This window comes from Misgurnus anguillicaudatus, chromosome 10 (assembly GCF_027580225.2).
Source record: "Misgurnus anguillicaudatus chromosome 10, ASM2758022v2, whole genome shotgun sequence".
Taxonomy (NCBI): Eukaryota; Metazoa; Chordata; class Actinopteri; order Cypriniformes; family Cobitidae; genus Misgurnus; species Misgurnus anguillicaudatus.
Genome location: NC_073346.2, coordinates 1,362,759 through 1,434,847, shown reverse-complemented (window position 1 = coordinate 1,434,847; position 72,089 = coordinate 1,362,759).

The window sequence follows — 72,089 nt, the reverse complement described above, 5'->3', positions numbered from 1 at the left end:
GCATTCGGCACAGAAATACTCTGTAACACGTCCAACTGCTTTTTTGACACACTGCCTACATTTAGCATGAGGAAACAACTCTATAACTCTGTTAATAAGTCAGAATGCTTGAAATACCATTGAACCCCCCCTTTAACTATTTTTAAATGTACCAAATCACCTAGACTGGAATGTCAGGTGGATTAAAGCAGCATTATTTTTGTATAATAAAGGCATACATGCAGATTACATTGTAACTGCAGGATACCTCTGGGTGACCTCAGAAAAGCTAGCCGGTTCACTTTATTATATATTTCTGCATGCCTACGGTTCACAGCGAAATACAATCTTACTTAAATAAGTATCCACTACAATTTATGGCACAAGAAATAGTTTCACTTGAGTATCTTTCAGTCGGTCACTACAACGTCACGTCATGACCGGTTCTCACCTGCGAGAACATGTCCCTTGTGAATCTGAGAAGACTGGTTACGTTACTCCAGGAGCGTCAACCCCCCTTCTGGCGTTGTTGCAGGTACATCAGGCTAAGGCACAACTCAGCTGTCTTTTCAGACCTCCGTGTGGCCACTGACCTGGCACTCTGGCGGTCCAGGAACGCCATCTCTGGCTGACATGAAGGATGTTGAAAAGAACAGACAAATGCTCTGATCTCCTAAACCGGCCCCTTCTCGGCTGCCCAAATGCAGACTGAGGCCATCTCACACAGAACTTTTACTGGCATTGCACCGGTGACCAGGGGTGGGTATTTCTGGTCCTGGAGGGCCACTGTCCTGCAAAGTTTAGCTCCAACCCTAATCAAACATCTAATCAAAGGCTACAGGATTGCTTGGAAATGACATCCAGGTGTGTTTGATTAGGGTTGAAGCTAAACTTTGCAGGACAGTGGCGTTCCAGGAGCAAGAAAGCCCACCCCTGCTGTAGACACACCTAGTGTTCTAGTGTTGCTTTCGTCCACGAAAAGTATGACTAAATATAGTCGTCAACAAACCTTTATCACATGGTGAAAATGAGACGAGACGCAACAAAAATGCTGGTCATGTGACGATGACTATAATTAAATGTATAATGCAATATTGTTGATGAACAAAAACGAGATTAAAAGTGCTTTACAAAATGAAAACTAAGCTAGTTTTCAAGATATGTCTCTTCATTTTCGTTGACCAAAACAAGACGAAATGTTATAACATTATTTCATCTTTTTTAGCCATCCCAGCATCTCCGTGCCCCCGCTACCTGACTGCAAATGATCACGTGTGTTGGAACTGCGCAGATCAATCAAAACATAAAAGTATAGCGAGAGTGATTAGAAAGCATGCAAAGCAATCTGTTCTCTTGATACTTTGATATCTTACGCCTCCATTTGCACAGTAACACGCGTCACAATTGATGGACCGCTATGACCGGGAAGATGCAACATTCTGTCTTCAAACGGTAAAGTCCAAAATAAAGCCTGTCTATCACTTTCAGGTCAGTTCACAAGCCTGTGAAAATGTGTAGCTTTGACTGCTGACACCACCAAATCATCTGCATGATTTAAATAGTATAACAATGTACACATTTATATCATGTAACTTCAGTTGTTTAAATGACATTGTGCTGCATTATCTTTTGAAGCATGGTAAAGATAAGACAACCATAGTTTTGCTAATAACTACACTTATTTATTATTTGAATGAACAAAACCTACTTAGCTGAATGCTTCAGTAGTAAATAAATCAAACACCTGTATTATTGAGAACATAATCACACATACCAACTATTGCTTTTGTTAATAGACATCTGCTGTTTTCTTAAAGCTGACTCTTAATTTACTTACAAGAAAGACATTTAGTAATTCTCCAAAATTACTTGGATTTATACTGACATGTAAGATTAGCTTTGTCACATTAGATTAAGCCAAAGTCCATTAGCTACACCGGTACAGATGCAGAAATATAGGGGATAATAATTTTAATTGCATATTTGTATGATTGAAGTTTGTACTGTTGTCAAAATACAATTATAAATTATAACAGTAGCATTTTTATAAAGTTTTATTCTCACAAATAACATACTATAGTTGTGTGTGATTTTGTTAATGTTTTTTTTTTAACTAAAGGGGGCACCACCGGAAAAGTCCACTTAGGGCACCCATTTGACCAGTAAAAATATCCCAATCTCTGTGTGTGTGTGTTTCTGCTTAGACTACTTCTGTTTGATTGTGTAGACTTTTTGTAGACTTTTTTATGAACAGTGAAGTCACTTACTTGGAGGTTAGTAAAAAAATATCTTGTATTGTCTGGAATGGATGTATTCTTGAATCTATAAGGTAACAATAATATAACAAGATAACTTTTGTTTGAAATGGGTTTGGCTTAAGAAAATATTGTTTTGTCTATACTACTACTAGGCCATTATACTATACGGTTTAAATAGAATTGCATTACTAAAAAGAGACTAAAATACAATTTTAACTGACTAAAACTAGACTAAAATGTCATCAGTTTTCGTAGACTAAAGCTAGACAAAAATAGTCATGGATAATTCAAACTAAAATAAGACTAAGATGCCCAGACTTTTAGTTGACTAAAACTTGACTAGACTAAAAAGAGTATGAAAGTGACTAAAACTAATAAAAACTAAAATGACAGCTTGACACAAAGACAAAAAGGCTGCCAAAAACAACACTACTTCTATCTTAAAAAAACACCTTTATCCAAACCGCTTTCTCTCTCAAAAGGTATGGTTTCAGAATTGTGAAAACTTGGTATAAACACCTCTTGTATTATTGACTCATTTTGACAAATCACTTGATTGTTTCCTTAGGCATGCAAGTCGCTTTGGATAAAAGCATCTGCTAAATGCCTAAATGTAAATACTACCACCTCAGAAGAAAGCTGTCCCTTCTGGTTCATCGACATTGGTGCCTTAGCCTGCTGTTCGCCGAGGCCGTCTTGCTGCGGCTGCCTCCATTCCTGCTCCACAGACTATATCACGAATGCACAGAGGAACAGGTCGTCAGCAGCCCTGCCCACTTAACCTGCTACTTGAGGTGGAAGGCGTAAGAGCAAGCGGCCCGAGACGGGCAACCTGGAGATCGAGATATTGATGGCACCACTCCCTCGGCTGGAGGAGGGCCGGGAAGAGAATCTTTGTTTCAGTTATTTTCTGTTCCACCGGCTTTTCAGCCGGCACACACAAATGCACAAAAATAGCGAATTCCCCTTCCGTCTCCAGAGGAACTCGGAAGCTATGAGCAGTCACCAAATTGCCCGTCCTCCCCTTCCTCTATTGCCAGCGGGTGTGTTGAGCAGCCTGGGTACCTACCCAGCCACCCGTCAGCAGAACCAGGTGAGTGTTACACAACACAGCGCTTCTAATCGTTTAGCCACAGCGCACACACCGGCGATCACCTCCGCTCCCTCTTCTGCCCCACTGCGGGTACTCCGGTAGTGCCATTAACTCCCTTCGCATGGCTTTTACACATGATCCGACTTGGCTATGCGATTCAGTTCACCCAGCGTCCCCCAAAATTTTCAGGCATCCACTTCACTATGGTAAAAGGTGGCAATGCACACATACTGCGTGCAGAGATCACAGTCCTACTGGCAAAGAACATGATAAAGCCGGTCCTTCTACCGAGATGAGTTTGGGGTTTTACAGCCCTTACTTCATAGTACCCAAGACAAGCAGTGGGTTACGAGCGATCTTGGATTTGCGCTCGTTGAACCGTGCACTTCACAGAATGCCGTGCAAGATGCTGACATAGAAAAGCATTTGTCAATGCATTCGTCCCCAAGATTGGTTTGCAGCCATAGACCTGAAGGATGCATATATTCATGTCTTCATGATTTGTGACTTCAGTTTGGACCTTATCTAGTGTTACACTAAGACCGAGGCCCGGCTACGTGCCCAAGGTTCCCACCACTCCTTTCAGAGATAGGGGTGGCGGAGGAGGAGGCAGACAGCATAAAGGTAAAGCTGTCACCAAGCAGATGTCTCACTGGACAGTAGACACAATCGCCCTTGCTATTAAAATGCAGGACATGCCATGCCCATTTAATTTGAGAGCACACTCCACGAGAAGTGTTGCATCATCTTTACTGTATCCTAAAAGGCCTTTGTGACTGCTCTGCTCAACTCAACTCAAAACAGTTCTGATGTCAGGATCGCTTGTTGCAAAGTTCTTATGTAAAGTGTATTGAAAGATAGAGTGTTCATAGCAAGCATATCAGAATCAGGAATGTCAGAAAGATGTGCAGCAATCCTTTTTCCAAAATAAACATCTTTAGAGGAACATTCCTTTAATATTAGCTTCTGTGGCACCCAGGCTACAAAACAGGGCATCTGCATTCTTGTGTTGATTCCCTTCCTTGTGAACAATAACCCAATTCAGTGAATCAAGCTTCATAATACATTGTCCTCTCCTTCCTGTTGAGTCGTCTTCAATAAACATATGCCACAGAGCCAACAGTGGTCGATTCTCTGTGATAATGGTAAAGAAAGAAAGTCCAATGTAACATCTAAATTCTCTTACTCCCCATAAAATTGCCGACAGCTCCCAATCGAAAGTGGACCAATGTCTCTGCATAGTAGACCTGTTTGAGTCGTGAATCACTCGGATCTCTCACCCAGATCTTTAAATTAACTCATGAGTATCGAGTCTCTAGTATCATTAACACGGATCAGTTGAGTCCTACTACAATTCAATGTAAAACCATAAACAGCGCACAAACCTCTTGCAACATTATTGATGAGACTTTGCTCGCTTTACAGATCCACATGTAACCGACTGATCTGCGCGAGAACTGACCCGAGATTCTCACTCAGAGCCGGAAACATTGCAAACTCGAGGCATGCGAATCTGCAATGTTTCTGGCTCTGACTCAAGAATTTCTCAACTCTTAACCGGCTGATTCGTGCGAACTGTCTCTCGAGTCAGAGCCAGAAACACTGCAGATTCTCAGATCTGCCGGAAACATTGCAGACTCTAGACAGTTTGCGCGAATCAGCCGGTTAGTGGATCTGTAGAGCAAGTGAAGTCTCATGAGTCCCATGGTCTACGAGTCTGCAAATGCTCTGAGAATCTCTGGTCGCGCATATCAGCTGGTTACAAGTGGGTCTGTACTGAGTTTCCTTGGCGATCTAGCAATACTGACTCAAGTGATTCACACAACCCAGATCATTTTAGTGAGTGACTCAAAATAACCCGGATCCTTAAAATGAATCGAGTTTGCCAGGCCTACTGCATAGGATTCAATGCGGCATAAGCGGCAACATGCTCTATGCTGGTGAGCACAGCACCGACAGCCAGATTGGATGCAACCCTTCTGAGAAATAACATGAACAAGAAAAATGACATGATCTCTGGAAAGGTGACATTTTATTTGGATTTCTTTTAAGCTGGCAGACGTTGCACTCTTGATTTGCACCTGTGCCATCTAGTTTTGTGATTCTGGAGTTTTGTTATCCTGTGGGAAATCTATCTGTTTTATTAAGTTTATTCAAGTCTTTGTTTTGTTGTGTCAAGTCTGTTTTTGCTACTGTTTTCCCCTGGTAGGTTTTTGCTTTCTGTTTGTAAAATAAAAGCCCTCTTGTGTCCATTTGCTGCCGGCATCTGGGCTCTGCCTATACATCCCCTGACAGAACGAACTGGCCCAAAAATAACCCAGCAGGCAATATAGACCCATCCCTGATCACCTACTACAGTCGCAAAGCCCACTTACTTTTTGTTCTCTGGCAGAAGGAAGTGGACGTGGAATCGTTCACACTGGTGTTCCTGGGGGCAGCGCATCAAGTGGGGTAGAATTTAAAGTTATCTTCAACTACTGCCTCAGTGAGCCCTCAAGCCTAGGGAAGTAGAGGTGCTGAGGCCCTTGGGCTTCGTTGACATGGTCCGATATGTCATAAACCAGTAAGAGCCCAAGGCTGCACCTTCATCTCCAATCCCCTTCATCAACTCTCCATGAACTCTCTCCCATACCTTGTGAGCCCTGGTTTGCCCCATCTGCTCCTTTTTCTGCCCCTTCATGCCTCATTTGGTCCCCCCTGGAACTGCCCCTTCTCATTTTCACTCAGCCAAGCCTGCCTCTCCCATACCACCTGCTAAATCTGCACAGATTCCTTGCTCTTGACCCTCTTCTACACACCCCTGCTCACGGACTCATTCCCCGCCCAGTCCCACCCACGTAGACCTTCCCTTGTGAACTCCCATGTTTGTTGTATTTGTTGTGTCACCCCAACCTATTTGTTATATTTTATTGCCCGCCCTTGTGCTTATGTGTTATGTTCTGTTGGTTTTCGGCTGTGTTCCAATCCGTCTTGTCCCATGTTTTCCCTTAATTATCTCTTTGTTATTGTTTGATGTGTCATCTCTTGATTTGCTCGCTTATTTAATGCCTTTGTGTTTGCTGTCCTGTGTCAGCTCGTTTTGTGATATTGTGGTTTTATGATTCTGTGGAAAATCTATCTGTTTTGTCAAGTTTATTTAAATCTTTGTTTCATTGTGCAAAGTCTGTTCTTTATTACTGTTTCCCGCCTCTTGGGTTTTTGCTTTCTGTTTGTAAAATAAATGCCCTCTTGTGTCCAATTGTCTCCTGCGTTTGGGTTATACCAATACATTTTTGACAATAAAGTGGTGCACTTATGATGTACAAATGTTACAAATGTTTATAAAATGTTTGTTTATGAAAAATTCTGTTTCTTTTCTTTTTATAAAATCTGGTTTAATTTTATTTTTTTGTGCTTAAACAGATAAGGATAGAGCCATAGTGTTACTGTTTGCAGCTATATAGAATAAATGCTATATTATAGAAATTTGCAGAACTGCACATAAAGCGGTGAGTTGTCACTGGACATTCGTCAGTTGGGCAGCACAAGGATGGACATCAGGCCGGGTCCAGACCGGGACTGGTGTGTGACTCACAAAACTATGAAGTGGAAAAACATATTCACACTTTTTGGACATATACAGTATTGTTCAAAATAATAGCAGTGCAATGTGACTAACCAGAATAATCAAGGTTTTTAGTATATTTTTTTATTGCTACGTGGCAAACAAGTTACCAGTAGGTTCAGTAGATTCTCAGAAAACAAATGAGACCCAGCATTCATGATTCAATTCAATTTTTTCAATTCAATTCAATTTTATTTATATAGCGCTTTTCACAATACTCAATTGTTTTCAAAGCAGCTTTACATTAATAGAAGCAGTAAAAGCACAGAAAAATGACAGATAGCACAACATAATACACAATAGCATAAGCTGTCAAATTTGCTGAGGCTATGACTCGACATTATGAACGAGCGTATTACTAATGTAACGTCTAGGAGAAGATGCTAAATTAAGCCCAAGCAGGCTACCTCCCCGGGGTAAAAAACCCCCTAGGAGAAAAAAACAAAAACCCCGGGTTGTTGAGCCGAGGAAAAAAAAAAAGTCCTAGGAGGGAAAAACCCTTGGGAGATATATATGTATATAAAACACATATAGACGGATAAGGAGATTAAGGCGGGGATTAAGCGGGGTTTAAGCGGGTTCTGCCGGTGGTCGTTGGTCAGGCATCAGCTGGGGCATCACAGTGATGGACGACCAGTAGATCAGAGGTGAGTCGACTTTCACATCTACCGGAACTGGGTCTGTTTGTCCCCATTGTCCTCAGGGTCGAGGACAGGACAGGGAGAGAAAAACAAAATCATATTAGCGTAGGGGCCGTTCACATGTAATGCAAGTGTCACACAGTGATGTGGTTTAATCAGCTTAGTTTCAGACAGACTAACTATTGCGGCATAATTATATTATCCACAGTTGAGGATTTTGCAAATTGGGGGCCCACTGCGACGGTATTATATGGTAACTAAGAGTCACCTTCTGATTTTAAGAGAAAGAGAAAAATGAAACCTGTCGACCCGTTTGACTAAGGCCTGTAACCCCACTGTCGTCGTTAATGCAGGTTCAGTGGCAAACGGGTCTATATTGCATGCTTATTTACAAGATCATGAGAAAACGCCAACATCGCAACCTGACCATACGTGCCAACCCGTTTGACTAAGGCTGGAGGGCCCCACTGTCGTCGTTAATGCAGGTTCAGTGGCAAACGGGTCTGTATGGTATACTATTCACAAGACACAAAAAAGCGGCCAAAATCGCAACCCGACCATACGTGCCAACCCGTTTGACTAAGGCTGGAAGCCCCACTGTCGTCGTTAATGCAGGTTCAGTGGCAAACGGGTCTGTATGGCATATGTATTCGCAATATAAAGAAAGCGCCAAAAGCCCAACCCAACCATACGTGCCAACCCGTTTGACTAAGGCTGGATGCCCCACTGACGCCGTTAATGCACGATCAGTGGCAAACGGGTTTGTATGGCAATACTATTCCACAAGAACACGAAAGTTCCAAAATCGCAATCCGACTATACGTTAAGATAAGGTTTTATTTATTTATTTGGTATGCACGCTCTTAAGGCTGTGCAATTGGGCAATTAGTTGAATTAGTTGAAAGGGGTGTGTTCAAAAAAATAGCAGTGTGGCATTCAATCACTGAGGTCATCAATTTTGTGAAGAAACAGGTGTGAATCAGGTGGCCCCTATTTAAGGATGAAGCCAACACTTGTTGAACATGCATTTGAAAGCTGTAGGAAAATGGGTCGTTCAAGACATTGTTCAGAAGAACAGCGTACTTTGATTAAGAAAAGTTGATTGGAGAGGGAAAACCTATAAAGAGGTGCAAAGAAATGATAGGCTGTTCAGCTAAAATGATCTCCAATGCCTTAAAATGGAGAGCAAAACCAGAGAGACGTGGAAGAAAACGGAAGACAACCATCAAAATGGATAGAAGAATAACCAGAATGGCAAAGGCTCAGCCAATGATCACCTCCAGGATGATCAAAGAGGAGTCTGGAGTTACCTGTAAGTACTTTGACAGTTAGAAGACGTCCTGTGTGAAGCTAATCTATTTTCAAGAATCCCCCGCAAAGTCCCTCTGTAAAAAAAAGGCATGTGCAGAAGAGGTTACAATTTGCCAAAGAACACATCAACTGGCCTAAAGAGAAATGGGAGGAACATTTTTGTGGACTGATGAGAGTAAAATTGTTCTTTTTGGGTCCAAGGGCCACAGGCAGTTTTGTGAGACGACCCCCAAACTCTGAATTCAAGCCACAGTACACAGTGAAGACAGTGAAGCATGGAGGTGCAAGCATCATGATATGGGCATGTTTCTCCTACTATGGTGTTGGGCCTATTTATCGCATACCAGGGATCATGGATCAGTTTGGCATATGTTAAAATACTTGAAGAGGTCATGTTGCCCTATGCTGAAGAGGACATGCCCTTGAAATGGTTGTTTTCAACAAGACAATGACCAAAACACACTAGTAAACGGGCAAAGTCATGGTTCCAAACCAACAAAATTAATGTTATGGAGTGGCCAGCCCAAAACTTGTGGGGTGATATCAAAAATGCTGTTTCTGAAGCAAAACCAAGAAATGTGAATGAATTGTGGAATGTTGTTAAAGAATCATGGAGTGGAATAACAGCTGAGAGGTGCCACAAGTTGGTTGACTCCATGCCACAACAGATGTCAAGCAGTTTTAAAAAACTGTGGTCATACAACTAAATATTAGTTTAGTGATTCACAGGATTGCTAAATCCCAGAAAAAAAAAATGTTTGTACAAAATAGTTTTGAGTTTGTACAGTCAACAGGTAGACACTGCTATTTTTTTGAACACACCCCTTTCAACTAATTGCCCAATTGCACAGCCTTAAGAGCGTGCATATCATGAATGCTGGGTCTTGTTTGTTTTTCTGAGAATCTACTGAACCTACTGGTAACTTGTTTGCCACGTAGCAATAAAAAATATACTTAAAAACCTTGATTATTCCGGTTAGTCACATTGTACTGCTATTATTTTGAACAATACTGTATATGGTAACATGAGGAACATGAGCAGCTCTGTTGTGTATCAGTTTCTTAGTTTATACAAGTTAAGTTTTTGAATAGGGTTTGTTTCTAAATAAACTGAAAATATCATACTGACCTTCATTTCTATTTTGATTATATTCTTAACTTTTTAATAAACCAAAAACAAACATGTATACCTTTGTCCTACATTGATACCTACATTCTTTACTGTAGTTCCCTCTCACATTCCTGCCCTAAAGGCTCATTATGCAGCTCATTATGCGAGTCTTTGTTTGCTCAACTGTCAATCAATCCTTCTCGCATACAGCCCCTCTAATCAAAAAGTGTTTGTACAATTTCTAAATGTATATATTGTTTTATGTGAGTGAGTAGGCAGAATGATTTTCACATCATTTTAAAGAAAAAAACTCTAGACTACTAGATTCTGTTTAGAAAAGTCTTGTTAAAACATGTTTATTATGGGTTTTGAGGACTTATATCAGTGACTTAAAAATTTTGCTTTTTCAAAAACCACGCATACATTTTTCTCTCTCAAAAATACAAACATGTACATACATGTAGCTCATATAATATTGTAGCCCAGTTTGTGCTGAACGCAGTGTTATGAGACACTTGCCCTTATTATGTTTTAAAGCAACTGAAAAAAGACCAAATGTAAAAGCATGTCAGAACCTCTGCCAGTGTCCCAAAATGGTCGGACCCCAGAGGGTTAAGTCAGCTGCCGATCGGTCTGTGCAATGCCGCATGAAGTCGAACACACCTAATAATACCATAATAACTGGCTTAGAAAACTCAGTTTTTTGTCAAGGCACAGTTAAGAAACATTTACTGAAGGCTTTAATTTATGTTTTTTATATGTAATGCAGAACAGCTACATTTGTGAGACTATATCAACTCAACATCCGAGATTGGTGGACAAGAAGACCAACAGAGGAAGCCAAGCCGCAAAACAACGAAAAATTGTTATGACTTTTTATTTGAAATAAAAGTTAATGTTGACTTAAATATAGTGTTGTGAAGATGTTTTGAAATACGTTGTTTTTAAAATAAACATCACATTATTGTGTATGTTTATGGTATTTACCCTATCACTAAATTTATAACTGTCAGGATCCAATCACCTTTACCATCAACGTCATCCTTTACTCCTCCCACTCTTTCCTTTCCCCGAAATATTAATCACCACCACCTGTGTCCCATCACCATATCCCTTTAAATACCTCACCTTCACTTTTCAGTCATCGTCTGGTCTCATCACAGAATGCCAGACTTACCCGCTTCACTTACCTGAAACTCCTATGATCTTCAGCCGAACCCCTTCAAACCACCAGTCTTCATCACCTGCAAAAGAGACATTATTACCAACAAGTTAAGTGCTACCAGAACCTGCCTATTACCAAATGCTCACCTGTCTATTCTCAACCTCTGTGGTGTGTTTCAATAAAGTACTATTTACTTACCTTTATTCTTCTTCCTGGTTACTAAAGTGACAATAACAAGATATGAACAAAGCACCACTTTGTTTACAGCCCGCAAATATAAGAGTTACCTAGCACATACACAGAACAAAGGGGCAACAAGCACCACCTTAATTTACAGCCCACAAACATAAGAGTTACCTGGTAATATACAAATGCAGATCAAAGGGGTACAAGTTGCTATTATTTATATTGTTTTTATTTGTAAGTTTTTATTTGTTTAATTGTTTAATTTGTTATTGGGTTTTCATAAAAATAGTAATAAACCCCAAACTAATAATCTGCTTTAAAGTAAGGAGGGAAATTGTCTCAGTTACTACTGTAAACCCTCTGTTCCCTAAGATACGGAACGAGACGCTGCGTCATGAAACACCACAGCAATAAAATAACTGTATCTAAGTAAATGTAAAACTATCCTGTCTTATAGGTGGTAAGTGATGACATCACAAGGTGCGTTGGATACTGGAAAGCATAAAAGGGAGGCACAAACAGTGCATTAATGCTTCTGAAAAAAATTAAGCGAGCTCTACAGGCACAGGTAGAGTTATGGCAATGAGACGTTCCCTTTCAACGTAACTTGATGCTGCGTCATGAAATTACTCTTTGGGGCATGAATGCTCACTATGCCATAAGGGATTTGTGTCTGTCATGTTGTAAAGACTGTCATACACAGATCAGGACATAAGAAACTGATTACCAGGTAATGATGAGAGGTCTCAAACTACAGGTATAGTACCTCGTAAAGGTATGCAGGTAGATTACCCTAGTGTTGTAGTTCTTGAGGCCGGTCTCGGTCTCTTTTTAAAGGGTCTTGGTCTTGGAATCGACCGCTTTTTTACTCGGTCTAGTCTTGGTCCTCGGACAAAGAGAACTCTGAATTTTTTTTCAAGACCGGTCAAGACCACAACTGATTTATTTTTGACCACAAATTTATTTTTTATCATTAATTTTATGCGGTTTTATTCAGGTTTGGCATATGATGTTGGGATTGTTTAAGCATTGTTTAAGTTTCTCCCAATGACAATTTTTCTAATTTTATTACTAAAAACGCCTGCATTGTGTTAAGTGGATGGCAAGCCATGGAAAGGCAGTTCAGAATAAATGGTTAAGTTGATTTCAGCTCTTTAGTGTTTGTTCACTTTTATTTGCTTATAGACAAAGATAAAATTCCCACATATCTGCAATGCCTTTGATTATTTTATCAACTTATCTGATGGCATACATACACACACACACACACACACACACACACACACATCCTTCCTGGGTGTTTTGCTGCTAGGCCACGACTCCTCCAGAGGGTTCAGAAGTGAATCTCGTCGTCCCAGGTTCACACTCTAGGTGCCATCAACTCACTTGAAGACCCAGGCGGAGTCTTTTCTCTTCACCCACAGCCACAGGCTTCCCTTTTCCGCAGCCGCAGAGAGATATTTTACTGCCTGCCGGTGGGCCTTTCCTCGCACTCCCATCTCCCTGAGTAGCCTGGATGTGAGGTGGCTACGAACTCTCTGCAACCTACTTCCACTGGGTGTACCTTCACAATCCTGCCTTGTTGTTGCGCATCGCTCAGGTACGTTCAGCGTACCTCAGCCCTTTCCATCTCAGGGCCTCCTCCACTGCACCCTCCCAGGGCAAGGTGAGCTCGATGATGTAGACAAGATTGAGTGAGGCTGACCACAGAACAAGGTCTGGTTGCAGGTTGGTGGCTGCAATTTCAGCTGGGAAGCAGAGTTTCTTGTTCAAGTCTACCAACAGCTTCCAGTCCTGTGCTCTGTCCAGCTGACCAGTCTGATCTTATGGTGTTGAGGTTGGCTTGACCCTCACCCTCCCGAACAAGTGATGTTGGCTGCAACTGGGATGATGGGGGAGAAAGGGCATTCACACTTGTTTGTTGACTTTCTAACACAGCAGCAAGACACTTCAGCACCTGGTTGTGCCGCCAGGTGTAATGTCCTTGGGTGAGGCTGATCTTGCATCCCACTAAGATGTGCCTCAGGGTTGCTAGACTTGGGCATAGAGGGCAGACAGGGTCCTCTGGATACCATTGGCTTAGGTTTTCCGGGGAGAAGGCAGGACATCGTAGGCAGCCCTGATGATAAAGCTTGCCCTTAATGCCTCCATCTCCCACAGCTCTTTCCAGGATATCTTCCTCTTCTCCACTCTTCCCATGCCATCCACTGCCCTTGCTTTGCCTGTGCCACAGCTTGGGCGCACCTTCTTACTTCCTCCTCCGGACGTACCTCCTGGACCACCATTTTGCATCTCTGAGCTGCTCTACTTTAGGGCTGTTGAAACGAATTTCAGTAATCGAATATAATTTGAATATTAAAAAAATAATACTAATCGGCTGTTAAAACTACTATTCGAATGGGATTTAAAAAAAAATAGATTTAAAAATGTTTTTTTAATGTGTTCACTATCTAACGCATTTATGCTGTTAAATACCGCTAGTTACCTCGACCCGCATTTCCATCGGCTAATTCATTTGAAACAAGACCAGCAGCAGGAGGTACGTGAGAAAGAGAAAGCGGAGCTGATAGCGATTGCGGAGGAAGGTTATGAGGAAGATGAGAACGGAGCAGCCAAGGTGAAGAGGACAGTGTCAGGAGAAAACCGCTCTCAGTCCTATGGATGACCGTTTTGGGAATGTCTTTAATGCTAATTTGTTTGGATAAGTTTGTCTTTTTGACCAGTGACAAAATACTTGTTCAAGATCACACTTCCTCTAGGTCGTGGTTTAAATGAAAAAAGAAATAGTGAAATTGGAGGCCAGGGGATGTGTGTGCTGTGTGTAAGTATTGTATAACTAATGATGCGATCTACGCAGCCCTCATACGTGAACAAAGAGAACTGCGTTGATAATGAAATTTTTCATTAAAGTTGACAACTTTGTTAATTTTGTGTCTAAGCTTAGTCATTAATTAGCAAGAAAGATATCACCTGTTATTAAATAATTACGTGTTTATTAGTAATACTGCAATGTCTTCTAGTGGACATAATTTAAAACAAGTCAACTATACGAGCTCATAGTGGCATTGGCAATGCATAAGCCCGTTTTTACAACGTGTGGTAGATAGGTATAGTAAATATTAATAAGTCAAATTTGAGCATTAAATAATCTATTATAAATCGAATATTAAAAAAAATAATGAATGAAATTCGAATGGGATAATAGAGGAAGATTGACAGCCCTACTCTACTTGCTCTTTGTCTTTAAAGGGAGGCATCATACCAATGACCTAGTCTTTTCACTGGAGACAGTTGGGATGGATTCCTCACCAATGTGGAAGCAGTGGTTTTGACTGCTTCCTCTTGATGATGGAGATACTGCTGGACTTGCTCGGCTTGATCTTAATGCGAGCCCACCTCAAAGTTTTCCTGGAGCTTACTTAATAGCCGTACAGGGCAAACCTTAGTTGTGGTGAAAGTTGTGAGGTATCCATGTAGGTTCTGACTGTGGCAACCTCAGCCCAAGTCTTATTCGCTGTCCACCAACTATCCATCTAGAGGCCCGAATGATGACCTCCATTGCCAGGGTGAAGGCCAGTGGGTAATGAGTGCAGCCAGACATGATTCCCATTTCCAGGTGTTGCCAAGCTGTTGTGTACACTGCTGTTGTCAGACATAGTTGGAATGTCATTGAAATAGGCCTTGACAAGGGTCGGGAGAGCTGCTGGGGACTCTAAAGTAGTCAAATGCCAGATGACACTAATGTGTTCTACACAACCGGAGAAGCCTGAGATGTCTGCTTTCTGGATTGATGTGTCTATCAAGTTGTTTCTTTGCAGGTATCCTGCCAGCCTGGTGAGCGACCATGCTAAAGAAAATTTTTCCCTCCACGTTTAGAAGGCTGATCTGTCAGAACGGCCCAATCTCTCTGAGTCTTTTTCCTTGGAGATAAGGATCCCTCTGGTTCGCTGCCAGTATGTTGGTATCTCCTTCTTTTTGCCACACAGCCCCCATCAGTTTCCAGAGAAATCGCAGGACAGCTGGAGCGTTTTTGTAGAGCAGGTATGGAACTCCATTGGGGCCTGGAAACGATGCGGCCCTTGCTTTACGCTACGGTTTGTTCTACCTCACTCCACCATGGTGGGACTGATATCCTGCTTGGGCTCTGGTGTATTGACTGGGGCATGTCATGTGGGAGTGTAACTTTTTCCTGGTGTCTGTAATCTGTGCAGGAGTTTTTCAGATGTTCTTCCAGGACGGCCTTTAACACGTAGAGACTTCCGCTTTTCTCCTTTGTGAGTCTTGTTTGCTTCTTCCTTTTGAGCTTCCTCGAGAGGTTTTCAGCTCTCCTCAGTGTTGCAAGTCTGGCCTGAATCTCTTTCTGCAACAGGTCATATATTAATAGAAAACAAATAATAACTACTAATATAAACTGCAAAAGGCATTGCACAATTGGAGTCCTAACTTAATGTGAAAAAGATAATTTCACATGCCACAAATTATTAAAACATTTAATTAGTCATTGAACAATATTAAACAATATTATTACGTGCACATGGGGTGAAGATTATTAGGCTAAACATAAAAAAACAAGCATCTGCTAAAATTACGAGTCATTCTATAAGTGATGTTTCACACTTGACAAATGGATAGCGACTTGTAAGTAGCACTTAAAGCATGCTGTGTACGATCCTATTTAAATGCATCTTTGGGAAATGCATGTGAAATAATAAAGAACGTTCGTAACTTGTAGGAAGTGCTCTTAAGTGCTAAGTTCAATTGTTATCGGGGAAACTCAGCCCAGAAGAATTAAGTCCTGGCCACATGACTAGAAACCTTAGGTATATAACCTGGTCTTGGGTATAGAATGGCTTTAACTCTGCCTGGAGGGATCTCCAGGCATGAAAGAGAAGCAGATAATGCATAAAGGTCACCTACCCTCCTCAGAGGGTAAAAAAGATTGCAAAAAAAGATGATAATAGAGCGAAAGAAGTTTGTATGTACAAAACTAAATAGATTCAAAGTAAGGGGGGTTCCCTTCTAAAAATACAGGGGGGTTTGATGGGGGGGGTTGATTGCTCTTTTATGCCTTTAAGCCATAACTCCAGACGATGTTATATGTCTCGATGCCGAACTGCCATTTCACAGAAAATGTTCTTTGTTTGGGGGGTTACATTTCTCATATGGCCAGGAACGACATGTCAATGCCGAAATTGACATTTCATGAGACTTTTGAGACAGTACTAACACCATACATTCATCTATATGAATCCCCTGAAATCTGATTTATGCAATGGCTGAATTCATACATTCTTAAACGTGAAAAAACATGGTTTCTTACATGTAAACAAGGAACGAAGGCATTTGCCCGTAACCCTGAACATACAGAACAGGTCCTCCCTTCAGAGAGAACCCTTTAGAGACACCAATGAGAAGCTCTCATGTGCAGTAGGCCAAAAAAAATCATGCTGCCATCAGACCCAATATTTTCTAAAACACCTCAGTGGGAACAGGGCCTAATATGATCCTGGACACTGCTGTCAGTGGGGGGGTTACGCAGTTTTACAAATATCCATTAGCGAGGCACCACACGCTAACGTCCAGAAGGAGACGTGCCCTGAGCTTGGTAAGACAGGACGATAATGTCCACTATCCAGAGAGACATTCAATGATTGGAGACAGCTTTTCCCTTTTGCTGCCTTCCATAACAGACAAAGAGCTGTTCTGAGGTCCTGAGGCTTTGCGTTCGGTCCAGGTATATCCGCAGAGTGCAGACGGGACAGAGCAAGGCCATTGGTGGGTCTGCCTCCTCCAGGGGCAGCACTTGCAGGTTTACCACCTTATCCTTGAAAGGTGTAATAGGAACCTTGGGCACGTATCCGAGCTGAGGTCTAAAAATCACATAGGAGTCAGCAAGCCCAAACTCAAGGCACGAATCATCGACCGAAAAAGCATGCAGGTCCCCTACCTGCTTTATTGAAGCCAGTGCAGTAACTGCAACAGCTCGAAGGGGGCTCCCTGGAGTGCTTTCAGCACCAGGGAAAGGTCCCAAGAGGGTATAGAGGGAGGACAAGGTGGATTGAACCCTGCAAAGCTGATGAACTCGCCCTCCAATGCCATAATTGACGGTCATTTACAGGAGACCTGAAGGATAGGGACAATGTACCCATAGGTAGCGGCTTGCCCCGCAGAGGGCAGCTTTGACAACAAACATTTGATGATGCCTGCCTGAATTCACCATAAATGTCTCTCCATAGCTACCATAGCAGACATAGAATGCCAATCGCTTTTGCTGTAGCACGGAGAGAGAGTTCTGCCACCTGTCTGATCTCGTCTAATAAAACCGCTGTGCGGGCTTCCAAACCCCTCCTGGGCGCAAAGGAACTAGCCAGCGAGGGTTGAGAAATGGCTGAAGCCGTCTCAGACACCTCAGCTAGCTCCTGAATGTCCCCGCCTGTTATGAACCAAGGGCTGGGGAACACACTTCCTGAACTGCATGCTAGCAGGGCCGTGCACAGACCTTTTGAGGGGCATGTGCGGAAACTGACAAAGGGCACCCCCCTCCAAATAAATAGCACATAATAATCGTCTTAAAAACTTTATATTTATTTACTATTAATGATTGAAAAATTCCCTATTAATGAATGAAAAATGACATTTTATGATAGCTTGGCATTATAAGGATATCTGGCCTTCTAAGTTGGCTCTAACAATTTGCCTCCTGGGTGTTTGTCTGTATTAGGCCTATTTGTAGTCATGTGTTTGTGAACTGCTCTTGTGTACTCTCTCTTATTTAATTGTGTAATATAATAATTTTATTTTTTTCCCTCTGCTTTGCATACATAAAGTTAAATAAAATATGTTTGAGGGAAAAAAGCTATTCTTTTTGGTTTTATGAGCTAATTTTTATTATTTGATTAACATGTTTATGTATGTCATTGAGAAGAGGGGAAATATGAGATTTAAGATCAAAATAATATAGTAAAATACTATTCTAATAGCCATACCATTAGCATATCCAACATGTATCTGCCTACCTGGCAAAAACTGTGCTGAGGACCAGGGACCTTGGTCTCTTGAAGGTGCACTTAGGTTGGTTGTTCTCTCTCGTGAACTACACTTTCCTTAAAATAAGCCAGCAATGCTAATGTATAAAAAATTTAGTCTAGTCATTCAGGGCTAACTTTTTGGTGATTTGGAGCACTGTAGCCCCTGACAGAAAATGTTAGAAGTGCAGGCAGAAAATTTTGAGCACACCTTAAATCAGCCTGCAATTATTCACATTTTCCCAAAATAACTGCATTACTGAAAATACTAAACAGACTTAACTTTGTGCAGTTGATTTCAGAATAAAAAGTTATGAACTAAAGAATCATACAGCCCTCTTGGCTAATTCTAGGGATAAGATACATACCAGATAGCATATTGTAATGAGATGAGTGGCAGGGCAATATACATACTTGTATCCTTTACAAGTTTCTCGTCTTCTATGATATCCACAGTTTTCCATAACTGTGCATTTCTAATCTGTAATGTTTTTGGTGTTAATGTAGGCTAGAAGTTTTCTCTATCTCTCATCTCTGCAATGTCTAAATTTAAACCCGCGCGGGCGCATCTTCTCGCGGTTCACCCGGGCTGCGTAGACCCATCAGTAAACGATTGAGACGCGTCATGCAAATAAGCGGTAAAACCCGATCCTGCATTCTGTATTGTTGTCACGGGTGCCCTGCACATGCGTAAACAGCAGTGAAAACTGCTCGCGCTGTGTCAAAAACTCATTTTGGTCACAGTTTGGAGCCCTTGGTGCCTCCCTGATTGCCCTCTCGCCCAATCTCGTCTAAACCGGCCCTGCTCAAATTGATAAAACATGCGCCGTTATAGACATACTAGTGTTTCTTTCGTAATGAAACGGCATTGTACTCAAACAACAAGATATTTTTTTACCGTTGCAAGACGTTCAGCTGCTCTGCTGTGGAACTTCAGCTCATCGCAATCAGGGGGCGGAGTTAAGAGGTTTGACTGACAGTTTGAGCGGATCCAAAAATATTTTGTTTTTTTAATACCTTTTATTTGATAAATATATTTGACAGACAGACAGACGTAAATGTTTACCAATAGCATTGATTTATTAAACAAAATAAAAAAATAAAAATTAAATAAAACACTTCCAAAAAAAAGGGCATGTGTTCTGCACAGGTTGAGCCCTATTTGTGCACGTGCCTGCATGCTAGCCATTTAAAATATTCAAACTAGTTCTGAATAAGACAGTTTTGACATACACTTTGATAGACAATTTCAACACAGACTGCTCACTGAATGACAGAAAGCTGTAATGTGCTGTTTGCATCTCCCTTCCGGTATCTTTTGCACTCGTGACGTCATCACTCGCCACCTATAAGACAGGTTAGTTTTACAGTTATCCAGATGTACAAATGCTGTGGGGTTTTTCCCCAAAGTGTCATTTCATGACGCAGTGTCTCGTTCCCTATCTCAGGGAACAGAGGCAATTTCACTCTTACTTTAAAACAGATAGTTTAGTTTGTGGTTCATTACTATTTTTATGAAAACCCAACAATAATTAAACAACTTTTTTATTTTAAGGCATACCAAAATAAATAAAAAGTACAGTACTGTGCAAAAGTCTTATAGGCCACCATCACCAGCTTTGTTGTTTTAATGCCATCCATGTTTATTTTTAACTCTTTTTTTTTAAGATACAGAAGATATGTAAACAAAATTAAAAACAAAACAATTTTCAGAACTAAATGTCTTCTTCAGGCATCAGTCAGTATTAAGTGTGACCTCTCTTGGCACGAAACACATCTTGAGCTTTTTTGAGGAGACTGGTGTCCTGAAGGCATTCGATTAGAATTAGAAATTAGGATTTAATTTCATTTAGGTTTAAGAGATCCTGCAGCTGCTGCTATTGCTCAAGTGGAAGAGGAGTTTACCCTAAACACTTGACACTTCAGCTTATACTTTTATACTGTTTCAATACTACATACACATTTCCTGTATTTTCTGGTTGTATTCTATTAAAGAGAAATAATTCTAATAAAGAGAAATAATTATATATGATCAGTATACAATTGCAAAAACAACAAATCTAATGGTAGCATGGTGGCCTAAAACTTTTGCACAGTACTGTATGTAATCTGTCATAAATTACTGGACCAAGTACACAACTGCATATTACATTAAACTGTATGTTAGTAAAACTCATAGTGTGTGGCTTTTGTATTTTTAAAAATACACTTTGACATGTGAATACCCTAATTTAGTGCCTTATTTAGCTCTAACAAGGTTTATTACGAAAATAATCATTAGTTGCAGCCCTAGACAAGCCATAACTTTGTATCTACCAAAGATTTACCAATAAAACACTTATAATTTCTATTAAACTATTACTAGGACTGTTCATATAAAACTGATCTCTGGGGGCTCCAAAAGCGCTGGCCCTTAGAGTAGTTGTAAATCTACCTTTGAAAACTTCCCTGAGCTTCCTCTCCAAATTAAACTGTGAACTGGATGCAATATATATATATATTTTTTTTAACTGAGCCATTTCTCAGTTAAATTGTAAAGTCTACTTATTAGAATTTTCAAGGTTAGTTTCAAAGTTTTGGTAAGCTCAATAAATAAATTGGGTTAATATAATAATTAACTTGGCATTCTTATTTATGCTTGATTTATGTTCAGATTTTTAAATATGTGTGTGCGTGCGCATGCGCGTGTGTGCTCGTTATTGTGTTGGGAGGAGACAAAGACGAATCCAAAAAGTGTCATAGCTCATCTGTAAGGCCACAGCAATCTGTATGCTCAATTAAACACTGACAGCATCATTTCTCTCATTCTCTCTCTCTCTCTCACACACATACACACACACACACACACACAGATACTTTCTCTCTCTTTCTCTCTCTCTCTCTCTCTCTCTCTCTCTCTCTTTTACTGTCATATATAGCCTTCCATCCGTGACCTCACTACACATGATTCATCAGCTGAAATGCAGCAATTTTTAACATTATACTGCAGACCGCAATAAGTTATTTACTGATGTTTCATGAGTTCCCACAATCCCATAATCATGAGTGATAAAGGTAATTAGTTGAGATGGTTTGGTTTCCTTTCCACAATGTAGAGATCTGAGTGCAAATTCTCTTTTGACTTAATTACGGAGGAAATTGATGCGAAATGGATTGTCACTTATTTGTCTTTCAGAGATGATTTTTCCCAAAACATTTGTATGCATTTATGATGATAACCTAAAAGCCTTTTTTTAAGTGGAAGAACTTGAGAACACTTCGCAGATGTCTGGATTCCAGAAATTCTCAAACTTGATAGATCTCCCTGCTGTCCACATTTGGGGAGTTGGATTTGAGTCTTCTCATCCTTTATCCCTCTTGGAACACCAGCAGGTTTAACTAGTGAGACATGGAATGTTAGAGAAATATGGTACTGTGCATTTGGAGATAAAATTATATGAGTGATATTTTTTCTTAGGATTTTGAAAGGAACAACATACCTTGGGCTGAGCTTTTTGCATGGAAGTTTACTATACAAATGAGTCCTTCTCCAGTCTGACCAGTAAAAGACGTCGACCACATGGTACCACTAATCAAACCTCTATCAAATTCATTTGTAAATTATCAGTTTCTGTTTACCTACCTTAGTTGATTTTAATATTGCAAAACTGAATTTAAAAATATAACAATTTATTTTGAATTTGTAATTTGTCTTATGAGAAAGAAGATCTTTACCTGAATAGAAAACAGAAAACAATCTGCTATTTAAATTCAACAAATAAGTCATCTTTATTTTTTATTCTTTGCACTTTACGTAGTTTTGCACTTTTAACTTTACTATTATTTTATTGGTAGTATCATTAAATAGTGTTGTTAGTTATTCCTGTTTATCTTTTGTTAATACATTCTATTTTATTACGATTGTGTCCTCCTTTTGTTGATAATGGAATCAAAATCCTTCAGGTAAATTAGATGACAAACTCCCTCCAGTTAACATATTTTCTTATTTCTCTCTCTTTTCTCTCTCTTTTCTCTCTCTCTCTCTCTCTCTCTCTCTCTCCTACATCTAATGACCTGCGCATTCTGAGGACGTTCTGAAGTTGTGTTTGACTTGACGCGAAGCTGCTAGACCTTGGAAGATAATGCGCATGGTGTTAAAAACGCGCCGTGCAAATGAGCGGTAAAAACCCGGTCGGCAATTTCGTACTCAAGAGAGCATGAATCTACCTTTCATATGAATGAAACACTCGCTTCGCGTCAGTGGAAAGTGGTCGCTTAAATATGACATGGGGTTTCTTTCATAAGATTTGAACTGAGGCAGGTCTGCATTAGCGCCTGTCTCGTCCGTCTCCTTGGTTCTCTTTGCGCGTTCCCACGCACATCAATCATCCGTTGCGCGTCTTTATCACCTTGCTTTTTTAGGGCTGTCCTCGACTAAGGATTTACATATTCGAATAAGAATTGTCGAATCTTTTCATAGTCGACCGATAGTCGAATCATCTATGTGTGTGTGTGTGTGCATGGGTTGGGAGGGGGTCAGACCAGGTACAAATTGATAACTTTTATTTTCTTTCACAAGCAGCACACATAAACAACTTTCTGATAAAGTGACCAAAAACTGTCTTTCAAGTGATGAACAAAGACAAAACTGACGATGCATTTATATATTTTTAAGGTAAAATGTAAGGCAACATTTGTTTAATTATTCCTCATAACATTTTTAAGCCACGATGTACAGAACATCACACAAAAAACATTTTGATAACTAAACCTAAAAATATAACAAAGGTGATCCTGCCTTGGAAACCTCGGCTAATTCAGTGTTTTTATTTAATTTGGAGATTAAGCGCGTCAAAACAGTCATGACCAAAAACACAACAAATGAGAAATGACAAATAATTTGTGATTGTTACTGCAAATTATAAAAACTAAGCTTTATATACAATTCATAAAAACACTGAAATTAATGATTTTATAGACACTACGCGTTATTATTTAGCACAGAAATACCTGCTTGCTTTCACTTTGATCATCTCCATTCACTTTAGATACAGAAACAACTGACATTATTTATTTCAGGAATCTCTTTTCTATCATTTGAAAGTGAACACCGACAATAATATAAAATCAAAATAAAGACAGTGGTGTCAGGAATAAATATAGTTTCGGGGCAGATATTTTCCGTTTAAACACTGAAATTTAAAAAAACGACTTGCCTGTTTTGTAGTTTAACTTTGACAAGATAACCACTATGTTTTAAATACATTTTAAAAACGTATACCCGTCGAAAACATGTTTAGTTTGATGAACTTCTAAATATGAGACGCAGAGCACCTACCACGTTCGGCTAAATTGCATGCGCAAGCATGGCCAGCACGCAATAGTGCAAAATCTATACAACGAAAAGCAATCCAAAATGTACAGACTTAAATTAGATTAGAATTTACGTTTATAATAAATATTTTTTTTTAAAAATAAAATAAGGTCAGAATTAACAAAGTGCAGAACAAATGTGCAAAATGCCTCAAGTGCACGGAAACAAAACACAAGCCAAATAGATACATCAGATAACCCAGAGTGATTTATAAATAAAATAAAATAAAATAAAATAAAATAAAATAAAATAAAATAAAATAAAATAAAATAAAATAAATTATTAAAAGAATGAAAGTATAGCCAGAATTGCCAGCTTTTTCTTTTAAATGTAGAAACAAAGAGGCAATGGTTTATTAACATAGGAACCTAGATGGACCTGTACCCCGGTCACAGGGGTTGCTGGATTAATTAACGCATTTTAAAAATATTTATTGAAAGCTGATACTTCACATATTATTTGCAGAATTATAATAATACGCTGTATATTAATATATTGGGAGAAAGCTGTTACATGTGAAATCAGATTTGTGCACAGTGCACCCATATACGGCCAAAATTAAAGGATCCTCATTTCATAACACATCTGCAACGATTAGACTGTGAGATTGGTAGTCGAATCAGGCTTCTCCTATCTATGCATCGAATCTTCGACTATTCGGGGTCACCCCTACTTTTTAAAATATTTTTTTACTCAGTAACGGATATGATTTAAAATGTAGCAAATTACAATACTTTAAACAAAACATACTTAAGTAAAAGTAAAAATACAGATTTTAAAAACTACTCAAAAAAGTAGAAGTACACAAAAAACTCAATTACAGTAACGTGAGTAAATGTAATTCGTTACTTTCCACCTCTGAATAATAATTATGTACGTATGTGTGTATATATATTTTTTATTTAAGGTAGAAAAGTGATTTAGTAAAGAGCAGTGAGAGATTTTCTCTCAATGCTGTTTGATAAACATGAGTGACAGACAGAAGCAAAATTATGGTAACTTGCCCTTTAAGACCGGATACAATATACTGTTAGACATGCGCTTTCTCTTTTAGCTGCTTACTTTCTCTTAAGCCCTAAATGGTCGTGTTTATGGGGATACAGGCAAAGACAGGAATTTTGACGCATATATGTACAGTATTTAGAAAGAGCAGCGGTTGCGCGACTTCCGCGCGTGAAAATGTCACGTTTTGCCGGGTTTGAACGTGATCATGTCACGTTTTCTGTTTGTGTCACTTTCACGTTTTGGTTACTCAACTTTTTTGTCCTAATTTCTTACCATTGTCGCTTCGGTTTAGGGTTAGATTTACATAAAATGACATCCTTACCTAAACAAACTCTAACCCCAACGTCAGGCGACAATTGGTTAAAGTTTAGAAAATATAAAAGAATAAGTCTTGTATCTTTTTTTTATAAACCAATACTTAAAGTGACAAATACTTAAAGTGACATATAACACAAGCACCAAATCTAACCCTAAACCGAAGCGAAAATGGTTTGAAAATAGGACAAAAAAGCCGAGCAACCAAAACGCGAAAGCGACACAAACAGAACACGCGACACGCCCACGCCCAAACCCGGCAAAACGCGACATCCCCACGTCGGTCCACACGTGAAACAGTCACGTATTTGCGTGATATACGGTTGCAGAAAGAGCGCACACATATAGATCTGTTTTTTGTGTTCAATTGCTTAAAATAACTTGTTTTAAAACTGCGGTGCTTAAATACGTGTACAAACATTACGTTTTGGTGACAACGCACACAGGAGCGTGACGTGGGCGCGTAACCTTGATAGAGACTATAGTCCAAAATCTCTACCGGTTGACAAATTTCTACTGGTTAATCATGTCTACCAGTTTATCACCCAACCCTAATGTTAACAGTACTAACCTTTAATTAAAATAATTATAAAAGTGATTTAATTAACATTTTCTACAATTAAAAAATGTGAATACCTGGCTAAAACTTGACTAAACGTCTTAAGCTAACATTTCTACTGCAGACGTATCATACAGTACAAACAAATCACTTTCTCATTAATATTACTTCAGAACATACATAATAAATATTGTGCATAAAAAATAGGATTTGACTGTAATCAGTTAAAATCAAACCTACAACTGCATCCTCTAATTGGCCAGACATGAAACAGCAGTGTTTACAGCAACACTAACCATATCTACCAAAGTATTTACTATACCATACTACCATAACAGTGGCATGGTTTGTGAGTACATTTTGAGTATTTTTAATAAATCAGGGCTGAACCAGCAATTTCAAGCTAGTCTAAGATGGTCTTTTCAGCAGATGACTTCAGCATGAATATATTTTGTTTATTTCTTGATGGATGTATAACAGATAAGTCACAAGTGATGAGCAGACATCTTTGATCACACTTCCTCTCTCAGTCTAGACATCCTCACACATTCTTTTTTCTGTTGGTTTGTCTCTTGTAAAAGTTGTGAAACTTGTAAAAGTTCTGCATTTAGGGAAGTTAATTGCTTCCTGTTTATGCAGGGAGTCAGACAGTGAAAGAATTGCTGCTGTGGTAAATTAAGAACAGACAAATAATAATACACTCACTTCTACTTTCCAAAGAATCCATGTATGACACAGCATCTTAGTTTTAAAGTAGTTAAAATAGTAGTATTTTGTTAAAAAGTTAAACTGGAAAATTAACAAAAAATATTTGGTATGTTCACTGCCCCCTTTTTGCTGGAATGACACCATAACCTTAGGCTGGCATGGACCCCACAAATTTGGACAAAACTACATTATCCATCTTATCCTAGCCTAGCGTGATTTGAAAAAGCACACAACAAAAACTTTACTTGACATGGTCAATGTCACAAATTTGCATACAAATATTGCAGGATCTAAAATACAGAGAGTGTATAAAATGTCTATATTGTTGTTGTGATGTCCCAAATTCATGCAATGTTATGTGAAAATGTTTTGTAAGTATAAGGTTTATGATCTTTTGAATTAACCAGATCAATTCCACTCAGTGTTGGCCTGTTGATGCCAAAGTCTCAATAGAGATGGGTTTGTGAGATGACATGACATGCCAGCGAATTGCATCACTTGGGCCTCTGCGGTGCAGGACAAACAATGGGCCTCCATATGCCGACGGGAGGAAATGAATAGGGCTCATTTGCTGTGGTCTGCGTGGGACCGGCCGTGGCACACACTTTGACACAGACAGACGAGCGGCATTCTCGCCGTTTACCATTGCCACACTCGACATCAATAACAACACACCTCTATTAATAGAAGGACAATAGATGCATGTTAAGAATATTGAAACAATGTAAACTGCTATGTGTGTATCCCATGTTCGTAACAAATTTTGCTACTTATTTCATGCATTTACTGTAAAGGCAGGTGCTCTTGGTTATGTTTGCCCTGTGCCTGTTTATTTTTGTATCAGGGAGTTTTCGGAGTAGTGTGTGTGTGTGTTTGTGTGTGTGTGTGCATGGATTTGAACCGGGGCCAACGATGATAGCAGATGATTAAGGAGCCGTTGTGGTGTTGACAAGTGATACTAATGAGGATAAAATGAGAAGGTCAGGCCGGTCTCTGGATGCACCGCCCCCCCTCTTCGGGACAGCCGGCTAATCCTGCTCTTAATCACCCCCAAACACACATACACATACAAACAACATGCCCCAACACAAGTGAACACAGCGCTCATCGATGTCCCACATCCTAATAATGGCAGTAATTAGCAGCACAAGAAGTCCATGGCAACCTCCACTCATCATTTCTCTCTCTCTCTCTCTTCCTCACTGCCTCTCTCATCACCGTGTTTAATTTCAAAAGCTTAGCAAATGGCTTCACATTCAAACATGATGTGCAATTGACATGTTTGCATGTTTGAAGGATCAAGTACAAACACTGCATCTGGTGATTTGTGTGTGTGACACAGCAGGGTGATCTCAGGGTGATAGGGGTGGGTAACTGGTGGGAAGGAGGGGGTAGTCACTCTGTTTGAACGAGTAATAAAGCTCAGATTAGCATCACCCGCACACGTTTATCTAAATGAAAATATACTATAGACCTCTCTTGTTTTTCTTATATATATTATTTGGGGCCAAACTGAAAATAGTTATATAAAATCTGAACGAACTTTAAATCCCAAGTATTTAGCTATAAATCCTAAATATAAATGTAAATCTGAATATACTTAATACCGGAAAACATGTTAAATGATCGCTTGTGGGGATGCCGTGACAGGTCTACACTGTTTCCTGCTCTAGTCCTTTGAATTTTAAAACTAAACCAGACACACATACACAAAAAATTATTAATCTTATAACGCTTGTAATTGGGTATATGTTACTTCACTCAAATATAAGTAACAAACAAATAACATGGGCAGGAATGGTGGTGGCAAATTAAAACGTGAGGGGGACAGAAATATCTTTATTTTAAAGTGGGTTCTGCGCCAATGTATATCATTTAAATCTAAATATATCTGTGTATTTAGATTTATATTCATATATTTAGAAAATATAACTATATAAACCATGGTTATTTTGTAGTTACTATGGTTTTACTACAGTAACCATGTTTTTTTTTGGTTTTAACTGTAGTAAAACTATGGTTAATTTTTGTAAGCGTACAAGCCTGCGCACAAATGCATTTGTCTACAGAGTGATAAATACAAACAATCTAGATGCTGACAGAATCAAGCCATTTTGTTTGGATGAATGATGAGGTAGGTTTATTAATACAAGTTACCCTGGACTATAAAGCAACAAAATTTTGTGGGGCCTTTGTTGGAGAAGTGTTAATAAACTCAATAACTTGAACAGCACAAACGTAGTCCTGTAGGGCGCCATTGTTGTTTTGTGGTGGGCCCGAGCAGGAAGGATCAGGAAGTGAGAACCCAGTTGGGCAAAGAAACTATAGAATGTGTTCCTTATAAAGAAAGATAATTTGTTTTTTACAACCAATTTTTCCTAGTTCCGAGAAGGATGCCTTGAGTTGTGTTCAACCTGAGACAGGAAGGCAACAGCATAGTAAGCTTAGTTTTGTACCATTGGTAAAGATGGTATTGGTATATAATTTGTTCACATTGGAAATTCCAAAAAGTGCACTCAGGGGCAGCCCAAGCCTTTATGGGGCCCTAAGCTGAATTTTATTTGGGGGCCCCTCATTGCCCTAATACAATTGACTATTCTCAATGAGTGATCATTCAAACACTATAAATCTAATATACCTGTTATCAATTTATAAGTTGTGGCTGTGTTTGGGATGTAAGAATGTCTTTACAGCATTAACGTCACACAAAAATCTTACATTTCAAGTGTATTGTGAATGTCAAAACATTGGATTGATGTTTTAGTACTTTCAGTACTTTTCAGTAATTTTAAATTTGAATGCCGAATGTCACACGTCATTTCATGTGCTCATGGGGGCCCTAAGCAGCTGCTTAGTTCACTTATGTCGTGGGCCGGCTCTGAATGAAAATGTATTTCTGTTTATTTACTCATGCTCAAGCCATCTGATATGTTTGTGACATTTTTTCTTCAATAGAACAAACCAGCCTCTCAGTGCCACCTATGGAGCGGGAGGGTAAAGCACACATCAAGTATATCTGTGTATGTATCTATGTATCTGTACTTTTCCATGTGACCACGCCGGAGAACGCCCTGTTAAGGGATAAACATTCAACAAAATGGCTGTTTTTTATAGCCGCTGCTGCGAAAATGCCAGTAAAACTGAATATTATCAGCTTAAATTGAATTTAGTTGGACTTGATAGCAGAGGTGGACAATACTTAGTGACATTGGTTACATTTTCCAAGCATCCGTGCTTTATTACGGAGTTTGTCTTGGGAAAAATTCTACTTCACTACATTCTAAAGCATATAGAATCTTGTTAAATCTGTAAGTACAGTTTATCGCACAACAGCTTTTTCCCATTTAGACCCATTTTCCCCGTGTTTTTGCTAATTTCACACTGTACACAGATTCTGACGCTCTGTCTTTTGCCACTCATGGGCGTAATCGCAGTCACTTTTGCCGTAGGTGAAGTCACGTGCATACCCTCTATTATCGCTAATACTGTTGTAAAAACGTTTAATTTCTTGCAAAAAATGATCGATTGGCTTCACAAGATGTCAGTATGTCACCAATATGTCACCAGGAGTTGTAGGGATTACTTTTATATTGGATATATCTGCTTTTTGAACTGTTAAAGTGGCGGATCCTTTGACTTGCATTAGGTGAATCCCAGAACACTGGGGTTTCTAAATATATCTTCTTTTTTGTTCACAACTATTTGAATGTTGTGACTGAAACCTTATATTACTGGCACTTCTTGTGTTTATTGCCTTCTTATAAGATGAATCACTTGTTGTATTCCTCATCTTTAGGTCGTTTTGGCTAAAAGATTCTGCTAAATGAATAAATGTAGATATAAGCGTTTTACTCATATATATGGCAGAGTGACAATAAACTGATTGGATTTTGATCTTTCCAACGCCCACCCACTGATGCCCAGCTCTGTCACTGCTCAGCTTCCCATGTCAATCACAGTATAATGAATGAGGTCAGAGATCCTCAAACGCTTTCCCCAGAGTTCACAACCCTGACCTCCAAAGACAATGCCATCCAAAGGCTTCCTAGAAGCATGAAATCAAAATGTCACTATTCAAACAAGCATGCTGGGGCTTCAGACATACAGATAGCTAAAAAAACATCTGTAAACATCAGGAAACAAAAAGACATCAGAAGCCTATTGCACAAAATGAATTGAGTAAGATTTGAGTTGACAAAACATGACAAATTCAATCTGGTTATTTTGGGTTATTTTCCTGGACAGGGATTAGCTTAAACCAGGACTAGGCCTTATTTTAATTAGGAAATATAACCAGTTTTAAAAAGCATGCCTTACTAAAAACATTGCTTGTGAGTATTTTGAGGCAAAACAAAGGATACTGGTGTATTTTAAGATATGTCAGAGCAAGTTGTTTTCAGTTTGGACAGCTCTTAAACATTTTTTAGTCTAGGACTAGTCTAATCCCTGTCCGGAAAACCTCCCCAATATGTTTCAAAATACTGATTACTGAAGTTTCTTTCTCAATCCAGGTTTAAAGGGATAGTTTACCCCAAAATTAACATCTCATTTACTCACCCTCATGTTGTTTTCAACCTGTATGAGTTTTTTTATTCTGTTGAACACAAATATTGATGATAAATAATGATGTGTTGACGATACCCATTGGTTTTCATAGTATTTGTTTTTCCTACTATGGAAGGTAATAAATACTATTAAATGTGTGGTTACTATCATATATAAAAAATATCTTAGGTGATTTTATTTAAAGAATAAAATATAGGTGACAGCATGACAGGATTTTGGGGTGATCTTACAATCTTAATTTATAACTAATCATCTTGCATGAGCACATAAAGGCAGACTTTTGCAACAAAATGCCAGTAGAATTCAACCTGAATGAAATGTAGGTATGCACATTTCTCGTTGACAAAGACATAACTATGTGAATTTGAAATATGAATTTAAAACAGTAATCACAAAAAGCAACACTGTTATAGCGGACCGTTGCTGATTGTGTAAACACATAAGTTTAAAACCAACTGAATATCATTACCCCAACATATAATACTGTCTTAAAATTAGTTTATTTAATTATAATAGAAAAAAGTGAACATATTTGTAAGGTATGAATGATAATTTAAAGATCATAACAAATGTAAGATAAAAACAAATAAAAAAGATGAAAAAGATTTAACTAGTCTAATTCTTTATGATACGTAGACGTGTTATATTTGAAATTGCAAAATAAAATTAACTCTCTCTCTCTCTCTCTCTCTCTCTCTCTCTCTCTCTCTCTCTCTCTCTCTCTCTCTATATATATATATATATATATATATATATATATATATATATATATATATATATATATATATATATATATATATATATATATATATATATATATATATGTATATATATATATATATGTATGTATGTATGTATGTATGTATGTATGTATATATATATATATATATATATATATATATATACAGACGCATATATATATATATATACACTGTAAAAAAATAGCTGTAATTATGCAGCTGGTTGCCAGTAACTTACTGTAGAAGACAAAGACTGAAAATGTTTCATGTTCATTTAACTTTGAACAATCTGCTGTTGCCAGTAAATAACATAAATGTGAAATCTACAGTAGGTTACTGGCAGGTAGTTGGCAGTAATACCCAGTAATACTGTAATTTCTACAGAATTTTTTATGGTGTATATATATATATATATATTATATACTATAAAAATTCTGTAGAAATTACAATATTACTGGGTATTACTGCCAACTAGCTGCCAGTAACTTACTGTAGATTTTACATTTATATTATATTTTACATATATATATATATATATATATATATATATATATATATATATATATATATATATATATATATATATATACACACTATAAATAATTCTGTAGAACCTACAGTATTACTGGGTATAACTAGTTGCCAGTAACTTACTGTAGATTTTACATTTATGTTTACATTACTGCTCACAATTAATCATACCCTTTTATTCAATTCTTTTTGCAACCTCCTTTCCCAAGAGAACAGCTCTGAGTCTTCACCTATAATGCCTGATGAGATGGAGAACACCTGACAAGAGATCAGAGATTATTCCTTCATGCAGAATCTCTCCAGATCCTTCAGATTCCAGCTCCATGTTGGTGCTTCTTCTCTTCAGTTCATCCCACTCATTTTCTTTAGGGTTCAGGTCAGGGGACTGGGATACGGAAATGTAATATATGACATATATGTCCCTATATCAAAACCGATCTTGGCATATATGTTACATATATATGCAATATATTAATATCACATATATAGATCCTCTGGATATATGAATATATAGGTTTAAAACATATATGAAATACTCATATTAAAATGTATATAAATACATATATTAATATCACATATATACATACTCTTGATATATGAAGATATATGTTTTTAACCTATATGAAATGCTCATATTGAAATGTATATAAATACATATATGAATATCACATATATAAATAATCTTGATATATGAGATATATTTTTAAACCTATATGAAATACTCATATTAAAATGTATATAAATACATATATTAATATCACATATATAGATACTCTTGATATATGAAGATATATGTTTTAAACCTATATGAAATACTCATATTAAAATGTATATAAATACATATATTAATATCACATATATAGATACTCTTGATATATGAAGATATATGTTTTAAACCTATATGGAATACTCATATTAAAATGTATTTAAATACATATATTTAAAATATGTATATGTATGAATTCTTATATGGGTTTGTATTTTAGATTTTTTAGATTTTTACATGATACTGTATGCTCCAACCATATGATATCAATATGTTTTATGTCTAGATTTCTAAAACAACATAGCCTATATAGGTCTGTAAATATATTGTTTAAAAATTATTATGGTCATAACATTATAACCCTGCCTAGTTTCAAACTGCATGCATTTGGCACAATACTATACTTTTATTAGGGAGTTATTCTCCATGGGGGCGGTTTCCCGGACAGGGATTAGACTAGTCCTAGACTAAAACATTTTTAAGAGCTGTCCAAACTGAAAACAACTTGCACTGACATATCTTAAAATACATCAGGGCCCTTTGTTTTGCCTCAAAATGCATACAGGTAAGGTTTTTAGTAAGGCATGTTTGTTAAAACTAGTTATATTTCCTAATTAAACTAAGGCCTAGTCCTGGATTAAGATAATCCCTGTCCGGGAAACCGTCCCCATATTACTCAATGTACAAGCTAGAAATTAAGCTCTGCACAGCACAGGTCTACTAAAGGGTTAATGGTGCCACATGGTGATCAACAGTAAAAATGACAAATTTGACCTCTTTGCAAAAGGAAAAACCACCAACATTCAAAAATGCATGATAACAAGGTGTCATTGCTCTGCAATCAAAAAATGTGGTTATAATGGAAGTCAATGGGGCAAAAACAGCCACTAACAATAAATGAGGAAGAAAACAATAATCAAAAGCCAATGTTTTTACTTTATATTTGACATGCCCAAGACTGCGAAAAAGGAAAAATAAAATCCAGTCTACAATCACTTTTTGTATTGAAAATTTGTCATTTAGATTTTCCCCAAATCCACTTATGAACTTGGCAATTAAAGAGTTAAAATCATGGAATTTTTGTAAAAATTTGGTAGTTTTGATCAGAACTGACTAACAAATTTATGCAAAAAAAGTGAAAAAAAAATCTGATACATTTTTACAGATAATTAATTTAGTGGATGTATTAAATTTGAACAATGCACAAGGGTTATATTTGCATTGTGTACCCCTGCATAAAATAAAAACAGGAGGAATAATAAAACGAACACTGTAAAATACAAGCTAAACAGCGCCTACTTCAGTAACACACAAATAGCTTAAGTTGTTAGCTCCTCCCATCCAACGGCTGGATGGATCAGTGGATAGTGGAGGTGACTTTCAACGTGAGGACCCGGGTTCGAGGCCCAACTGGACTCATCAGGTACATTACAAATAATAAATTGTGTTTGTGTGTTAAGTTGTGTGAATGGGTTATACGTCCTACCTGTGGTCTGAAACATGCGAAAAATAGATAAAAACCACGGTTCAAATTGAATTATTTTATGATATATGATAAGTATATGTATGCAACATATATTAGACATATATGTGAAGTCATGTATGTCACATATATAAATAATTATATAGATGACATATATGTCTATGTATGTTTTTTGCACACATAGACATATATTTGTATGGGATAGACATATATGTCTATATATGAAATTGTTCCATTTTCGAATAGGTGTCATATATGGTTGTACATATATGTACATATATGTTTCTACTTTATATTACCATATATTTCATATAGGGATATTTCATATATTCACTTATATTACATTTCCGTATGGGGATTTTCATGGCTAGAGCTTCATTTTGTGCTCAGTGACTCATTTTTCTGTTAGTTTTAATGTTTACTTTGGATCATTGCCCTGAAGGAAGATCCAACCATGGCCCATTATATGATTTCAGGTTTTTATTTTTTATTTGTTGGTATTTCATAGAATCCATGATGCCATGTATCTGATCAAGATGTCCAGGACCTCCAGCAGAAAAATAGGCCCACAACATTAAAGATACAGCAGTATATTTCATTTTACACATGGTGTACATTTTACCCCTGTGTGCACCAAACTAATGTTGCGTTTTTGCTGCTAAAAAGCTATTTTTTGTTTCATCTGACCATATAACCCATTTCATTTGAAGTTCCAGTAGTGTCAGTGACTTTTCAAATGTTCTATATAGTGAGTGAAACGTATAGTTTTTATTATATGGCCTAAGTATAATCAACTTAAATTGATCTGTAATATAAATCACTTAAATGGGCTTTAGTGCCTCTTTTTGCAGCCACTCTTCATCTACATTTCTTGCAAACTGGATATCCATCTTCAAGGACAACCCCGCATTTGTTTTTCGCAGAATGAAGTTGCATGTGCGTAGTAGCGCAGGTGAGATCTGCTTTATTTTTTGCCCAAAACCGTGTATAAGCAAATGTTTACGGTATGATAATCGTAAAAGTTAATATCAAGGTATGCCGCCATACCGGTATACCGTTACAACCCTAGCTGTCACATTAAAGCAGTGCTTCTCAAATAGTGGGGCGGGACCCCCAGGGGGGGCTCGAAGCGACACCAGGGGGGGCGCGCGAGACCCCGGGGAAAACACTTTTTCACTTTAAGACATTACACCCCAATCACGCTGATAAGCCGCTTGAGTTTTTATTATTATTTATTGATTATATTTAATTTTTCAGTATCAAATGGTCAAAAAATATTATACTTTAAATAAGGATTTTTTTTTCAGGCAAATTGATGCATTTTAAGTCTTTTTTGTTACAGACTAAAAAACAATGTTAATAAAGTTATTCTTTGTTGTAAGTTGATCGATATTTCTATTTTTGTGTTTTCTTTAATGTTAATAAGGATACAATGTTTTGCAGATGTGTCATTTTATAGACAAATTATACTATTTACAGTCGCGGCGGAGAGTTGGGGGGCGCGAAATGTTTACTTCTTCATAGGGGGGGCGTGACAGAAAATAATTGAGAAGCACTGCATTAAAGCCAGCTTTCACGTTACATCTTCTAACAAGTGTCCAGAGTGTAATCACTTGTGGATGTCAATTTTCTCCCTAACAACCAAATACAGTACACTAGCAACCAAATAAACAAAGGTTTATATCTCCGCTTCAGAACATTGTAGAGACATGGGGTTTGGACCGCTTTATTTGTGGCTTGGAGTATAATCATTCTTAAAAGATATTGTTCCCCCAAATTGCCACGGCAAGCACCACTTCACATTTTCTTCAGAAAATGTACCTATCTAGTTATTATACAATACTGTTTGTTTGCGTCTGCATGTGAAGCCTCAGGATTGGAAACCCAATTATGGTCATGGGTGTTATATTTCCGACACTCTCAAACGGTTATCACAACAATCACAACAGATTGGACTAGCTGACCATTTAAAGTAGACTGGGCATTTTGGCAAGGGACTTTAAAGAGAAGTGCTTATTTCAAACAACGTTTGAAAAGATTTTCTGCAAAGAAGTGTACGAGAAAAATTATGTATTTTTCGAACTTTAGATCATATAAAAGTATCTTAGCAGACCTCAGTAATAAAATAATGTATTTTCTCATGAGTAGCCTAATTGTTGCTCTTTAGCACTAAAACCTCATTTATGGTATATGCCATAACGCCTAGGCTATGTGTAGGCTGTGCATAGATGTACGTAGCCTGATGTGCACCTCTGCAAAAATGTGACAGTGCGTCCGTTCTACCTACTAGAGGTCTCCATGTGTAACTGCAAGTCGACAACGACGCAGAAGTATAAATGAAAATTGATGCAACGACTACAGTGTAAAAGCTACAGTGTAGGTCCTACATGTACATATAATATCCCCTTAAAGGGTTTGTCACTTTGCTTGATAACAGTCTACAGTTACTTTATTATTTAATTTTGTATTACAGTTGTTGTTATATTGACAAGTAACAATTATACTTTTATTGTTATGTTATTGTTCATTCTGGGTAGTGATCTTATTAAATGCAACTTTATCCTTTATCTATAAGCAGGCTCTTTCTGCTGTTTTAATAAACTGTTACAGTAAGCCTCTCTTAAACTACTGTTTTAATGAGAACCAGTCAGCACAGATTCCCATTCCACAGCTCAGTGACAAATGTACCTCTTTGACACTGTTGTGTGAGACCTTAGTTACCTCGGAGATGACATTAAACTGTGAGAAAATGCTTTATTATGAGCCATGACGCCAAACAAAGATGATGAGCATATCTAAGACATTAAGAGGAAATGTCAAGCATTTCATCAGGAAGTGACTGTAAATTGTGGTTATGGGGAATATAACAATTCTGCCTCTCCTCTGTTTCATTGTTCAAAGGTTGCTAGTGTCTGTGTTTAGTGTAATGAGGTATACAGAACATGTTTCTGTGAGGAGAGAGAGAGAGAGAGAGAGAGAGAGAGAGAGAGAGAGAGAGAGAGAGAGAGAGAGAGTTGACATGGTCACTCAGCCTCCACTCAAGGCATGTAGACAGTGGAATACACACACATGCATTGTCTGTAGTCTACCCAACACAGCACACAGAGCAAAAAATGCAGGTTATACAACAACTCATGAAATGGAATTAACTCATGTTCTCCTGACAGCGTAATGTTTTATGGCATATTAATGTGTGTAAAAGGGTTCATGAATTAAAACACTACAGACTTCTTTTAGTCTACAGTGCAACCCAAATATTACAATCATGTGTTTGGATAAAATCTTGTTTCCTCCTTTGAGGAGGAATTAGAGCATCACACATTTAATAGCTCAGGCCCAAAGTCCCCAGAGTCATTTTCACTTGTACTCTTAATTGAAAGTATTCTGGAAAAATCATTACTTTATTAATGATTTACCACAAAGTAACTAGCTGGTATTTTCTGTGTGTATGGGAGATTTGTTTCAGATCAATAATCACATATTACAAAGTTACTGTAATTAAGCAGAAAGTGATAACTTTAAATAATGGGTTTTAATTGCATGTACAGAATATGTAGGTAACACTGTATGTATTTATTAAATACACATAATAATGGAGGACTGTTATTATTACACACCATTCCAGCAGTTTAATATGTTTGTGCAAGACTGTTTGCCTAAGTATAGGGGTTGGGGAATACAGGGTATCATTTTTTATGATGTCACACAATTTTGACAATTAATGGGAGCCTGCAGACTGGTTTGAAATAATAGAAAGGCAACAGTAACTTTTTTTTTTTTTTTTTTTTTGGTTATCCCAGTTGTCAATCATTCTGATGATATGTTGACGTAAGGCCATCGGACGTGCTCGTCCTCTGTAAATGACTCTAATGGGGGATCTATTAACTTTGTGGGAGAATTGGTAAAAAAAACTACAATGCTAAACTGAAGATAGATAATGTGCAGAATAGACTATATTAGGTTTCTTCAAAAATACAAAATTTTGAGCAGAAAGCTGAGATAATAGCATTTTTGTAAATGATTTTTTTAGAGATCATATTCTGAACAATTATCAAAAAATACATAGAGTTTAAAATGTTTAAAAATTAGTTTTTGCTTCAGTTTTTATAAATCGGGTCAACTAGTTGATAATAGCAGAATTACAGATTACCATTAAAAAAACTCGTCAGAAAAGCATTATTGGCAGGATAATATTTTCTCTTAACTCTTTCACCGCCAGCATTTTTTTTTTAAGTTGCCAGCCAGCGCCAGCGTTTTTCATGATTTTCACCAAAGTTTAATGCCTTCCAGAAAATGTTCTTCTTTAAATATATAAACATACAATATACCAAATGAAAGAACAGACCCTCTGCTTTCAAACCGTTCATCCTAACTTAAGTGGTTCTTTTGTAATCAGCTTTTGAATATGGGTAGGTTTCTGCAAAAGCACCACATTTTGAGCAAAAAGCAGAGATAATTCCATTTTTGTGACGGACTTTTCATAGAGATCCCATTCAGAGCGATCTTTAAAACCGACACGGACATGCAGCCGCTTGACATAGGGCAATACTTCCGGGTTTAAAAAGTTGCGGAAGGGCACCTTGTGGATAATAGCGGTATTGCGGAAAGACAGAAAATCTCGTCATTGGCGGGGAAGCGTTTTCTCTTAATTGACGAGATATCTCGTCAATGGCGGTGAAAAAGTTAAAGGCACACCGCGGAACTTTTTGGCCACTAGGGGGCGCTATACATGTATTTTTCACGCCTAGCGCCCCTAGAGCCCACAAGCGCTGCAGCACTGTCGCAAAGGAAAAGAACTGGCCAACCTTAAAACTAAACTAAAAACTTAACCTTTAAAACGCTAAACGATCAACATTTTGAGGCATCAGGGAGAAACGCAGTCATGTTACAACTTTGTGATGAGGAACTCGTGGCAGGAGCCATTTCTCAATCTGAAGGTTGAAGCCTCCGGATGTCGTATTTCTAAGCTGCATACGTCATTAAGACTGTCTTATTTCAGAATATTAACAATTATAAAGTTGACTATTATACTTAATCGTAAATTGTTGCAGTATGATTATGACTTGTGAATGTAATGCTCAGTTTACCTTAATAAACCAGGCTTGATGACGTATGCAGCCTGCATATTTGACCTCCGGAGGCTGCAGCCTTCCAATTGAGAAATGACCAAAATTATTTCCTTGCCTTTTTCAAAACAAATATTGTTGCATCGTCTCTCTCTCCCTCGCCACCATGATTTTCCGCAATGGCGCTCATATTTCCTCTCTTTTGTGTGAAAATTGTCGCTCCAAATCCAAGTAAACCGATGTGTTTAGGTCTGCCGCTTTGTAATACGTCACGTCAGCAACAAATGAGGAAGAGAGAAGAGAGAAACGCTTGGATCTGATTGGTGAATGAATAGGGTTTGGTTTTACACTGTGTGAGTTTGAGCAAGTTTGACTGCTATAGCATCCTGGATTGTAATGTAAATACAGACAGTAAAAGAAAGGTAAAAGCGTGAACACGTGATTGCAGCATCTGAATACAGGGAACTATATGCAAGATAATCGCCGTCATTTATAAAGAAGATCGCATTTATGTATGAATCAAGATCGTGAGTTTATAAAAAAATAGCCTTAAAGGGGAATCGAACCCAGGTCACCTGTGTCATAGGTCCGTGACACTAACACGGTGCCACAGAGTCACATAATAGAAATTGCTCTCTACACTCATTAAGTAGCCTCCAGCAAAATTCACGTAAAAAAAATGTGCGGAGAAAGTGACGTATGCCGTAAAGCAGTCGAATTTTGTAGGTTTTTTTGTGCTCTGGTTACTACCAGAAACCCTATCATTTTTCCGTGGCATTCTCACGGATCTCCGCATTTTTCCGTGGCCCTGCTACGGACTGTCTTTTTTCGTGACATTCTCACGGATTGGTTACTCAACTGCTTTTTCCTATTTTCAAACCATTTTCGCTTCGGTTTAGGGTTAGAGTTCTCAACGGGTCGGGCCGGCCCGACAAACCCGACGGGTTCGGGTCAAAAATATAAGCAAATGAGTTGGGTCGGGTTGGACCTCGGGTTTAATCTTTTACGCTCCGCGAAAAAAAATATTAATCATCACTGCTGTTCACCGTAAAGTCTGGTCTGGCTGCTGCAACATGCATCACAGAGAGGGGCGGGGGATAGCAATAAGCTCCGGGGTGGATCAGCAACGGATCCAGACCGGAGCTGCCGGCTTCTGAGCGGATCCGTTGCGGATCCGCTTCAGAGCAGATCCGTTGCGGATCCGCCCCAGAGCTTATTGCTATCACTGCGTGCACGCCTGTTGCCTGGAGAAGAAGAGATGGAGAAAAGTAAACTTGCCGCAGGTGAATTCATTTTTAGGCATATTTATATAGCCTATATTTAAAATTTATTGTTTCAGTTGTTTGTATTGTTATAAGGCGTGAACATTAAAGCTTGATTTGAATTTCCGTCTGCTGGTCATGATAATAGCCTAACGTTACGTGTATGAGTAAAAAAGGCGGGGGGGGGAGGGTCGGCGGCGTCGGGCCGCGGGTCGGGTTCGGACAGATAATTCACGTTGATGTGTCGGGTTACATCGGGTCCGGGCTTTAAAAGCCACGGGCCGGGTCGGGTCGGGTTGTAATTTTCAGGCCCGTTGAGAACTCTATTTAGGGTTATATTTGGTGTTTGCGTTAGTATGTCACTTTAACTATTGGTTTATACAATTTTTTCTGATTTATTATTTTATATTTTCTAAACTTTAAACAATTGTTGCCTGGTGTTGGGGTTAGAGTTGGGTTTGGGTAGGGATGTCATTTCATGTAAATCTAACCCTAAACCGAAGCAAAAATGGTAAGAAAATAGGACAAAACAGTTGAGTAACCAATCCGTGAGAATGCCACGGAAAAAGACAGTCCGTAGCAGGGCCACGGAAAAATGCGGAGATCCGTGAGAATGCCACAGAAAAATGAGCACAAAATTCCGTGACTATGCCACGGAAATTCGTGAGATCAGGTTGGTTTTAAAGTACGAGTAAAAGCGATACAGACCCCGTCAGGCTATGGTAGACATGTCATTCAACCCATTTAAAGTTGATGTAGTATCACAAGGGTCTTGAACATTTATTATGAAGGTTGAAAAATTACATGGTGTGGCTTTAATTGATAAGATAACTCGTCAATGGCGGGGAAAGAGTTAAGGATAGACAAATATTTATAAAGAGTAAGTATGAATATATGCATAAACATGCAATGTTTGTAAAACAGATGGATCCCCAGTAATATGCGCTATGAGGTTATAGTACATGAAAAAATACTATAGTAGTAGTAAACTGCAGTGTACTATAGTATATTATATGAACATATTAGGAGAGACAGACAGGAAAAACAAGTGAGCCTGGATCGGTTTGTGTTCATACTGCACGTTTTTAAGTCAACTGTACCGGTACCCAAAAGTAAACCGTACTTGGAATGCTTTCCTAGAAGGTAGAAGACCACACCAGGTTTACCAAAACTGGACAATAGAAGATTGGCTGGTCTGATTAGTCTCATTCAGATGGTAGGGTCAGAATTTGGTGTAAACAACATGAAAGAATGTATCCATCCTGCCTTGTATGTTTAGGCTGGTGGTGGTGTAATGGTGTGGGGGATATTTTCTTGGCACACTTTGAGCCCCTTAGTACCAACTGAGCATTGTTTAAATGCCACAACCTACCTGAGTATTGTTCCTGACCATGTCCATATCTTTATGACCACAGTTTACCCCTCTTCTGTTGGCTACTTTCATCAGGATCATGCACCATGTTACAAAACTCAAATCATCTTAAACTGGTTTCTTGAACATGACAATCTGTACTCTAATGGCCACCAAGTCACCAGATTAATCCAATAGAGCACCTTTGGGATGTGCTGGAATGGGAAATTCACATCATGATGCAGCCAACAATTCTGCAGCAAATGCGTGATGCTATCATGTCAATTTGGACCAAAATCTCAAAGGAATTTTTTCAACACCTTGTTGAACCTATGCCAAGAATAAAGGGGGGGGGTCCAACCTGGTACTAGCAAGGCGTACCTAATAAAGTGCCCTGTAAGTGTATATCGTTGTACTTCAGTTATTGTCTGTATGTATGTGGTTATGTCGGTTCTTGCTTACGTTCTCATGATCATTGTTTATGGATTATGTTTCCCTTTTTTGGATTTATGCACACAGATCCTGACTTGTTTGTAGATTGGCACATTACAGTAAAGCAAGGAATCCCACGCTAATGCTTTAAAAAAAAACAATCACCAAATAAAAAATAACAATTTTTAAATCATGATACACCCTTGTGATCATAACTTTAAGCACATCCTCTGTTAATTCTGATCAAATTGCAAGAACAAGAATACGATCGACTATAAAAAATGATTATGAATAAGGGCCATCTGTTTGTTCTTTGTGTAGAACCGGAAACACATAGGAAAGAAACAGATCCACGGACAGACGGGGAGGCTGAGAGCTCAGGAATGCGCGGCTGGCATTTTTGCACAGTGCTGAGAGCATGTCAGCCAAGAGTCCCGCCCGGTTACTCCACTACATCCTCCCCACGCTCTCGAGGATGCAGCGGCAGATTGCAGACTCAATTATTCCCCTGTCAGGTGATTATCTGGGGGTCTTAATGTAATCTTCTGTTCACACATAGCACATTTCAATTACGCCCGCCACCGCCAAACAAGCTGCATATTCAAATGGCCAGTCACCTCATCGCTGGCGAACAATGTCAACTGTAAAAGAATGCCAGCTGAAGGCAATTACACATGTGTTCAGAGCCAATTATGATCACTCTCACGGCTGTGTTTGTGCTACGAGCATGGGAGTGTTCAGGAAAAAATTAAATTTAATGACAATATGCTTGCTGTACAACTCCCCATGCCCCCCTTAACCACCGCCTCCCCTCTGCTGTTGTCTGTTCGTTCAAGCTGAGGGCCATTAAACCTGATAGGAGTCCATTATCAGTTCAGCGAAGGGTTGTGCTGGGCCCGTAGAGAGAGTCAAATCTCGCTGCACTTTTTCAGTTGCTGCCAACAGAGGCACCTGGAGTACCAAATGACCACGGTCTGTAAATTTCCTCGCTCGAAAAGTACATGTACGACAGAATTTGCACACAATTAGATAGCTTTTTATTTATTATTTGATAATTAAATATTTGATATTTATAGGCATTTTGTTACAATCTGCTAATTTGAAATTACTTGTGCAAATAGATTCTTGATATTGTTTAAAAAATAGTGTACACTACAAACTACTAACAAAAAGAAATGATTTAATATTTGAAAGAGTAATATTTTACATTTATGTATAATCTATATTAAACAGCCATGTTATTTCACAGTTTGTATTATTTTGCTTGTTGGTGTTGGGGCTGACTGCAAGATGTTAAGTTGCAAACAAAGATTTTGCCCGGAGCGAGGAGCAGTTTTTATTAAGTCAAAGTGTCTGTGTTTTCCTCTCACTCCAGGAAGTGGAAAACCTAAAGTGGATCCAAGTAAATACACAATTTTTTGAAAGGGGAGATTATATTCTTTTATCTCTACTCAACTCTTTCAGTCTGTGCAAACCTTAATTTTAAAACTTGTTATGTATAAAGGTAAGAAATAAAATATTAAGAATAGCCACTAGTTCTGCTGTGTTAATAGAGCTCCTATGTGTTCCTGCAGCTATGTTGGCCAGACATTTTGTTAGTAATGCAAAGATTGTGGGTTCAACAAGAAATGTAAATGTTTTGTGAAAGCAATATCACATGAGCAAGAATGCTGTTTTTACCGTATTAGCATGGCTGTGATTATCTGTGGGATTGTATGCATGGCCTCTGGCTACACATTACACAACTAAACTTTCATCATTTTGTTATCTTTATTTGATGTTTAAAATACTTGAGGAAGGCAGTTTAGGTTTGTGTGACCATAGGTCTTCTTTTTCCACGATATATCCTCGTTTTGGATCTTATAGTTTATTATAGTTTATAACGTTTTAAATATTGATATGTTTCTTACAAAATCGCATCCATTGCCTCAGAAATCCTTTATTAAGCCCCTGGAGCCATTTTGATTACGTCTGTGAAGGATGGATGCCCTTTTTTTGGGTTGATTGTGTTTGCCTGAAAGAAGATGGTCATATGTATTTCGAATGGCTTGAGGAAATCATTGAATCATTTTCACTTTTTGCTCGAGTATTGCTTTAAGTGTTCTCATAGCTTTAACACCATTATGCAGCATTCGTCTCCATCTCAGGAAAGTGGGATACATACATAAGCGGAAACGTTTTTATCAATATGCTATTGTCGCTTTGTGATTTTTAAAAAGAGTTGTTGTTCAAAAAGAATACATTCATGCAAATTCAAAATGAGTTTTTATGAAATGTCTGAGGAAAAACTTAAAGGCCTTGTGTTATTGACCAGGGCAAATATAATGCAGTACTGATGTGACAGATGTCTGTAAGTGCGCTGGAGCTCAGGGAGCTTGTAAGGAGGGCTGTGATGTATTGTATGGTATTGCCTGTCAAGTGGGCTGGTCAGACATATTACAACCCCTACATTGAGAGATGAGAGATGGGTGCCTTGTAAACAGGTGACAAGCGTCCTGGATGACAATTCCTAATCCATCATTGTGCTGTCAGAGCCGTTGGCTGGGATGACCGACAGGGCCAGAGAGAGAGACGCTGGGGGGACATCTGCTGCATGTCAATCCACATCATAATGTGAGCAACTGTGACAGAATGCTTTACCAACACACGTTCACACAAGAAGAAAGCATGTAGTAAGCTATCTCACAGCAACCGGCTTTGCTTTCGAACTAGATTTTGTTACATTGAACATCAACCCAACATTACAACCATTAGCTCGCCGTACCTGTAACCACTCAGGGGTCTGATTTTTCAGGGAATGCATCAACTGATGCACTGAAAGTAACTGTTGTACTGTCGAGTGAATCTGTGGCCTTGCCCATTGATTTGACATGCACATTGACATAATGTTCATCCTGATTCTAATTAGCACATTGAGGAGTAAGGAGGTTGCTAGAGAAGACTGCATCATCTTTATGACTATTAGACTTAGCTGATATTGGGTTTAGGGTTAAGATTTAATAAAGATTTATCGTTTGCAAATTTCATTTAATATAATGGTCTGGAATCAACATTATAATAACTTTCTTTTTTATTTCTATTAATGTCAAATGTACATGTCTTATTGCAAAATCTGTAATGTACACCACAGCTTAAATGTTGTAATATGTTAATAATTATAATATGATTAATATATAATAATAGAAATCGAAAAAATAATAGAAAATCATTTGAATTGAATTAAACCATTAGCAGATAGTGTATTCATATTTGGCACTTTGTAGCATTTTGTGTAGCATTGAGGTTTATGTGAGGTGTATATATATACAGATAAAAGTCGAGAAACTAACGTTAAATCTTTCTTTAAATATGTGTGTTGAATTTTTTTCCGATTTATTAGAAAACTTGATCACTTTGTGGTTACTTAGAATCAAATGTAACACCTAAAACAACACTTTTCAAGGGGACATACCATGAAAATCTGCCTTTTTTCACATTTAAGTGCTAATTGTCCAGTTACTTAGTTTTGGTAAACCATTCTCTGCAAGCATGTGAAAAAACAGGTCATTGAAATTTGGCTCCCCTTGTGATGTCAGAATAATAATAATAATAATAATAATATTTATTTATAATGCACTTTACATTTCAGCGAAATCTCAAAGTGCCACAATTTCAAAGATCACAAACAATAAATAGCAATAAAACATATCAGCAAAATCTCAATGTGCAACACTTTCAAATAAGATCATTAAATAGCAATAAAACATAACAAAGTTAAAAAGAATAAAATCATAAGAGTTAAAAGGCCTTTTGAAATAGGAATGTCTTTAGTTCCTTATTGAATGGGATAATACCACCCACGGCACTGCCATTTAGTGCAGAGATCAGGTCATTTGCATATTAAAGGACACACCCAAAAACTCACACCTACAACATGGCAATTTTAACATGTTATGATAAATTATCTATATGCTATTTTGAGCTAGAACTTCACATATGTACGATGGGCCCCCAACAGTGTGGGGACACCAAAGATTTATTTTACAACTTAAAAAAGTCTTGTGAAATGTCCCATTTAACCCATGGTAATGTATTTGTTTATAAAAAGTATCTACTGTAGGGAAAATGTGAAAGTAAGTAAAAGTCTAGGAGGCTTTTAACAGTTATTCTCATTCTTTATTATTAGGATGAATTCTAACTGAAAAGGTTCTGACTGATAGTAAACTGACCTTTCATCGAAACATCCCGAGCAGCTGTTCCTCAAAGCTCTTTTTTTCTTTTTCTCACTTCCACCCAACAGCATGTCAACCAGCGCGCCACTTCCTGTTCCTCACACTCTCAGGACTTCAGATGCAGTGTGTGTTTGTGTGTGTGTCTGTGTGTGTGTGTTCTTGTAGTTGAAGGTGGTTTTGACATTATTCTTGAGTAAAAATCACCGGGCTTTCATACAGAAAACTCATGAATTATTTGAGAGACATTAGCAAAACAAGTTGCAGTGACGTTTTTCAAATCACAGAGAAACTGCTTACATTAACAACCAACACATTAATTATGCTAAATAAGAGGCCTTATGATGAAACAGAGTGAATCTAATGTAACCTGCCTTTCCTTTGCATATGTAAAGATAATTGTGAGAAAAGCTTTAATAATATTTGTCAGATGACGAATGCTTGGGTATTTTGTTATCCAATGCGATGACTTTGTTAAAAATGCCATAAGTATACAAAACCTTTCTGAGGCAATTTAAGTTGTCCTATATGTTAATCAAGCTCAGGTTTATGGTTTGAACATGGCATATGCTCATTAAGAAAAGAGGAATTAGGGTGCAACACAATGAAATTGATGTTAACTGCCACCTCCTGGTCAATGGTGTGTGTCCGGTAATATATGCAACATTTCTCTGTTGAGTAGGTGGGATTGCAGAAAATTGTAAACAGAACCCTGAAGGTCACAGGGAAGACTGGAAGAAAAAGGAAAAGGTAAAATGTTTTGATGTATTGTTTTATGTATGTATGAGGGAGCTCAGAGGAAAGCAGGGGGGAATCAATGGCAACATAAAACTGATTTAGTGTGTGTCATAAAACATAAGTAAGTGTTCCGAGATGGAGTGAAGCAAAGTCTCAATTTAATCTAAACAAAAGCTGAACTGTACAGATGAACTGATATGAAAGAGAGAAAGTGAGAGGTCGAGAGAATGAGAGAGAGAGAGAGAGAGAGAGGTACAATAAAATCTATAGACAGACACATAATTGTCATATTAAGACTCTTTGAGCGCTGTCGAGGGGTGCTGACGCTCATTCATCATCTGGATAACTGCCACGGGAATCAAATCACAATTAAAATGTGCTCAATATTGTCTCTGAAATGTTTGGCAAGCATTCATTTATCCCCATCGATAGTCCGCCCCATAAATCAGAAATGTTGTGACGCATGTAATGGTTTATGGGGAATGGATTATGGTTTTATAGAGCTAATGCAGCAGAACCACTCATTTACACAGAGCAGCGGTGGGTCGCTTCAAGCTGTTTCCACTCATACACATTTATTACTGCTGTATGCTTCATAAGTCTATGTGTTTCTTTCTATCCAGTCGTTGTTGTTTGATATGCACAAGCGTTTCTTTCAAGGAACTTGTGTGTAATTAAGAATCTCTTCCAAAGTAATTTTTTCCATATTTGCTTGCAGTCTGTGAAAGCCCAGCTAAAGTCATTTTAATTTGTGATTTGCTGTTTTCAAAATAAAATCATCCTACATAATGTATAGAACTTTCTGTGAAAATATACCCTTCATATCTTTAATATTAAGTCATGTCATGTCACAACCATGTTTCACGAAATTATGTACCTATAGTCACGTAATTTTGTTAGTCTTTTCCGTGACACTGACGCGTTTTTTCACCTTTTTTGCGTGAACATGTCACGTATTTCTGTTTACGTTTCACTGTCACGTATTTGTTACTCAACTGTTTTGTCCTATTTTCAAACCATTGATGCTTCGGTTTAGGGTTAGATTTGGTGTTTGCGTTAGGATGTCACTTTAAGTATTGTTTTTTACCTTTTTTCATGATTTATTTTTTATATTTTATGAATTTTAAACTATTGTCGCCTGGCATTAGGGTAAGAGTTGGGTTTGGGTAAGAATGTCATTTTATGTAAATCTAACCCTAAACCGAAGCGATAATGGTAAGAAAATAGGACAAAACAGTTGAGTAACAAATACGTGACATCTTCACGCAAAAAGGCGGAAAAATGTGTCGGTGTCACGGAAAAGGCTCACAAAATTACGTGACTATAAGTACGTAATTTCGTGATACTGGGTTGCATGTCAAAGACTTTGAAGAAACTGAAGTAAAATCAAGGAGTGAAATTAAACTTTGATGTTTCAAATCTCATCATTAGATTGTGAGACTTTAGCCTGGATTTCACAGAGAGGGCTACAAATATTTACAACATCACTTCATTCTTAGAGCATCTTTTTGAGATTACAAGAATACTGCTTGACAAATTCTCAAAAAAGAAAGTAAAAATGTGAAAATTCATTTAAAAATTGTTGTTAAATTCAAATTTAAGGACAAGTTAAACAGGACTTCAGGATTAGTCCTGTAAGCTAGTTCCTGAATTCTCTATTTTGATAGTTTCATAAGTTCTGCAGATTCTGACTTTACAGTGAAAGCTCATTACTGTTTGTTCTAAGATCAGTATATCAGATTAAACAGATAAAATGCTAAATACAATGACATGCCCTGATCTGTGTTGGATAGAATAGTTTTTCATTAGATTCATCATTAGGTCATTAGATTTTGATATATTTACAGTGAAGAGACCATGCATTTTTAATATATAATTACTGTAGGGAGGCCATCAGTATTTACTCCTAGTAGAGAGGCCATCAATTTTTATATATTTATAATAGAAAAGCCATCCGTTTTTTTATTTGATTTTAATGGGTCCTGCATTATGTATCCTAGATAGCTTTAGTGTTTGCACCCAATTTAATTCAACATTATATTTTTATGTAGGTAAGATACAGAACATCTGTACAAGCACACACACACACACACACACACACACACACATATATAAATATATATGTAAATCAGACAGTTCCTCTGTATCAATGTGTGTGTTGATCATGATAAAGCTATAACCTGTGACATCCTCTATTGCCCGGCCCTGTAATTCAATCTGCACTTGAGATTTCTCTGTTCGAAGGCTTGGCTTTCAGCATCAGACAGCCCAGCATCTGCCTAATAAATTCACATGACAGTCCGTGAAACACTCCCATAACCGGCGACACCGGATGATTTTCCACCTCTGACAAGCCTTTGTATTGAGTATGATAACAGTTACTTTGTCTTCATACAGAGGAGAGTAATATCAATCCGTTTGATGATCCAGCAAAGCGAGTCAGGCACTTCTGTATCAATCTTCATACACTGCTGCCCGTTGTCTAACAAAAAGGCCCAGAAATGGGATCATTCAATCAGCGACCGCTAGCTGCCTGACTGCCTTTCTGTTGCCCGAGCACTTATAGCTTGCTGTCAGGTTTGGTCTTGTGTTCCATTGTCTGCTTCTCTTTCTCTCTTATTCTCTCTCTCTCTCTCTCTCTCTCGCTCTCCCCCCATATATAAATATGAGTAGAATAAACAAGATAAAAGTGGGTTTAGATCAACATATTAATATTCTGTTCTTAGCCACAATAAAATCCAGGATACTCATTGACTTTTATGGATGACGTTTTCACCTTTGAAATGAAATGGTGTCAGAATAAGGCTCTGTGCTACGTTATTGATGAAAAACATGGCATGTGTCTTCAGTTGTTAGTTTTAGTTATATATAAAAAAATTTCAATTACGTTGCTTGTGTAGTTCCAGTCCTGCATTTTCTTTCTCCTTCTTTAATAAAACACAAAAATAAATCTTAAGCAGAATGCTCGGGCTGTTCTTCCATGTACCACAAACATGGACATTATGCTTTAGTTCATTCTCTGTAATGTTTTCTAGGAGCCCCTCAACATGATCGACCCTTAAAAACCTCAGCCCAAGAAGGTTGGAGGGAGCTACACATTGTCACAGTGCAGTTCTAAAGATTTGTTTAGTTTTTTGAGATGTACAAAATGACAGGGGATATGTCTAGATGAAATAGAACTCAATCAACTTTAAGCCATCAGTATAGATACATCTAATCATCAGCTAATGTTGTGTGAAGGCAGACTTTATTCTCTATTGTTGCTCTGCTCTCCACATATACCAGTAGATTGTTTTTGTTGCTGAAACCACAGGCTAAATGATTTGAAAGGATTTAAAGAAAAACTGAAATTTGACCCTCTTAATACATAAAGCAAGCTTCTCTGCAGTCCATCATTCTGCAGTGGGACCTGAGGGCTGCTCTCACATCAGCACTGAGGTAATTGGTTCCTCTAAATCTGCTGAGTGCAAAAAAACCGAAACTATCTTTCATCAGAGGCGAGAAAAAACTAAAACAACGTGTGTGTCTCGTCAGGTCAGTGCGTTAATCCGTGATGAGAACCCCTACGGTACGTCAAGTACATAACATAAAGCAGTCAAACGCGTCAACTATTCCATAAACACCTCACGGACATCTGGAGGCTTAATATTTGGTTTAGATGGAGAGGCACTGTAGTCACAGGCCAACGTACACTGGAGGAAAGTTCTGGCCCCAGTGTGCAGTCAAATCTTAAGGGCATTTTTATATTGTGTCCTTTCCTTATAGTTTTAAATACTTTTTCTCAGCCAAGCTACGTTTCGCCTTTGAAACTCTCTGCCGTGGTACTGGCTCATTTTTCATATCCATTGTTGGCTTGTCAGGATGTCATAGCTGCTCCGCCGGCCTGTTAGATCAGTCCAAATGTATAAATCACAGCAGATCTGACACACTCATTTAATTTACACAGCTCTGCTGCTGCGGCTCGGTCATTAATTGAAAAATCCCCAGTCTGCCCGCTGAGTGAAAATATTCCCTCCTTTTTATTTTATTTTTTATTAACATAGATATTCAGCATGATTTCCCTCAGTAGCCTATTGACTGCCTGTCGGGCACTTTGTCATCTATCATCGTATATTGTATTAGTCAATTGGCTGACTTTCTTTGAGCTGGAAAGTTCTTAAGAAAATCACTTTCCATATAAAGACTTCATAGATATTTATAGAAATCTACGCTCGTGCGATTCGCCACACTACGCCGGTTCCAAACCCCAGACCCTGCGTTATTGTTTTCCATCTGTGAAATAAAGTAACAGGTACTTAATGTAGCAAAAACAATTTGTCCAGCGGTTATTTTCCCCGCTGAAGGCGTGTGTTGATCGCTGAGGGCTCCCCTTATCACAGCGAGGCTAATACATTTTCTCACTGCGCTCCGCTGCTTTCATTTTACAGCTGAGGAACTCAGCGGCTTCACGCTGCGGCTGAAATAGGACCCCAGTCACCGCGCCGGCCCCACAGAGTCTTTAGGTAAGTGTGCAGAACAAATGCTGAAAAGTCTTTCCAAAAGTTTCCAACCATCTCTGGGTTTACAGCTATACACATATCCACACCACATACGTTTGAAGCTTGTAACCGGTGTGTTTTGGAATGTTAAGGTAATAGACACCAGCTGCATGGAGAAAGCGAGTACAATCCACATCTGAGGAAAAAAGCCATGTATTTGAACTTTGTGGAGAAGAAAGCATAGAAAAGTGAAAAATGAATGAACCTAACAGCGAAATACTGGGGAAAGGTGACACACTAGCTGACTGTCAACAAATTCACACAGAAAAAAAACCAATGCTCGGCTTATTCACTATTTTATCTTGAGCTTCCATTTGTGACTTTAAGTCCTCTATCATACAACCGGAAGAAAGTGTATTTTGCTAGTGTCAACCCGGCACAATTATCATTTTCACGTTTAGCGCCACATGTTTAAATAGCAAATGCATTTGCGCTCAATTTTGCGCCCATGGGCGTTCTGGTTTGAAAACGAGACGTGTTCAGGCGCATTGTTGGTGCATTGCTATTTTGAGGCAACTAAAATAGACTACGCCATTGACCAACAAAAACCTGCTCTAAAGTCAATGGCCCCTATAAACGGGACGACAACGCGGGTTTGCTTATCACATACAAGAATGCACAGCAGCACAAAAACGCTTTTAAATATGAAAAGTGAAAGGATTAAAATGTAAAAGATCATTATTGAGTCTCTTGGACATAAATGAGGACCGATTATGAGACGTTAGAAGGCGTAAAGAGCTGCTTCAACTGTAGCCTGGCCTGGTAAGTAAATAAATGGTTTGCTTTAAACAAATGCATCTGTTTTAAAATGTTTTTAAATGCTACCCTAGGGATTTATTGTAATGACTTTGTACTTGTGGATATGGTGAGATGAGAAACATTTTAATTAATGCTTTTTTAAAAAAACATGGCGCTGTCCGAGTGCTGAAACGCTTCGGCTCTCCGCACGCTTGTAAATTATTTATCTCTTGTTTGTATTTTTAGAGTACAAACCTTTTCTTGCTTATTTGCAAATTATTTTATGAGATTACAATGATTATGTAGGACATTAATACATTTACAGCAATTAAAAGCCTGCTATTTTTACTTCCATGACTAAAAGAAAACAGCTTTTAAAGGTTTTAATCCAAAAAATTAAAAATACAATAAAATGACACATTTATTAACATTATTCTTAAATGGTTGGTCTTCTATTTCTGCTTAGTTTTTCAGTTTACAAAGTCCGTCATCTAAATAGGGATTAAACATAGTGCCAGCGCAACTGGCTTTTAAAGGGGATATAAGAGCTGAGACTCTCATTGGTTTATTGCACGTTACGCCCAAAACGCACCCATTACTCATTAGGAGAATATGAACAACCCTTTTCGAACATGCGCTCGGTGCACAAACCATTTCTCCCGTCGTTAAATTAGCAAAAGTGGCATCGGACATGCCCATTTAGACCGTGCGCCATGCGCTTTAGACAATGTGCTTAGATCGTTAAAATAGGGCCCAGTATGTTTAATTTCCATTGGCCAGTCAGCACAGACTTAAGGATCTGGAGCATCATATACTGTACCAGATTTCCTCCAAAGTCATTGCAAAATGCATCATTTTTGTTGGAGTTCTCTACCAACAGAGCTACAGAAACACATCATGTTTAATATTTAAGGTTTCACATTAAAGTGCATCTATAAGATAATTTACTTGGAGAGAATGCTGATGTCCTCTCGCTAATGGTCTTGCATCAGTCTGTAATGAGCTGCCGTCTGTAAATCCAGTATTACGAACACTGAGTGCTGCTCAAGGTACATGCTCACCCCACACAGTCAAGCAGCACTAACTGGGGTCACCCTAATTCAGTATGAGATGAGGTAAAAGAGAAGCTAAAGAGTGCGCCTCTCGGCCGGCTTAATTAGGCATAGTATGAGCTGCTTTACGGCTCGTTTATTAAATTAGTGAGCTTGATGTGAAATTAAAAAAGAATATCAAAGTGCATCCTTTTTCTTCTTTTATAATGTCCCGACTTACAGAAAATGTCGACACATGATCTTAACAACACCACACAGGCACACTCTCTCTCTTGTCCTGTTCACGAGGGATTTCAGCTTTACAGGCTGGAGTCTCTCACTTTATTTTTCCCTGTTAGCTTCTTCCTGGCTGGGTGATTTACTTGGAATGGAGCTCCACTCTCTCATCATGTCAACTCATTTCTGGCATCTGTGTCCTTCCTCAGAGAAGTGAAGGGCTGCTGGCAGCTGTTTTTTATACCGCACAACTCTAAAAACCCTATCAGCCCCCCGCCGGGGTACACATCAGCACATGGCTGCAGAGATGTGAGGCCACTGGCCTTTATCTCCCAATATCACTCTTACAAAAACACATGCACACAATAGGCTATATATTAGACTTTTGTTTTGATGTTGGAGCAGATACTAAATTAGATTTTCCAGTTGCTAACATTTAAAAACTTTTGGATGTGTTATTTGACCATTGTGAAAAATCTTACCAATTAACCAAGCTGTAAAATTATTTTGTAAGACTTTTTATATGGACTATCTTATATTATTTGCAATGGCGATAGTAGTCTGTATTTTATCTACGTAGGATCAACACTCAAAGTTTGATTTCAATCTTTGGACCTGACTTAGCAAGTATTAAAGATATCAAGGTTATATTTTTACAGAATGTTGTTTACATTATGTAAGAGAATTTTATATAGAAAACAATGAGACTTGAGCTGGGGTTTCACAGGCAAAGGCACACATTAGTTGTTACGTACTCACCAGGCCAAATGGTAAAGCAAGAATAAAATTATCAGATTTGAACATCATGATTCAATGTATTGAAACACTTCCAATTACCACCATTATTAACCGAAGCCCTTACATGTGAACTTGATGGCACTGTTTTCAAAGCCCCACTTCCGTGTGAATAAAGCACATTTATAAAAGTTGCAATTACCTGTTTAACCCTCTCTTACTGCCAACTGATCCTGTAATTGTGTTCAAATTGCCTGTGAACTTGTGCCCTGAGGTGTTAACAGTTAATGTGATAACAGCAAAATTAGCCTCAAAGAAGGCATTTAGTAGAAGATCAAAAAGAAAACAAGTTTAAAGAGTTAGTCTAGACCACACTAAACGAAATATGCTGTACTGTTCATATAAGGAGCACAGATGCAAAAGCTGCTAAACGCCACCTCTCTCAAAAATGAGATTTGATCAAAATCATAATAACCAAATGCTCTTGGCATGTATGATATGTTGATCAAATACTTTCGCTCTAAATCAGAAATATTTATTTGGCAGAATCTGATAAAAAGTGTTCATTTACAAGAAAACTGATGTCAGAGTCACTTAGAGTGTTTTGCATCTGACCTCTATAATGGTAGACACTCATATAAAATAAATGGCAGTGCCAAGTGATTAAAGGCAGAATGATAATTTTATTCTAAATGGACAAAACCCTTTTGAATAATCATGCAATCACGCATCTGTTGGTAAAAGCATTCATAGATCAGATCTGGACTTTAACAGCTTATGAGAGAGACCAGCAAACAATGCATCAAGGTTTAAATTGTTAAAACAGATACACAGACATTCCTACTAGCTTATAACATAGAAACAAAGAGAAAACTTAATTTGTTCACACATTCATAAATTCAATAGTCTAACTTTCAAGTGCATCAGTTACATTAGGGATCATTAACTTCCTCTTATTCCTTTATGTTTTCTAATTAGCTCAGAGGTGGCCACAAATTAATTACCATCTGATGTAGCCTTTGTGTAACTGCAGTCTGTTTATGTATTCTCCACCGATTAACAATAAAAAAAAAACACTTTAAAAAGCTATTAGTGTTTTTAAATAAATAAATACACACACCAAAAATAATCAGAACAATCTCTACATGTAACAAGCCAGTGTCACGTTTTACTGCAAACATGCAAAAACAAGCATGACACATATTCATTTAGTTGAAGTGTACTAATATTAAGCAAAAGAACCTTGAAAAAATAAACATCTAGTCACTAAAAATGAAAGTGTAAAACTAGACAAAAATGCTCAAAATCGTGTAGTTTTTACTATTTATAAGCACAAACATTTAACCATAATTTCAATTTATTGGTTTTCAATAACATGATGTAAGATGAAAATTCACAGAGCAATCTAATAAATAAATCTTTGCTTGACATTTTTGTCAAAACATGTTTATTATTATGTTATCATGTTATTATTTTGTTTTATGGTGCTACTTAGCTGTATTTTTTAAGTGATGAAGGTTTAAATCAAAACACACCAACTGCAGTTGAATTGATATTATTTGGAATGCACAACCAAAAAACAAGATTTCTGAAAAAAAACTGAGTTATCTTGTTTTGAAACCAAACTCTTTATATACACTGTAACATTACACTGTATTTATGTGCTGTAAAACAAGAAATGTGTTTTTAAAGATTTTTACAAAATGGACCATAATTTAATTTCAGTGAAATTCCATAAAACTGCACACATTTACACCAAATGCACCCTGATTATATATGTTACAGAGAAAAAAAAACAGGCATTTTCCTTTGAATAAAGTTTGATTATCATCAACATACAGTATGTGACCCTGCATATGTCGCACGGGTATATTTGTAGCAATAGACAACAATACATTGTATGGGTCAAAATTATTGATTTTTTATGTCAAAATTCATTAGTCTATTAAAGGTGCAGTGTGTAATTTTTTGAAGGATCTCTTGACAAAAATGCAAATTAATATACAAAACTATATTGTCAGGGCTGTATAAAGACCTTTTATAATGAACCGTTATGTGTTTATTGCCTTAGAATGAGATGTTTTTATCAACATACACTGAGGGTCCCCTTACATGGAAGCCGCCATTTTGTGCAGCCATGTTTCTACAGAAGTACTTAACAGAAAAACTTTTTACTAAGTTGTCTCCTATGATGACATGCTTGTCCGGTGGCAGCTACCGTAGCTTCTCTATGTGTTTCAAAAGCAAAATGTGAAATGTTGTATCCTTACAAACCATACATCAATGGAAATAAAATTCTCCTGATTTTGCCATGTGGTTGATGTCCTCAGGGCAACATTATGTGGGTTTAGGTTTAATTTACAAAAATGTTGTCCTTGGGTCAACACAATATATTATTATTTTTTGTTTTGAGTCACCATTCTGGTGATCAGTATTTGCTTTAGCAGACTATTGACCTTCAGCTTTCAAATTTTATGATTTTTTTTGTTTTTTGTAGTGGTTAGGGCACAATTCAAATACAAATCCATTAGTGTTATGACAATCATGTCACAGGTGGGAGCGGACCGCCCCTGTCGCGGGTCACGCTCCTCCTTATACTTCACCCCGAGGAGGTCCCAAAACACCCCAATGACCAGACAGACAAGAAAATAAAATTTAACACGTTTTATTGAAACTTTAAAACCAATTTTTAGAGGGATTTAAATATTTAAAAAAACTTCCAGTCTTTGGCCTCCCTCTCATGGACACACACAGGGGAAGGGCATCTAAGTGCACAGGGCTCTTGGCTTTGGGCATGCAGATGTGTATGCAGGGGAACTACACTGGGCTCTTGGCTTTGGGCTTACACGTAAGTATGCATTATAAATACACTGGGCTCTTGGCTTTGGGCTTACAGGTGAGTATGCAGTATAAATACACTGGGCTCTTGGCTTTGGGCTTATAGGCGAGTATGCAGGAAAAATACACTGGGCTCTGGGGTCGGGCATTCCTTGTAGATAGTCCGTCACCGCCAGATGGAGGGAAAGAATTACGAGTCACCGTCAGGGTATGTATGAGAATATCAGTCGTCCACCGACACTAGCTCACTCTCCTTCATCCAGGGTTCTCCTCTTCGTCCTAGGGGGCGAGTGCTGACAACATTTACACAACACCGCACTCAAATCTTCATGTGTAGACACAGCTACAACAAGACTCACCCACAGCAATCCACACACTCACTGTGACTTAGGGCCGCACCACCACGTTGGGCTAAGGGTAAATCCTGAACGTTAGACAGAAGGGCTGACGCGAAGGATGGCTAGATGGACGTCACCCCGCGACAGTAATCCACACTGCTCGTCTCCTTTCGTGACGTACTGGCACACACCGTTTATACAGAGGTACTCACAAAGCAGTAACTATGCGTACTCACTGATTCGTTGTCACACGGTGGTTTCCTTCTTCGTCCCGATGTTCAATGCACACAAGGCAGTCGAAACACTCTCCTTTATTCCCTCCAACGCTTCCCCCAATGGTGCCGTTGATGAATACGGAGACTGCAGAGCAAGCAGTAAATGTAAACACAAGACCACAACAGAAACTTCTTCGATACTCAACTCAATCCTCCATTAATTCCAATCTTCCGTGTGTGCTGCCAAATCCACAATGTCCTCACTACGACTCTCTCTAGCCCACTCGTCGCTCCGTCTCACCTCCAGTTTCGACCGGAATAACAACCACCGCAATGTTCGTCTTCTTCAGCCCCATCCTCTTTCCGCTTCGCTCCTTGCGACCGCCGGATCAACGGGGCCTTATGACTCCTTCTTAGAAGGCTTTATAATGCTGTCCGCCCTTGGCGTCGCCCACGGCTGCAGCTTCCGGCTTTCGCCGTCCTCCCTTGTTACAGCATCCTCGCGGCCGCCCAGCGCGGGCTGCGGAAACAGGGCCGCCCGAACACGACTCACAAAAAAAAACTCTCCTTCCTGTTCCTCAGATGCTGTATTTATACTCCTCCTCTCCATAGAGTTGCCCAATCGCCACGTTCGCTTGCGCACCTGCACGCAATAAAGCCCCAAATTTGGTTGCCCAGAGTTACAGGAAGTGGCGTGATGCATCACGGATCATCGTCCGGGCGGAACCATTCTTTGCCGTTTTTAGTTCCGCCCCTTTTACTTTAAGTTACTCCGTGACAATCAGATATTCTAAAGGATTATCAGGCAGATTAAAAACTACTAAAACATACATAAGAAAAAATACACACAGACATCAAGAATGTGTGTATGAATCTCAGCAATAAAAAAGCTTTGCATTGCATGATGCTGATCAAACATTTTAATGCAAGGATTATGTCAAGATTATTTTTGTAGTCAACATTATGCAGCACATGCAGAGGATTAAGTTTGACTTTACCGAACCCAGAATATTCCTTTATAGAACTTTTAATAAAGTCCTGTCTGTTAACTTTGTAGATGTGATTGTGCTACATATAGCATAAAACATAAAAACTTGACATCCAGGTTCAGCCTGGTTTCTAACTAGGTTTTCTCCCACTTCTATACGTATAGAATATCAAGGCACATATGAGGAGTTCAGATGCAAAAAACCTCTGCGTCAAACATGTTTTCTTGTAAATGAGCATTTTATCAGGCTCTTACGTTAAGGTTCAGTAATTTAATTTTAATGGCAATTAAAAGTTTGTTAGTCAGTAACTGAAATGCATTATTTTCACAAATGTCACTTTTAATAGTATTTAACATATTTAGGGCCCGAGCACTGAGGAGCAGGCCAGTTTCTTTTTCTTCTTCTTTTCCAAAATGAATTGCATTTTTGAGGGCCTAAACATGCTCGAAAACTCATGAAACTTTGCACACACGTCAGAGGTGACGAAAATGTACATGTGGTATGGGCGTCAGAAGTGGGCGTGTAAAAATGACTCGATAGCGCCACCTGCAAAATTTCATTTCAACATTCATCTGTGATTTCTGTGCAAATTTGGTCATTTCCAGGCTTCATACTTTAACGAACTCCTCATAGAGATTTTATCAGATCATCATCATATTTGGTCAGTCTCATCTAAAGGCCTTTTGTGATGTTAAATTGAGGAGATTTTCGTTGGAGGGTGTGTCTGTGGTGGCCTGACAAATTTCGCCGTCTTCGCCATGAAACAGGATGTTGTTCTAACTCTGGCATACAATGTCCAATCTGCCCCACGCTTCACATGTTTGATAAGGGTCTTGGCCTGAACACATTTCAATGCCAATATTCAGCTTCAGTCATAGCGCCACCTAGAGGCAGCAGCAAATGCCATGTTTTACGCTGTGATTTACTGCACATAGAGATTTAATCAGATCGTCATCATATTTGGTCAGTCTGAACTTAAGAACTTCACAATGATAAATTGTGAAGATCTTGACTTTTCGTTGAAGGACGTGTCCGTGACGGTCTGGCGAAGTTTGATGTTTCACCATGAAAAGCTGTTGTAACTCAGGCATACAATGTCCGACCTGTCACAGACTTCATATGTTTGACAACACGTCAATATAACAACAATCAATTACAGTCATAGCGCCACATGCTGCACACAGGAGGTGTGGCACATCAAAGTTCCTTTAAATATCCACCTATATTTTTTACTCACTTAAATTTAAATCCCCCTGGTTCACTGCTTTACTAAGTCCATAGGGTCCCTTTCATCGCTGCTTGCAGCTTTAATTCACTTTGATATTTGTCTTTCACTGCACAACCCTTTTAGTGTTTTTTAGGCAAAAAAATCAACTTCTTTGGACCAGACATAGTGAACAGTTGCAACATTGCAAATGAGGAAAGTCAAAAGGTAAAAATAAAGAAACTGAACCACACAATAGGGGGCACTGTGATCCATATGGCTGCTACATCTGAGTGGTCCTCGGTGTCTGCTAAATACTCACATGAGGCGATGAATTCACAGAATTAATCTTCAATTCAGCCTCTATTTGCATTTAGAGAACCTTGCCGAAAATATTACATGGTGTTCAACTGATTCTGCCAACAAACTTCTATTTCTGAATGGCATGAGGCCAGGATTAAGAGGGTTTAAAGCAAAGGTCTTTGATGAACATATAATACATGCTGAGATACGTTTCTTGTTTTATAAATTGTTTTCCTGTTTCTTATGTTTCCTCTTTGTAAAGCTTTGCAACAATGCACATTCTGAAAATGCTATAGAAAAATATGCATTTGAATTGAATTCTCATGGTGCTCACGTCTCCAAACATGTCAATCCACCTGCTCTAGAACTCAGGCTCCACTATAAGATCCCAAAGACACTGTAAACGTTTCTTTTGCATCTGTAGTCCACGTAATCTGCCTTGTACCTTGTCATCCTCGGGTCCTCTTCCTATCACCTGCTTTATGAGTTTTCTTGGAAGTCAGAATTTTCCTGGGGTTTTCCTATCTGCTCATATGTTGGGCCACCGATCATTTATCACCTACGACTTGATACAAGCACTGTAGGCCACTGTGTTTTGTTTAGTTTTTGTCTTCCTGTCATGTTCCTTGTGCTAGCATGCCCCTTGATATGTCTAAGTGTATTCTACATTCCCATTAAAGGTGTCCTAATATGCATTCTATACACGCATATGCATGGAATATACAGTAACTTCAGTACAGTTTTTACTCGTTTTTCTGTCCTTTACTTCACTCAACCAGCTTGACCAGTAAGAGTATTTCGGGAGGAGGGGTTTCATACAGTAAACAGAGATCCGGAAGTAACAGAGAATTTTAGGAAGAAAAGTGATGTTACTGTAAAAAATATGCAAAAAATAATTTGTTTTTTACAGTTAAACATGACCAACATATTCTAGGACGCACGTGGGTTGTTGTGGTTATGCATCTGGTAAGGAATTTACTTCCGTTTCTGTTTGTTTAATGGTCTGACAAATGGCTAAAATGAACTCAAATACCTCGTCAAAAATAACGAATGTTTTGGTTTCCTAGAGACAAGGGGAGACAGCGATCATGGATCATGTAAAGGGACGATTATACAGTAATGTTGGCTCAGTGTCATTTTTGATATGCCTCAGCTATGATTTGAACTAATGCAATCTATTTGTTGTTATTTAGCTTGTTATCAGAAATAAACTACTCTAAAGGGGCTTTGTTGTTATTGATTCTTAGCGGAGTTTACTGGAGGTTACGCGTGTTCCACGAAAGCCGTTTGTTTATGTTGTTATTGCTGAAACCATCTATAACCAGTGACATTCTTCCTTATTAGCATTTCTGTTCTGAAGAAAATGTCCTGGAAAAACTAAAAGGAAAGTGAAATATGTTTGTGCTAATCATGTTAAGCTGGACGACTTAACAAACAAGGGTCAATTTAAGGCTGGATTTTCAGACAGAGTTGATTATGAAGAATCAGCCTGGACTCACTATTAATACGTAGTATTTACATGTAACTTTAAAAACAAAAAACTTATTTTTTGTACGTTAAAACGTACAATGTAGACACATTTACAACATTTAAACGTAGCATTATTACATTTTTACATCTAAAAAAATAAAACATTTAAGTATCTTTCGTTCAATAAAGATTGCTGTATAATTTCCCTTTAACCATTTTAGCGATATGTTACCACCTTAACCCTACCTCAAACCTTACTCTAAACCCAAACCTTACCCAAACCCTTTGTATACAAAATGTTTAAATACGTAATGTATTCTTTTTATATTATGCAACGTAACGGACAGATATGTAAAGGAACACTTTAGTAACAATAGTAACAATATTATAAATTATGCGATGTCAGCATTGCTACAATATACACTGAAAAAATAATTCATTAAATTTTTTAAGGTAAGTGTTTGCAATCAATTTATTCAAGCTACATTTAAACAAAAAAGATTAGTAAAGTAAAATAAAAACTTTTGTTTAAATGTAGCTTAAATAAATTGATTGCAACCACTTACCTTAAAAACAATTAGTAAATTGGATGAATCATTTTTTTCAGTGTAGCATTTAAAAGATATTTAAAAAAAGAGTAAAATAAATGAGTTTATTAAAATAATTTAACATTACTGTTACAAAAAGCATAACAGACAGACAACTGTAATCACAACTTATTTATGGCGAATATTAAAATCAGTAGGCTACCAAAAGTAGTTAAAATGATGATGTGCTGCAGCTGCGGTCCTCTCTGGAGTATATGAAGTAAAGTAAAGAGAAGTATTAAAGTTATTAATCCAAGCGAACGTTGACCCGCCTTCCCTCTGTCACGGCGCATTTTGTTATTTCAAATGTACGGAAATGTGGCACGCAAAGAGCCAATAAGCTTTTCATATCACTGCCGTAAAGCAATGTGTCGTAAAGCTACTTGAGGCGCGATATTTGAATTCAAATTAACAAACGCGCAATCTGACTTTAAGGATGCTAATGATGAGAACACGGATCAAGATCGCCATTTGGATAAAGGGCTGAATTCGGATCTGTTCCGTGCAATCGTATGAATTTTAAAGATGTGGATTACAGCAAATGAATAAAAGTAACATCTTTTGTGAATTTATGTTGTATTTTGGTGTAATTAGTAATAATAATGTATCCCATAGAAGACAGCATTGTAGAAAACCTGTTTTTGTGTGTTATGGCAAACAAACAAAATTGTTAAATAAATACAGAAATTGTATTCATTTTAAAGTTTTAAAATGTTCAATATTGTGAAATTCTCTGAATATCATAATCATTTCATTTTGTAAATGGGTAAACTGTCTTAAATAAATCAGTCAGAAAATATGACTGAAAACATGTCATTAATATGAGTAAGAAACGGCAATGCCCGCGATTTTAATATTTATGAATAGGAATAACTTACGTACAAATTTGTACATTTGTAAAGCTGTAAAAACGTAAATAATTTACATATCATTCCTGTCAAAGCGTCGATATTATACGTTTCAGTGTGTTTTAAACCTAAGTAAATGAACGTATGGTACAACCACACTGAAACGTAAAAATACACGCATACTCTCATGAGATCACGTTGGAAAGATGGATCAATGCCAACACTTTTGCTCAAACCTCATATCCAGCACAAGTATCACACTTCATACGTTGTAACTTTTTCCAAATTGCCTTTCTGAATCGGCTTTTTGGCTCATTGCAGGGATGGATTGGCAATCTGTGCGTTCTGGAAAAGTCCAGAACGGCCGTTCAACGGAGGGCCTTCGCCTGGCCGATGGCAAAAAAAGTGTAATAACGTAATATGAACCGCCAACAGCAGAGGCACTAATACGATCACTTATATGCTGCCTGCTTCGTGTAAAAAACAAACAAGGAAGAAGAGTCGGCCTACTAGCCGTGATTGGTCCACGGATTCCCGGAATTCGCGAGCGTCTATGTTCGCGAGCCTCATCCACAGCCTGGTCATGATGAGGGACAGACCAAGTTAAATTCACATCAGCAAGAGCTAAGTGCCAGTAGTAGCAGGACACATGACATTATAATATAATATACACGATATAAAAATAAATAAAACGCAACTACTGTTAGAGAGAGACGTGGTGTGAGTGTGTGCACGTGTGGGAGAGAGAGAGGCGCGGGCGCGATTGAACAGTGGGAACGTAAAAACAATACATACTCCGTCATTTTGTTCATATGGGACATAATTCAAATTGCAAAGTCTTTGCTTATATTTGTATACAGTCGCAATGAAACAAAACATTGGGCTTTTGTCAAACTGTAAACTCTTGTCAAACTGTAACATACAACTGTCATCTAACCAAAACCACACACACACACCAAAAACAAAAAATGTATCCAACCCCATTAAAAAACAGTCTGTGGGTGGACATTCATCGTATTGCATTGACTTTATTGTATATGAGAAGTTGTAGTGAGCTCACATTTTCTGCTAGAATGAAGACTAAGGTATTAAATTAAACGGGAAAATATCAGGCATGCATTGCTACCACTCTAAACGTGCTAATATACAAGAAAGTGGGCTAAATAATTTACCAAATATTAGTTTAACCAAAAAATCCTAGCTTGCACTTTCTCTCTGTCTTCCACCAGAGTGCAGTTTTTCCTTGTCGTTCATATTTGTGTTTAGTATTGTGGAATTGGCAAAGACCTGGTGGTTGTTTGTGAAAGCTTTACAGAAAAAAATAAGGGCCTAGCCATTTTCATTATTTCACAGCCTTATTATACATCAAAGTTTAATATGACATTGACAAAATATTAAATAACCTTGTCTGATAGGCTGACAGTATTGTGGCATATCAGGACATCCTTGTGTCTGTTGCACACGGCTAGGGGCGAATGGCTGGATGATGGGCCTATTTGGGACAAAGTCCAGGGCTGTTTTTTAGCCCCAGTCCGTCCCTGGCTCATTGTATGGCTAATGTTGCTACAGCTACCATAGTCTGACTGATGCTGCCCTCACATGCTATTAAAATTATTGTAAATACAAGTTTTCTAGTTAAAATTGCACATGAACTCCCTGTGAAGTCACCAACTTGAATGCAACAAGCTCATAATCACGACTTCAAAAGTGGGAATTTTTAAAAATTTCTATAGCATCTGAAGGCATCTGAACAGAGCTATACACTTAAAAAAATGCTGGGTTATTTTTAACCCAGCACTGGGTCAAAAAGGAACAAACCCTGCACACTGGGTTGTGCGTAATGTAACCAATGATAGGTTGTTTCTTTCTTTATACCATTCCAACATCTATGGCTATATTTATAGTGAGAACCAGTTAATCCATACACAGGTTGGGGGAAAGGCAATTTGGTATCTCCAATTCACTTAAATTGCATGTTTTTGGTCTGTGGGTGGAACCCGGAGTAAATCCACGCTGACACAGGGAGAACATGAAAACTCCAAACAGAAAAGCCACCTGACCTAGCTGGGGCTCGAACCGGAGACCTTCTTGCTGTGAGGCAACAGTGCTTTCCACTAAGCCGCTGTACTGCACTCCTCTGCTAGGTTGTTTCAACCCAAAGTGCTGTGGTGTTATAACCCATTGTTTGGTCAAATATAAACATTTTCTGGGTTAATTTCAACACAGCTACTGGGTTTGTCCCTTTTTGGTCCAATGCTGGGTTGAAAATAGCCCCTCATTTTTAGAGTATACGTCATTAATTTCCCCCTAATGCTCACTGACTGCTATATTTAAAAAATGCACATTTATTATCCAAAGGATAGTCTGATGACTGACTTTTTTACATTAAAGATAAGAGGCTTGTACTCTAGTACAGTATAATGTTTATTTGCAAAGGCCAGCACATCAGAACAGAGCAGCAGTGTAAGGAATGTCGGTTGCCAGACAGACTCAGGTCAGCTGAATACTGTAAGTCTGTCTGTACACAAAGACGCTTCATGGTGTGTATGCATTAAATGATATTACAGACTGCACTCACAACTGGTTTGCTACTGACAAATCCGAACATTTATTGTCGGTATGCTGGAGGAGCATGAGTTCTTCGAACTTCGCCATCTTCTTACGTTTTACATTGCATTTAGGCACCAATTGTTAAACCGACATGACTAGCCTGACTTTTCCCAGACATACTCATTCTTGTTAAAAATAAAACAGACACAAAACATACACCTCTAATCTATACATTTTCTAATCTATCTTCATTTCGAGGCAATTATTTGTGGTACATTGTGGAAAATTCGAAACTGTATTTACATTATTGTAGCCACTGGAAGAAAATCTGCCTCATTAGAACATTGATTAATTAATGCAACGATCACTCTTATATTCGTCGAATGAACAGAGCCGTGATAAAACCAAGCACTAGTGATGATAAGTGCCGTCTAGCACCGGTGCCTGTTAAAGTGCAGGGGGCCTATCTCCTCTGATAAAGAAAGCCATTTATACACTGTCACACTCAAGAGGTCATTCCTCTCCATATTCCTCTATTGACCCAGGTTGTTCCTTTATTATGGGCAGCTTTTCTATTGAAGGATGATTACCCTGAATGATGTCAGGCTGGAGGAGAAAAGATCGACCAGAATAATGACATTCTGGGGCAGGGGAGTCGATGCACGTTCTTTGCTTCTGTGCTGCTCACAAATTGAGTCACATCCTCCCCTCATCCATTATTTACAGCTGATCGGCCTCTTGTGGCATCTATGGATTTGATAATCATCCCCATGTCCATATTAAATATGTGACATAAATTTCACCGCAGGGGCCTGTCAATAGAAGGCCACAGGAGAGTGACTAAAGCACAGAACAAGATACAGATGTATGGATATGACAGTACAACGTGGAGAGGTGAATAAATAAGGTTTGAAAGTACAAACGGGAGCACAGGAGAGAATATTATTATGTAGGTCTATAGAGTGTACAGTGCAAGAACGAGTGGAGGGTTGACTAGGTGCCAAGAAAGCAGTACCTCTAGTAACTCAAACAAAACGAAGAGGTGAAGTATTTATTTACTGTATCTCAGATTCAAACACTCCATCGATACGAGACGCTTTTTGTACATTAAGATGCTGTTAAGTATCATGCAGCTGATGTTTTTGTAAGCTCATGTGGAATGTCTCATAAAAGGCACTAAAATGATTTGGAAAGACAGAACACATCTGTTTCTCATCCATATAACACTTTAATTAATTTAGTTTCCATGCCTTCTAATGGAACAGTCTTATTGAATATTGGAGCTTGATGGAATGGGCTGTATACCTGGGCCTGAGGGGACTTTTGCTGGTGTTAATTGGCAGAGCATGTTTAATGACACATCACCAGTGTTACGCTACAGTCGGCAGGCACTGGGCATACGTGATAGCTTACAAATTACATAAATTGCCTCCTGTTATCCTTTAAAACATGAACACCAGTATAAAAGAAACAAAGAAAAATAAGAAACAGAATGATCACACAACAGTGAATTAGTGAACGACAGCAAGCTTTTCTGCATATCAATATTCAGGCCATTATAAGACACGAAAAAGTCCAATTCTAGTCTTGATTGTGTTAGGTTGATCAACAAAGCTGTTTACAGAATTTCTGCTCTTGGATCAGTTCTCATTGGATTTATGTGAATGATGGCCTTTCCAGTTCTGCAGGGATATTCTACAATTAAATGTAATTCAGTGTATTATACTTTCTTCAACCAGTAAGAGTGTAGTACTATCAACTCAGTGTTCACCATGTTTAAATCTATCCCGCATAATTCCATAGATTTTGCACAAAAAGCAGAAAAATATCCAGGAAAAATTCTAAATCACTGAAACATATGAATAATTCAGATGCAAAACCAACTAAGTGCCACCTCCTTCAAAAATGAAATAATATTAACCGAATGCCCTCGGCACGTATAATACTGTATGTTCATCAAATAATTTTGGCTTCAGGTCATTTGGAAATACCAGTTTTTAGCACAATGCTGTAATGCTGCATGCAAATATAATTAAATTGATTGGGGAAATCAAACAACAGTGGCAGTTATAGAGAGTCTTGTAACTCGAGAGTTGCCTGTTTGAGTCTCATGGCTGGTGGGTTGCGACTGTCGTGCCCTTACCCTAATTGTTCCCGGGCGCTGGAATAGCTGCCCACTGCTCCGAGTGTATGTGTGTTCATGACTTGCGCTGTGTGTGTTCACTACTCACTGGGATGGGTCTAATGCAGAGGTTACAAATTTACTTTTAATTAGTATATAGGTAGCATAACTTTACATAACTTACAAATGTACTTGCTAGTATTTAAGTGGTTTTAGTACATTCAAATATACCTTATTTTTACCTTGGATCTAATATATTCTGTATTAACCTTCATACACTTTGGGGCGGTTTCACAGATAGGGCTTAAGCCTAGTCCCAACTTAAATGTTAGTGTTGTCTAGACCGAAACAACTTCCTCTGACATATCTTAAAATATATCAGTGCGAGTGTTGTGTTTGAAGATTTTTTTTTACAAATTATGCTTTTAAATGAATTAATATCTTAATTTAACTGTGCAGGAAACCACCCCTTTGGGGACTCTGTCTGTTTTGTGGTATGGGTTGGGGTGGATTATTTATTTATTTTTCATGCAACAATGTTTATTTTTGTAATAATTTTAATAAGCAATATTATACTAACAAAATCTTTACAAGATACTAAACAAGTTTACTAAACTTTGTTTAGTGCTCTTATGAATGTTTTTAGGATGACTTAGTTAAAGGTTAACTCCTAAATTGATGAAATAACATAATTCCTAATGCTTATGTTCAGTTGATATTAACTTTACTGTTTTGCGCTTGGGGTGTTAACATATTTGGCATATTTTGTTTAAACTCAATTGTTCTACATCTTTATACCAGAGTTATTTTTTGATAGTATTGATACTCTTACAGACACAATAATGATGATTACTGTTTTTGTCTTACCGAATGTATTATCCTGTTAGCAATAACCTGCGCGCGCTGAATCATGCACCTTATTTGATAACTTTCAGTGTAGGTGGTCACAGTGTTGCCAGATATTAGTACAAAAAACAAACAAAAATAATTGGCTTTAAAGAACAAAGTAAAGAAATAAATCAAATAAATCCCTAACCAGCACTGCCGCTCCCACCACGCTAATCACATGCTGTGCATAGGGCACCAAGTGCTGAGGGGGCACCAAAAATAATCTAATGAAAAATTATAATGCCAATATTATTTAATTTGCCTATAGAAATATTATTAGGCACTTTTTAGCCATGTATATGTAACAAAAAAGGGGGAACAGTGGCCCCCTCACCTTGGATGGTCCGCACCGGTTGATCGCGCAGGCATTGGTTTATTTCACGTTACACACAAAACACACCCATTACTCATTACAAGAATAGGAACAACCCTTGTCGACTGTGCCCTCGGCGCACAAACCATTTTTCCTGTCATTAAATTAGCAAAAGTGGAATCGCACATGCCCGTTTAGACCGTGCGCTTTAGACCATGCACTTAGATGGTTAAAATAGGGCCCATTGTGTTATTGGTATTGAGTTATACGTTTGGAAATAAAAAGTCTAACTGGCAAAAACAAATGCTTTTTTTCTCGGGGTCGGGGTGGGGGGCATCATAAAGGAATTCTGCACTGCCGCTAACACTAACCTACACCTAATCATCACTTTACAAATATCCCAAAGTGTATTTTTAACAATGGGATCTGGCAACACAATTCTTCACCCGGGTCATCGCGGCTTGAGTCATCTCTGTCATTTTACACAAAACTATAAACTGTCCAAACAGCTACGTGGATTCATTTTGAAAAACTAATTAGTCATTCAGAGAACTTCAAATTGTATGTTTTAATATGAAAATTAACCTCATAGCTGGCTACGGCCATGTGCCCAGATATGCAACATGCATCACAGCGCCGCCTAAAGTGAAGTTCAGTTTCTTCATTTAAAATCTGACTTTAATCATTTGCAATGTTTTTTAGTTGTATCTTTCTAGTGTTTACTGTGTTTTGTCCAAAGAAGTGGATTTTATATTTAGAAGTGGAGGTTTTTGGGTGAACTATCCCTTCAACTTTTACCTCAGTGAATATAACCAGCGTAGCTACAATAGATTATCAAATACATTTATTTTTGTTTGCATGACAACTACAGTAGAGCTTCTGGTCTGATAATAGTAACTAATTGCTGCAATGGTCAAATAAATGTACAAGCATAAACATGCAAGTTTTTAGTATACTGTATTTGTTAAAAACATATGTTTTGGAAACGTATATTATATGTGTTTAAAGTTTGAAAGTAAAGTATATCACAAAAATGATTTGTTATATGAGGTTTTGGGGCGTTCCAAATGAGCGAGTATATGAATGTGTCTCTCTGGTCCACTTGTGATCCAATCGAATAAAACGCGTCTTACTAGCAGGTATAAAAGCCTCTTCATATGCGCTTTTCATACTGTATGTTTCTTCTGATTCTGTCTTCCGTGTACGTACTGTACATTTTATAATGACTGATTACAATAAAATATATGGTCATTTGAAAGTGAAGGTGTGTTAGTGATGTAAAACTACAGTATAATCCATTGCTTCATACAGTCACTTGCCTGACTGGCATTGATAAAACATAAACTATTAATAAATAATTTTTGTCCAAAGTATATGCATAAAAGTTTGTCTGTGATTTCATGCTATGAGTATTAGATATAAAAAAGAAGAAATCAATAAATTGAGCATGATTTTGTCAAAAGGAAGACATTCTCTGTTTACATGCACATTACTAACATATCTGGCCTTCACACAAGCTATTGAGTGGTTTTGTATTTTGGAGGTTGCTCTGAGAATCAGGGTGTCTGGCCTTGGACGCTATGGCTGTCAGATGGCTGTAAAGTAATATTGGGCCTTCCTCAGAGCACCTCCTGTGCTGGCAGACCCAATCAGGCTCAGCCGCCAAGGCTGATTGGACTGACATACTCCATCAAAGATAGAGCTGAGCGATTTTCACACGGCCTGCAATGTCCCGAACGTCTCCCACACTCACGGGGCAGAAGCACTCAAACAGAGAAATCTGCTTTTCCATTTCCCATTTTAGTTCCTTTAGTGGAAGCAGCAATACTGTGGGCCTAAACGAGGAATAGAAAATTCCTCTCTAAATATTCCTGTTTCAAAGAATATTTCTGTATTACTTTTCTGAAACATTGCTTTGTTCGCAACTGGTTTGCATTCATTGTGCTTTGTGTACTTTTTCATATCCATTTGTTTAAATAGGTAAACAGTGAAATGATCTTTATTTATTGTAAACACACTCATTTGTAACAAAGACGACATTGTTTTTGTAAAATTGATGTTGACCTAATAGGGAAGAGCAGAAAACTAACCCTGCTTTTTAAAATGTTTTAAATCCTAGCTATCAATTACTAGAAGCTGTTTCAAAAGGGTGCTGTATTTTAGGTATCAAGACAGTGATTAAAAAATGATATAAGGTTGGATTTGGTGACTTGTTGAAATTGAAATAATTATATGATGAAGAAATGTACTTCTTTCTTTGTGCAGTATCATAAAAAACACATCGTTTTAGAAATTTAGGAAACAGAAAAAGATAAAACCCGGACAAGTTAAATTTACTTAAAAAAATTGAACGTTGTTACTTAAAAAAGGAATGGTGTTGCCCTAAAACAAAGTAATTAAGTAATGTGAACTAAAACAAGAGTACATTAAACTTAAAATTTCTAGTAATTCCAATATAATCTAGGAAGTTCATTTAATTTAATTTTAAATGTATTTAACTTTAAATAATTTGTAATCTCAATTGCACTGTCCAACATCTCCATTTAGTTAACTGACTTTAAAAAGTTTCTTTTTTTAATTATACTTTTAGTCTTTACAATTTAATTAAAACATAAAAATGTATGTCTTTGACTATAAGTTTGTCTCTAACACTTTACAATAAAGTTCATTAGTTAAAATTAGTTAATGT